General features: G+C 30.7%; 4 protein-coding genes across 7 annotated transcripts; 1 reads left to right on the plus strand and 3 right to left on the minus strand.

Moving 5' to 3' along the window:
- The first annotated feature begins 17,927 nt into the window (after positions 1-17,927).
- LOC119688079 lies at positions 17,928-24,122 on the plus strand. Its single transcript, XM_038102714.1, has 7 exons — positions 17,928-18,126; positions 18,190-18,259; positions 18,317-19,210; positions 19,259-19,615; positions 19,679-19,986; positions 20,044-20,891; positions 23,927-24,122. The coding sequence occupies exons 1-7, from the start codon at positions 18,101-18,103 to the stop codon at positions 24,034-24,036; spliced, it is 2,613 nt and encodes an 870-aa protein (XP_037958642.1). The 5' UTR covers positions 17,928-18,100; the 3' UTR covers positions 24,037-24,122.
- A 3,186-nt stretch (positions 24,123-27,308) lies between these two features.
- LOC119687733 lies at positions 27,309-35,615 on the minus strand. Of its 4 annotated transcripts, XM_038102168.1 has the most exons (6): positions 35,419-35,601; positions 35,106-35,338; positions 33,666-33,830; positions 33,497-33,551; positions 33,097-33,431; positions 27,309-30,321 (listed from the first exon to the last, which is right to left on the minus strand). In XM_038102168.1, exons 3-6 carry the CDS (start codon positions 33,735-33,737, stop codon positions 29,800-29,802), a joined length of 984 nt encoding a protein of 327 aa, XP_037958096.1. In that variant the 5' UTR covers positions 33,738-33,830; positions 35,106-35,338; positions 35,419-35,601; the 3' UTR covers positions 27,309-29,799. The 4 variants fall into 4 exon arrangements, with proteins under 4 accessions (XP_037958096.1, XP_037958097.1, XP_037958095.1 ...); XM_038102169.1 differs by having other exon boundaries at positions 33,666-33,711; positions 35,106-35,601; XM_038102167.1 differs by having other exon boundaries at positions 35,106-35,601.
- A 20,457-nt stretch (positions 35,616-56,072) lies between these two features.
- On the minus strand, positions 56,073-56,406 carry LOC119689187. Its single transcript, XM_038103957.1, has one exon. It carries the CDS (start codon positions 56,386-56,388, stop codon positions 56,143-56,145), a length of 246 nt encoding a protein of 81 aa, XP_037959885.1. The 5' UTR covers positions 56,389-56,406; the 3' UTR covers positions 56,073-56,142.
- On the minus strand, positions 56,364-56,840 carry LOC119689188. The gene is made up of 2 exons (XM_038103958.1): positions 56,633-56,840; positions 56,364-56,566 (listed from the first exon to the last, which is right to left on the minus strand). Exons 1-2 carry the CDS (start codon positions 56,677-56,679, stop codon positions 56,467-56,469), a joined length of 147 nt encoding a protein of 48 aa, XP_037959886.1. The 5' UTR covers positions 56,680-56,840; the 3' UTR covers positions 56,364-56,466.
- Positions 56,841-72,089: the final 15,249 nt, after the last annotated feature.

Raw genomic sequence — 72,089 nt, forward strand, 5'->3', positions numbered from 1 at the left:
ACTTCATCTGCTGCAAAACCACATGCAGTGCACCCAAAATATTTGGAAAACGGTTCAATTAGCACTGCCAGCAACTTAGTACCGGAGCAGTGCCAATAGCCACTATTGCCGATTCCCTATTTGCTATTGTCAAACAGTCAAACAGTCCAACTTTGCAACACGTTGCAGATTTGCTTTTCATATGACCGCTCTGTGGGAGTTCTTTAGTATGTTTTAATGACGTGTAACTGAGTCTTTAGTACACGCATGTCACGCAGGGATCGCAAACTGTATTTGTATTCTCCTCTGCTCTAAATGTCAGTTTGACTCTGTGTCTGCATAAGTGATGAGAAGGATAAATGTTGTATTGCAAACATTACACTGAGTTGTTTGTTATTGAAGTCGAAACTGTGCTGACATATTTATTACTCACAAAAAAAAAAATAAAAATATTTCATACTCCTAGATGTCACCGATTTCTTTCAAATTATTCATCCTTGCAAGATTCTTGCATGCCTTATTTAACATTGTTCCAGTACAGTTCTCACATAATCAAGGTCAGTTCTCCAATTTGGTTAACCGACTTCAAAAGATCCTTAATGTGCAAAATGCTTAAATAAATAAAATATCTCATTAGTGCAAATTAAACTGAAGTTAAATGCTATACAAAGACCTAATTTCCCAAAATTAGCTACAATTTAACATGGTTGATTGGTTGGTTTTAGTGGCGAGAGAGCTTTCTCTTCTGTTCAAGTAGTGCTTGGGCATCGTTTTGTTACTATAAACCCGGTATTGAAAATATTGATTTAAAAATCAACCATCGAAGTTGATAAATCAACCACATTATTTTTTTAAAAACCTGCCTTTGGGATGTTCGTTCATTAGTTCGTAGGCTTCCGTAGTGGAGCGTCTCAATCTTGCCAAGTTTGAAGAGTTGAGAGTATAGTTGATTCCTAAACTAAACTATCCTTTTTTCCTATAGTGACTGCATTTTTGGTTGAAAGGCGTATCCAATTTTTTGCCATGAGTGCGAACTGAATACTGGCCTGTCAACTACAATGAATTTCGTCACTTCATTCTTGGCTCTATTATGTTCTCCAACATAGCGTACACATGTTGGATTTCTCTTAAATCATTGTGGTTTTTCATTTGCTTTTTGCAGTGTAATATATTAAATAATAATTTAATTTAAATTTATTTATTCACTAAATTTATTTAATTCAAATTATATTAAATTAAATTATTACTGCTTTTATTCAACTCCTTCTCATAATACATCTCGTATAAAAATATATTTATCTCATGTATATCTTGTTGTTGCCTCCTTTATATACTGTTAATATACTATTCTATGTGGGTCCGGAATCTAAATTAACAACAAGTAACAATCTCGGTTACATATTAACACTGCAAAACAGTAACAGAATATATTTCATTGAAATATATATATTTTATTGCGGCCGTACCTATTCTATTTGATTGTGGCCTTACCTATTCTATTTAATTGTGGCGACTGTTACTTTTCTAATCTGTGCAAAATTAATTTCCAAAGACTAGCACACTAACTAATCCAACTTTGGAAGATTTATCTCACTATTCTTACTAAATATTAATCCAATATCGCCACGGAACAATATTGGATTGATCGCGCTATAACCCCACCTCCTTCACTATTATCCTATCTCCCTAACTACGCCCATGCTTTCTGCCCTAGATAAACCTAGCCATTTTGGTATTAAGCCTATCTGCTCTCAGTTTCCACATTGCTGTGAAAATCTTCTCCATTCATTCCAAAGAGGTGGTTTTCGTGGGTTCAAGTCTCACACAGGCTTGTAAATATTTGCCAATAGTCCTTTTGCTTCTGGCATACAATGATATCTTGCCGTTGATAAAGGTAATATCACAATAAGATAAAAAACAGTTATAGTCATATATCAATGATAAGTTAATTCTTGGATGTCAACTAGTGATGTTGGAATTACCATAAATTCTTTGCTATTTAGTAACAAGTAAGTAAAAGTTAATAAAGTTGAACTTTTTTATCTTGAATGCATTCTTTAAGTAATTTTATGCAAATTAACCTATCGTTAAAATGTATAGCTATTAATCGTAAAAATCAGAAGTTTTTTTACTATATATAGGGGATTTTCAATATTAAATTTTAAAAAAAGCTATTATTAATTATATACACTGTATAGCTTAGATGTAATGTAATACCTGTTATGTGAGAGGTTTCCAAGATTGATTTTTGCTTATAACCAAATCTACATATGGATAATCTTATAGGATTACTGTCATTCCTTCAATATATGTGAGCCATTCATAATCAATCGAATATTGATTATAACCGATCTTATTATTATTAGTTCTACGAGTAGTACCAAATTTTGTCATTCTTTCATTCTAAAGTAGATTGAAATTACAGTTGTGTCTGGTATATCTTCATAAAGAATTTTATCTACTGTTGATGCTGGTTATAAAACAAGATATTTTCCATGTATAGGAAAAAAAAGCTATTTTCAATAGATAGAATAAATATTGAAAGTTATATAAGTACTTCTTGAAAAATCCTAAATTCTTATTACTTTCAGATAATATATGATAGTATTATAAGACACTATTGTATTTTCTTTTTTACTTATCCTTTTTTAGTAATTATAATTTCCAGAACTTTTCATTATATAGGTTTTATTACATTCGTATGTCGTTCTGTGTACAAGGTCGAAATCATATTATTAGATGGTGATATAGTATCATAAGAGTAGGCAAAAACTTGAATAGAATGGTTTTGTCATAAATAGAATGATTTTGTCTTGAATAGAATGATTTTGTTTTAAATGCGATGGATTTATCTTGATTACAACGCTTTTATCAATAATAACGATGATGTATGTAATATAATATATCTGGCGGTTCTCCACCTCTTCTCTAGTTATAATTTTATTATCGTCCTCCCATGATGATGCATTTCATATAGTTTTTAATTGGAATTATTCCATTTTATGTGGACATCTTGAAGGTAACTGTTTCAAGCTAAAAATAAGTATTTTTTTGTCAATATTAATATTCTTCATAGCTCTCTAGTGGTCTGCCACTCCGCGGAAGTGTAAATATATAAAGTAAGTGGTTTAATTCATATCCATAGGACATTAAGACTTGTCAAAATGAAATCTACAGAAATAATCTTCAAATTTTCTAATAAAATGAAATGAAATGAGCAATGACAAAAATGACTATCTATGAATTCACGATCTATGAGGTCTATTGTGTTGAAGTCTATATTTTGCGTTATAGTGTGTATGTAAGTCTTCTAAGTAGCATGCAATACTGAAGGAATCCTAAATACAGTTCAAATTTTTTTTTTATTTGGGTTGATATCAATATATAAATACATGCTCGTAGTGGTTTAATCTTTATATAAATATTCTCACATTCTTCTTAATTAACGATGCTTAAAACTAAAAACTTATGACAGCAGCAGCATAGGATGACGTAAAAGAATTCTCGACTTATGGCGACAAAAGTAATTTAGGAAACCACAATAGATCTTTTGTTGGCCCAATTTATTTCCAGTTGAGTCAATTCAAAAAAACTCAGTTAATCGGAAGTAATCAGTAAACAAAACATTCAAGTATGCGGTATATGTGCATACATTCATGTAGCTGAAATGAACACAAATCGTAGGAAATACATATCCTTTCGCTAATAAAAACTGAAGTCAATTTCAATTTTAATATTTCAATTTAAATATTACATATGCGCTTATATACATATATACACATATTTGTTTGTATGTCAAAAACAACAACAATTCAATTTATTTATTTATTGTGATACTTAAAGAGGAATGAATGACAAAGGCATATAATAGCAACCAGGATCCTTTTATTTCTAATATATTATATACTATATTCAATAATTTAACATAATTTAAATTTTAATTAAGGTCCCTTACTCGTCGCCAACGCGTAAGGGACCTCTGGAATGCTCCTAACGCCTTCTCATCACTGTTCGTAATTGTCCAAGCTTCTGCACCATACAGCAAGACAGATATGAAACATTCAAAGATCATCAAAATTCTACCAAATATATGTGTATAATTTATTATCGATATCAACATCAGTACTGCCATCGTAAGCCCGTATTGATCTCCTTTTGCGATTTGTCTTCAGATCTAGGATAATACTTTTTATAAATTGTCAACCAAAGACATAAAAGAATACAGAAAACCAATTATAGCACAGAAAATTCTTATTTGTTTGTTTGCTCTTTACTTTATAAAATTAAGTACATATAGATAAAGGATGTTAGAAAATACTTTGGTCTCCAGACGCCATGAGACCTTCCTTTATCAGAGAACAGAGTACAGAGAATTATCATCTTTTATGTTTGCTGGAGAGTTTCTTAATTTACTTTTAAATTTCTTTATTAATTACTTTCTTTGTTCATTACTTAATTACTATTTTTAATAGTTTAATCCGTTCTTATAAGAACGGTTCTTATCAAGAGACCCCACTGCCAAAGTAATGAATCTAATCAAGTTTTTGAATGTAAATTTTCAATATATATCAATCTTGTAGATAAAGCTTATAATCCATTTAGCATTAAATACAAAGAATACGACAGAGCTCTGCATATTCTCCCGCTTCTGCTATCTTTTAATAAACACTAAACCGATAAACACGCCCTAAATAGTGTTGAAATTCTCTGGTAACTAACAAAAAGCTTAATGGTGTAGACCAGCGTAAAGCAAGTCAAATTGTTATTTCAGCAAAAATAAAATCAAATGAGGTCCTTTCAGATAACTTTATTGGACACTTCAAGCACCCCGAACTCACACTAAAATTATGTTTGTCTTTTATTATAAAATTTGGAACAGTAAGCTTCAGACTGTATATAACTGTAGCAAAGCCTCTTATTATAATGTGCATCTTAGCCTCTAACTATCGGTCATTCTTGATCGGTACTAAATCGGTACTACAATCGGCAATGTTTAATTGAAAACCTTGTGAAAATAAGGAAGAGGTTAGTCTGACCTCTGTAGATATATCGTTAGAAATACAGGAGAACTGTTTTATCTCATCGTGGTGTTCAAAAATATGTATGGCTTAAGTGGTATACGATGTACCTATATACTCTACAAAGTTAATCTACTTTTTATTCGCAATATATGTTACATATAAAAAATATAAAAAAAAATTTAACCCACTTTAGTCTAATATTGTATATTTGAAAAATAGTGTTTTTCAATTTTATGTGAAGAGGTTATTATAGTATTAAGGAAATATAATTCTCATTTATTACAATTCGTTACCAATATAATAAGTAAACTAATCCTGGAATACAGTGTATCAATACTTTCTGTTAATATAATATCTATCACTGAAATAAATATGCGTGGATTGATTTAGCTACCACTATTATTGCACCTATTTATGTTTATTTTGATTTTATACATACGAAGAAGTGTGGAGAGAGTTTTTACAGTAAGTTGGGAACGATTATATAAAATGTAACTAATAGACCAATGTTTAAATAGATAAGTATGGAAATATTGGCAAATATCGGAGGACTTTGCACGAAAAATATACTTACAAATGGTTTGGCAATGTCTAAGTGGTAATCGAATAGAGACTTTTAACTTCTTTTGCGGGTAATTGGACTGGTAAAAGAGCCTGATATACTGTGGACTTATTTTAGAGCAATAGAGATGGTTGGGTTTTTTCTGAAAACTAAATTTTTCTTAAAATTTTTTACTCAATTTTTTACTACTATTTTTTAAATCAATATCTTATTTTTTGATGGACATTTTTACCTCATCGTGCTTGTTCTGCTATATGGTCTAGAATCTTACATAATAACCCACGGTGATGTGAGGGCATTAAAAGCATTTCTGAAATAGATTCTTCGGGAAATCTTTAGTTCCTAACATGTTGGCAAATTGATAAATGCAGACTATATATCGAAGACACATAAGCTTTTATACAACATAAAAGAAGAATTTTCGACAAATAATTGATCAACTAATCAGAGTAATCAAACAACGATTTTAATAAGATTAAGATTGTTCTAGATACGGCTGAAGCGAAAAAAATCTTTTGGTAATTTTGGACGGGACAGAATGCATAAGTTCTGCAATGGATGCAGTATCATAAATTGCTAATGATTGAATCGATCAAAATACAATACAATAAAATACGTGAGCGATGTGCTGTATGAGTTTAATCGTGACATTGACATTGTTGGGTGCATTAAAACTGAGCGGTTTCGCCTGGCTTTGTGACATCATACAAATGGAAACAAACGCTCCGGCTAAAAATGCGGTAAAGGTTACATGCACTCGGTACTACCCACTGGAGACAAGACACCACTGAATGGGCTGGCTAGAGTAGACTACTAGACGCGGTCACTGTTGGAAAACTTATTAGAAAACATTTGCATGTTAGAAATCCCAGATAACCAACGATATAAAGATACTCGGTACTACTCAGTGGAGACAACAAGCCATTGAACCGGCTGGGTAGAGCATGTTACTGGATGCGACAAAGAACGACTCATGTATGTAATGGAACTCATTAACTAAGTAAGCAAGAGATCATTTGGAGGAGAGAGGTTGATATCATAATTTTTTAAAACAGAAAAATTAGGTGGAAGACGAGCTGAGTTATAATTTTAAGTTTGTTAAGGCAGCAAAGACACCTGGAGAGACACGTTGCATCAGGGAAAACCCGATAACGGATTATTATGATCATGTAAGTAAGTAAGTAAATATTTAATGGGATAAGTAAATATGATATATTCACATTGTTCTTATATGAAAAGCTTGGCCGAGGTTTGACAAAATTTTTGATGCAAGATTAGAAATCAATAAGATAACAAAAATTTCAATAGCATAATTAAAATTTTTAGATTATCTGTTAAAAAGTATCAAAAGGAACGCAACACTAGTGTCGATTATTGAATGAAATGGCACGAACATAAATAAAGATACTTCTCCGTTTAAGTGTATTACCGCATACAAAACATGAGCACGTGACTGACTGCTTAGTAAACATATTTTTACTTGTTCTGATGGGCATAATAATTATGCGGAAAGTGTTGATAGACAACGTTACAGTCACTGTCGCTGTCACTGTCACTGTCGCCGTTACAGTCACAGTCACACTCGCCGTCATCGTCATCGTGACAATAACCATCGTTGTCATCGTTATAGTCATTGTTGCTGTTATCAACATCGTCGACGTAGTGGGTTGTTTAGCGAGAATAAAATAAACGATAGAACCGGACAACCACTCCGGCATTTGTTGTTGAATTAAAAATTAAAACTATGGAACACTCACTTACTTATGAACCCACTTCCTTGTTTGCAACAATCACTCTTGTTTTTTTGGAAGATTGCTGCTTTGTGCTTGGAGTGTTATTGACTTGATTCCTTTATTGCACTTATATTGGTTTGCTCTTGCTGCTTCCACTGTAGCATTAGAAAATGTTGAGCACTGTTCTTTCCGCTGGTGGCGGTCGAAGGAACGTGTTGTAGGTAGAAAATATGAAGCTGCGTAAAAGTTTTTTCATCGAGGAACATTCTCCTGCCTCGATAACCAATACAATAATTCCAAGTTTTTAAATTCTGATCAATACAAAGTAAAAAGTCTGTCACACTTCGCTCCAACCTCTCGCCAATCTGTACCTCGCCGATTCGTTAACATTTGTTTCTGTTTTGTTTCCGTTTTTTAGTGGTTCACATCATCATGTCCTGACAAACTTCCAAACGCACGAGCTAAACAACGAACATAAGTACGTAAGGGTACCACGAAACGTGACAAAAAACAAAAGAAGGCACTTGCATGTCCCTTTAGCAAAGTTTGTCGCTACTGAAAAAGTACTTTCCTTGCGTCTTAAATGAAAATATTTTCATAAAAACAACATTTCTGCTGCAGAAGCACAACCTATTACGGTGTAAGGTTTTAATGAGAGGGAAGTGCTCGCTCCATATGATACACAACTTGGACACAGAAAAGCGTAATTGAATGCCACATTACTTGGTTCTGCGAATCTGAAACCACTTATCTGTACACGTTTAAGCATTCACTTACGTATATCAATGGAACTTAGCTCAAATCATATACTCTACATATGAACTTTAATATTCACGCAGGACATATTTCATTAAATTTGGCTCAAACGAGTATGTGATAATTATTGTCATTGTTAACATCGTTATTACTATATTTATTTATCACTTATTAATAGTAGATTTTAACATGGAGACATAAATGCTGGACCAATTAAACTGCAACCAACTTTAAACCATTATTACATTCGAATTGGTGGCAGCACTGCATTCATATTTCATTTAATGTGAGCTCAACATTGAATTCATATGTCGTCTAACGTAAATCCATAATAGTCCAATTAAGCTGTAACCAATTTCAAAGTGTTGTGATATTCGAACTGGTGGCAGCACTTTATTAATAATTCGCTTAACGTAAAGTTATGGTGGTTCAATTGAACTGTAACCAACTTCAAACTGTTGTGATATTCGAACTGGTGGCAGCACTTTATTAATATTTCGCCTAACAAGAGTTCATGATGGACCAACTGAACTGTAACTAACTGCATTTATATTTCACCTAACGACTGTTTATGATGGACCTATTTCATCGACATTAAAAAATAACTACGATCAACAGAGCAAAAGTTTTGATGTGCTTACACCAATACAACCAATCGGCGAATAACGACTTAATACAGTTAACTTAACAGGATTGCCAGAAGATCTAACTAGTCTTCTTATCTTCATAGCAATAAAAGGTCAAACCATCATTTATATTGGTTTAGGCGATTGCAACAGTTAATGGTCACTCTCTGTTAATAATCTCATGCCAAACAAAGTTTATATGAATATGTACCGCTGAAGATGTTTAGATGTTGTAGAACTGTAGATAAACAAAAATTTGAGTAAGAGAGAAAGAGAAAGAGAGATTCAACATATCTACAACATTTTGTATAATAGCACAAAGCTGAGAGACAAAAAATAACTGAGAGACAACGTTCCATAACTTATTTCGACAGTAGACTCTTCGATTACCAAATGAAAACCTAACGAGTTTTTGGCAATCAGACAGTTTCACCTCAAAATGTATTGCATAGACGCAGTATAGGTTATGTTATCGTACAGACTATAATACTAGTAAAGCATCTGGTTTTCACAGCAAACCTTGATAGTTTGATTAATTCAACTGTTCTCGGGTCAAAAAATTCCCTAAAGTTAAAATCTCTCAAGGAATTAATACTTTGTCTGCAGAGAGCAGGAGAGTAATATAACAAGTGCTCAATCATTTGTTCCATGCCCTCATTCTAACAGTTTATACCGAGGTTACTTAATTAAATCGTTAGCAAAAAATAACTTTAAAAACGGATGTCAATAGATTAATGCTAGTCTTTGTTAAACAACTTTGGAGAGTGTCTGTTTTTTATGAAAAATTTTCGACCAAACTTGCCTGAATTTGGAGTAAGTTCGTTCCATCATTCTCTGCTTTGAGGAGTTGTTTTTCGTGTAACAAAAAGATTTGAAGCGGTGACTGAGATATCCATCTTAAATGTTATCTATCTTAGGTAAAAGAGTAGCCCTTGATCTATTGAAAGCGGTAACTGAGATATCCATCTTAAATATTATCTATCTTAGCTAAAAGAGTGGCCAGTTGACAATGTGGTCCGATCCTCAAATTAGACAACCTTTAGGTACTTCACTTATCTTAATAGTAGGCATAATTATCGAGACTCATGTTGACTTTCTCTCTACACTTGTGAGTGGTTTTAAGGCAGCTTGAGTTTCCTTAAAAATATAAACATTGCTGTACAATATTGTATTACCCGTACCATCTTAGATGCCATATGGCATCATATAGCTTTGTATTCATCTTGGCAAAACATTCTAATAGACCTCTTTAATTTGGCTATTTTTTGTATATGTCACAAATTGTTTTAGTCGCTGTAATAGCATAATATTTAGTATTAAATTTTATTAATTTTATTATTTTAATATATTAACTTTTAAAGTTAATTTTAATCCAAAAGTAATATTTTGGAGTTTTATTTTATTTGTTTTTATATCTTAATTGTTGATAAATAGACATCTCCAGAAACTATTGTCTACCATATAACCACTTCATACTCTATTTTATTAAATGTTGAATGTAAATATATCGGTATATGTTATTAGTTCCATTATCTTCGATCACCTATAATATAGATATAGGTATTGTTGTGATGTGTTTGGTTTGTTAGTTCAAAAAAAAACAAGCTGAGATATAAACAAACCAATGGATAAGACAAACAGACGGACATGATTTAAAGTCCTTAAATGCCTTCTCACTGCGGCGCAAAGAAACATTTTGACAAACACAATACAAACTTCTCACAACCACCAAAAATATTGAAACTTTCTCAAACTGAACACAAATATCAAATATAAATCAACAAAATTATAGTTTCTTAAACCTAATTATATTTCCATATGGTTGCACGTTTTCAGTGGATTTGCTTAATCCGAAGCATGTTGTCACTTCTCAACGATTTAATGGGGAATGATTTAGAGGATTGGGCGCACTGAAGTCGCTCACAGTTGGCAGCACATCACCAAGTGTACTGAGCACACAACTATTAAATGCTGAGGCTTATGCTACTCCATATCCATATGTGTACTCTAATGTATTGGATGAGCTCAAAAAACTCAATAAATATTATTTAAATATTAGATGCATTTAGGTATTTAGCTGCGATTAGTTCATGTGGCTTTTCATTTGAAAAGGGGGAAATGCAGGTACTGTACAGATATATACTCGTAGCTCTCAAAACATTTTTCTGTTTATTTATTGAATTTTAATTTGTTTAGATCAATTCAATTAATAAAGTACACTATTAATATTTTAGTTAATAAAAATTGAATAATTAATGAAAGAAGAAATGTTATCTTTGGCTAGATGTTGTTAGAAATATTACTTAGCTATATTCTGCCTTCATTTGTCCTCTTCTTTGTATTAGAGACCTCACAACGTAATATCAAATCAATAGTTAACAAATACAATTATTTTTAATGAGTAAATTAACAAACATATGTAACAATTATCACATTAGATCCTTATATTTAGCAAGTCTGTTGGGAGTAAGTGTTTGAGTCTTCCAGTCTGCCCTGATACTTTCGTCGGTAATATCTGGAATTCCGAGTTTTCGTATGTAAGTAGCCGAGCTATATACTTTGCACTAGTCGCCTTTATCACCTCGATTATTAGTTCAACGCCTAAGTCTTTATGAATTTCGTCGTTTGGTATATACCAATCAGAATTGACGATGGTCCTTAATGTTTTTGAATGTTGCCTTTGAATACTTTGAGTGTTGGATTTAGAGGCAGTACCCCAAATATAACAATGTTTTATTTGTTAAACATATAAATAAAGATAAAAAAGACTCCTAATAACTGTCATAATCATGTAATCATGAAAACAGTTTCCGGTTGATATGCGGTTTTGCCTAGATCCATCTATGGACAAATATTAATTTTTTTTCCTGCTTTTTGAAATCAAATCTGAAAATAATTTCTTTCGTAAAAGATTGGATCTCTGACATTAACAGCTTGAAGTTTAAAAAATAAAGATTTAAAGAGTTTATAAGAAATTTTTATTTCAGAAATAATTATAATTACATACTTAATAATTCGATTAAAAATAAGATTCGTATCTCTTAAAATAAAAATGAACTAGAAACTTAACTGACTAAGCTAATACTTTTGACATATACTACCAGTTCTGCTTCACAGTTAACAGCATCAAATGAGATACAAGTTCAATTCACAAAATTCCACCTTAACTATAAAATGACTTAATTTTTATTTAGATGGTCTCCGACATACACTTTACAACCATACAAATATTTTGCAAAGTTCAATATTCTCTCTTTTAACAATAATATGATAATATAAACAATGCAATATCATTATTTATACTAATAGCATATAAAAAATAACGTCATTATCTTTGATAGCCTATTTCAAAATCAAAAAAAAATGTAATTCTCATTTGCTATAAGTTATGAGTTATTATAAAAACTAAAAAGAAAGCATTAAAAATTGAAAACAATAATTTTGTTTATTAATATATATTGTGCTATTTTGGCATGGATGCGAGGATTGATTTTGCTACCACACTAATAGAATAATGATGTAATTATTCCCAATAATGTGAGTCTGGAGTCATAAGCTAAAATTTTCAAAATGGAACTAATTATAATTATTATTAATTATTTGTACTAATATGGACAAAGAAACATTTTAAGGATCTCATCGAAAAGTCTCCTTTTGGATATGTGAAACATATTTACGGCATATTCTACCAGCATTACTTGGAAAATAGAAGTTCTAAAGTTAGTTCTGCAAAAGTTTAAATACTATTTACACAACTTTGTAGAAAATTCGATAACAGAAGATTAGAAACTTTCATTTTCATAACAGCTGTGATCCTAAAGATCTACTGAGGCGACATAGCCAAACACCATCGTAAAATTAGAGTTGTCATAAATAACTTTTCCTACTTTATGTGCGAAGACAACTCTAACTTCTTTATTCGAGAGGAACAGTGTTAAGTCCCATACAATCTAAAATGCAAGCAAAAGTTGGTTGCATATTTGCTTCCGAACGTACTGAAATTTAGCTGGATGTGGACCATTGGGTTCCAGATATCTTTTGAATTTAAAACTAAAAGTCGCCTATTTCAGTATTTGTGGGTCTAGTTATATAGAGTCAACAGTTTAGGAGTCTATACGATCTAAAGCTATACATCCTGATGCAGACAAATCTGGAAAATGAATATCATATGTGCTACCATAAACAACATTAGAAAGGTGGATGACTAACCGGTAAACGGTAATACCAACTTAGTTGAGAAAACCGATTTCAATGACCAAAGAAGTCCAACCATTGATTTACTTACACTTTTTAGGTAGATTTATTCAAGTAAAAGAAAATAAACCTTTTGCGTAGATTCACAACTGTTGGTGATATATGGATCTATCACTAATCTGGATTGAAAAAAAACAACAAAAATAAACGAAGGCGACGGTTGGCAGCCGTAAAAACTGATTATTATGTTTGATGATGGTAGGGTTTGATTGCTGCTTGACTACTTCTAGAATTTATCACTAATTTACTGAACTGTGTGAGTAATATTACTTCAATTTACGCGATTTGGTCAATATAAGCTATAGACGTGTTTACTTAAAAGGACAATTATCGAAAAAGGTGCAGACTAAACCAAAAATGCAATTTGAGAAGAAATTTGCACAGAAACTATCGAAAATGTCCAAAAAATCAATTTTGGGGCACCATAATTTCCGAACCTACTTAAGTACAGAATCATATTAATCATCATTGAGGGATGTTTCATAAAATAAACATTAATACACGACATAAAGTATTCAGATGAAATATTTTTTAATATTGTGATTTATATGACAGCATGTTCTTTCCCGGGCAGAATTTTCATTGACTCATTGACTGCATCTTAGTAGCTATTTACTTTTTTCGTTTCTCAGATAGAGAAATCACCTATTAAATTTGAAGCTCTTTGTAATGAAATAATCTGTATACTCTGTATACTCTGTATACTCCTTGGCATGCAGTTGGCTCGTCCGTCTGTCTGTCCTTCTCTTTGTGCAGAGATTGCAGGCCAAAAGCTCAAGTCAATGTGCAATAGTATTCAGAACATATACTCTTCTTATTTAAAAAGTAAAATTATATAAATTCATGATGATTTAAGTCCATCGTATCTAAAACCCGACTTCGCTAAATGCACTTAACATTTTTAACTTGCCTTTAACTTTGTTAGTAATCACAGGAATTGTACGCGAATTAGAAATAATCTTTCATAGAGAAAGGAAGAATTATAAAATAACATTATTTATTAACTAAAATAATACATTCATTAGTAGAAGTATGTGCGTCACCATTCTTTTCATTAATTATTTTCTGATTAAAATGTATTCAGACCTTGAGCCTTTCTTGGAACTAACCTATATTTATCGAATGGCATTACTAGTAGCAGTATTTGGTTGAAGTTTGAAAGGTGGACTAGATCTAGATCTCTATTCTCATTTTACGAAATGTTCTATGCCGCGGAGGCTCAACACTTCGGTGTTCAAAAGCACGTGTATTAATATTAAGCTTCAATCGAGGCCCTATTGAAGTTTCAAAAGAAATTTCCGTCAGTACCAATGAAGAAATGTGTGCAAAACATAACTTTCACCTTGGTTTGGTGCGAGGCCTACCTACAAACCTCTGTAGAGCTTTGGGTCACAGCACCCGGTGATGAATACGCAACTCCAAGTCAAATGAAGTGAATCATTCTACACGTGTCAGTTTGAGTATTAACCATAGCCACTACGAGTATAACCTTAACTGGTAAGCATAGTCGAAGCTGCAGGCCACTGACCCCTGTAGAACCAGATTTACACTCCTGGTCAAGTGTCACAAGTGAGGCGGAACGAAACACTTACTACCATGCACACTTTCTACACAAGTGTCGGCGTGGCACCGGGATATTACGACAGATATGCTTTACCTCGGGAATATTCTAACCTTCACCACCTATCTTTCACCGCAAGGGGGAGATATAGGTGGACTATTATGTATATGCTATATATGTTGAAATTTGTCAGGATTCTAAATATCTCTATTGAAATATATATAGTATAAACTTCAGCAAAGCCAAACCTCAAACACTCTTACTTAGATACATTTTATTTTGTCACTTTTTTTACATGACAATAAAAAAATATGTGTTAAAAGGCATTTAAATTTCATTCAGTCTTGGAAAAGATGGAACTAATTACAATGCAGCGCGCACAATTGATCGAAAAAGGATCTAAACTGTCAAATCGGAGAAAACTAAATGATCTAGATCTCAAAGAGAGTGTAAGATTCGTCCATAGACAAGCTCTTTTTTGTCAATTATGAAAGTAAGTAAGAATTGCTTTTCGATTTATTTCATGATTTTGACAATTGAAATCGAGACAAGGACACTTTATTTTATATTAACGCATTAAAACAACAGCGCCACCTGGCGTTTATTACTTATTATTGGTTTTAGCTTAGTTTTCATGTAATTTCTTTCAATTTTAAAGCTCGATATTTCGGCAAGTAAGCTATACCGACATTATGAGTAGTAGAAAACGTTATATCCTAAATAGCCGACAATGTTTCTTATGATAAGAATAATAGGAACTATTAGGTACTATTATCAATATTACTGTCAGTAGTATTAGTTTCCTATTATTAATATCATTAGTACCCCTTCCCTACCTTCTCATACCTTTACTACATTTACCTGTAGTAGTTGACTAACCAACTGACTATCCAACTTACGACGTCATGTCTGTTAGACATGTAGTTTTTGACCCTCCACTCTGATGTACCTACGGTAGTGCCTTAGCGGAACGCATAACTGGAACCATGATATGGATATGAGGCCGTAACAGTGACAAAGGTATAGAAGCTGGAGTTTTGAGCACAAAGAAAATTATGCAGGACGGTTCGCAACATCTTCACAATGAATTATTATTATTATTATTAAATATTAATTCTTCCAGCATATTTTCACCTTACAACAATATTGCAGCAAACTTCAAACTGTTAACAAGAACCATCAAACTGTCTAACAGTTTTGCTGTTCTTAAATAGTCCTCAATTTCAAACTGTAGTCTGCTGCGATATTAATAAATAATAATGTCCTGAGCCTAATGAATAATATATGAAAATACATATTATTCTCCTTTCAAATTTACTCTTTTTCACTATTTAAAAAAATTACACAACATTGAATTGAGATTAGTTTTTTGATATCAAATCCAATTTAATTTAATGTATAACTAGCAGTTCGAATGTAGCCATTTACTTGATGAAGGCAAACATTTTTAATTACATTCATATTTCTATTTAAATTGAGAGAAAGTCCAAGCAAATATTAATTCAACTCACTCAGTTATTTAACAAATAAAGCAAATATAATAAAAATAATTATTATTATTATTTTTACATATTATTATCTTTGTTTAAAGTATTAAAGTATTAGGGACAAATGGTTGAAGTCTTAAGTAAATAGAATTCATCGCATTGTGGTGATAAAACATGATAAAACGTAGGGCGTTAAAAATGAAAAATGCTAAAAATGACTTTGTTTTTAATGTGCGCAATAAATAAATAAACAAAAAGTAATTAACTGAAATTAACTTTAAAAAAATTTTAAAAATAATATAAGCACCATTATTCTATACATTCACTAACCATAACTTATTCAATGCCTACTGTCACTCTGTGTCCATGCCAAGGGAAGAGACAAGTTATGTCTTGCTATATTTTATACGATAACTGACAATTGATATAGCGTAATACGCATGTCCTACTATAAAATAGACAAATCTCTGTTGTCAGTTAATATTCATCTATGACTTTTTTTATTAGGGTTCAATTAGTTGCACAACTTCAAGTGACGTATTGGACTTAAGTTTTGCCCTGGTATAAAACCATCTTATGTCTATGTTTATAACATGATATAAAAGTGATTAGTAGATTGCGACACAACGCTTCTTGCTACACCGACAATTGATCTGAAAACTGCAGATCATCATCGTTCGAAATCTATTAGTTTGCCTTTTGTTTTTAATAGTAGGACCTGTGTCAGAACCTGTACACTATTTAAACTTAAAGTCCTGAAGATGTGACTCGCTATGTGCACAAGTAAATTATTACTTAATTTATACTTGATTATATTATTATTTAGTATATACTAATAAAAAGTTGTAAATAACTTTTTAACTTAAACTTTTTTTAATGCGATGTTTTTGATTAATTTAACATAGAGATGAAATATTTTTAAAAACTGTTACAATCCGTCAAATAAATTTGAATTGACAAATTTCATTAACAAATCAATGTAAAAAGTAAATAAATATATCAACATAATAGGTCTATTAACTTTGAATATTGTATAACATAATATTGTAATAATTGTAATATAATCACAGATTAAAATTTTCATACAATTGAATATCTTTATCTTAATTTAACTAAATTATGTTAAAAAACTTCACACAAAAGACTTACAATAATAGCAACCCTGTAATAAGCGAAATACACATCGTTTATACGGCGTTTACATTGTGAGATAAGTTAAAGTTAAGTTAATCTGCATTTTTAATCCCCACAGTATACATTACACATTGGAGATTAATGTTGACGTATCTCTTGTTCTGTTTTGTATCATGTGTTTGATAAACTTCTGTAAATTAAGCATTTAATTACAATTCTGTACAAAAAAATTGTAATATAAATTTAATAAATTATTGTATAATAATAATTTAATAAATTTTAATTATAATTATGCACAAAATTATTATAAATAAAATTTGTTAAAAATTACTCACTTCGGTATTTTCAAATTTTCAATGATTGTTTTGAATAGATTTTGACATTTCTTTTCCAATTCTTCTAAGATCGTAAAAAAATCTACGATATTATAACATTTACAGAGTTGCACAAAAAAGTAAACACCATTTCAAAGATATAAAAATTAACTTCGACTAAGAAAGAATAACTTTTCTATTAGGAAATCTGAGATTAAACATAAAGATTAGTACTTTAATCTATATTATTGATTTGGTCTAGTTTTAATCTTACAATATAAACGCAGTATAAATGTACAACTTAACAACTTGGTCAGAGCGAAAACATCAATGACTGTTTTTTTAATCTACTGTTAATCTCACAATGTGAAAGTACTATAAAGGACACTGGTCAGATAAATGTAAATGTCAATATATAAATTTAAAAAATATTTCCCAATGATGATCAAAATGACATATTAACATATTAGTACTTAACAAAATACAACTCTGGTTTTTGATAAGTGCAACACTATAATATGCTCTGATCAACATTTTCTTGTCAATTGTTCTACAAGGAGCATTGTATTGTTTAATCGTCATTTTACAGATATATGTATGCTTATAAATGTTTTATTTACTAAATAATTAAGTAGCGATTATATATTGCTTGACAAACAGTAGTTGGAAAGCAATGGAACCTAACAATTCTGGTTTAAGGTATAAGTAAGTTCTATATACATTTTCGTAATGTAATTAAACAATTTTTCTTTTAATTGTTAGTGTATTGGAGATGCAAAATGGCTGGAACGTTAATGCAACCGTTCCCCGGAGAGAAGAATTTATTGATCACGTAACTATTTTAGCTTCTATACTAGAATATTTGGTTCAGCTAAGTATTTTGTTTCAGACACTTCTGGCTCCTGAATATATCAGAGATCCTAACAGCTTTATAGTGCAACTTATAGAAGGACCATATGTTTTTCAAAATCAAATTCCAACCACTTCCTTCAATACAACTAATACGTTTACACCAGATTTAAATTTTCATAACACAGTTTTTCAACTTGTAAACATACCCGACCAGTTTCAAGTAGCAAATTATATTGGAAATGGCATTCCAACTATTGTCGGATCACAACTTCAAATGGAACATAATGAAACATCATTGGGGTTAACAGAAAGTAAGGAACCAGAGCTAGGTTTTAGCTCTGGAACAACATTGGAATTAACTGAAAGGAGCAATTCTCCTTGCACTGAAGAAACTAATGAAGACCTTACTTTTAACTCTGGCACCACATTAGAATTAACTGAAAGAAGCACTTCCCTTTGTCGTAAAGAAACTAATGAAGATCTAACCTTCAATCCTGGAACAACAATAGGATTAACTGAAAGAAGCAATTCTCTCTGCAATAAGGATATTACTGAAAATTTAACGTTTAACTCTGGAGCTACTTTGGGATTAACTGAAAGAAGCAATTCCCTTTGTCGTAAAGAAACTAATGAAGATCTAACCTTCAATCCTGGAACAACATTAGGATTAACTGAAAGAAGCAATTCTCTTTGCAACAAGGATATTACTGATGAACTAACGTTTGATTCTGGAGCTACATTAGGATTAACTGAAAGAAGCAATTCCCTTTGTAGTAAAGAAACTAATCAAGATCTTACTTTTAACACGGAATTTTTGAATACTGACGAAGATAAACTTTGTACTCCAGAAAATGAGTCAACACTTGATTCCGCAACCGTTCAACAATTTCCAAGTCTGTCATTGTTAACTCAGTCAAGTGTAGGGCTAAGTGTAAGTTTAAAATAAATATTTAAATAAAATTTAAAAATGTTATTTTAGGATTCAGATGTATTGCAAAGTGCGGATCTTACAATTGCTCGTACTCTTAAAACCAAAAAAGTATTGCCGCACAAAAAACGAATATCGCGCAAATTAAAAGCTTCAAGGGAATGTTTAGAATCTTTAGAATTGCCAGTAACTTTAGACGAAAACATAACGAATGGTCATGCAACATGTACTGTGCAATTTAATTGTGAAATTTGTGGTCAGTCCTGTGTTTCGCAGTTAGACTTCTTTTCACACCTAAAACAGCATTACGAGCCAACTAATACTGACACGATCCTTACAGATATAAGTTCCATTGATTCGTTAGCGGCAGCTACTAACTGCGAAGAAAATTGCTCATTAAATAAAAAAGTATACATTTTTATAATTATAAATCTGCAAAAAACTAATTTTTTATTAATATATTATTTTCAGAATGACATTTCTACTGTCACCTCTGTTTATGAGAGTCTTAATTTTGAGGACTTCTCTAATGTTGATACTGTCCATTGTGTTGTAGATCAAAACAATGATTTAAAACTTATAAGCGCAAATAATATAGAAAAATGTATAGATTTCGTTACACAGCCAAATACTGCTTCTGGTATAGATCCAGATGAAACCGAGTTTAGTGATACTGAAGACATGTTAGAAGGAATACGAAACGTTGTAGATAAAGTGTCTGTTGAAGATACTTGTGATGAAATTGATCTTATGACTTCTAATGATATACGAAATGAATGGTATGTATTTTATAATTAACTTTACATTATGTTAAATAACATTTTGATTTTTATTAGGTTAAACAATAATTTTAGTGGAATAGCATTTAAAGGCGAAGTATCTCTTGAACCCCTTCAAATGATGGTATCGGACACACACAATGTGTCTTTGATTGAAAAGGATATTTCGTTAAAAATGAATGATACTGCTGACCTGCAATTATTTTCAAATGATAACTGTATAGACAAAGAAACATTTGACAATAATTGTAAGGATGTAAATAGTTCATATCTTAGTGATGACAATTTAGAGTTAATAAGTTCTGTAGGGATAGGAGAAAATATTTCAACAACTGTGTGCATTACTACTTTGGATAAAGAAAAACCATATAAGAGTAAAACACCAAAAAAAAGCAATAAACCAAAAAAAAAGAGAAAAGGTAGAACTAAAAATGATTGCGCAAATAAAAAAGAAGTCAGCAAAAGAAAAGATACCATTAAAAAGAAGAAACAATGGATGTGTAGTAGTTGTGATCGCGGTTTCAATTCTGCTAACGCTCTCAAGTATCACAATCGGACGCATTCTGGAGTTCGACCTCATCAGTGTGATATATGTGGAAGGTCATTTTTTGCTCGAGGTGCGCTCAAAACACATCTCTTAACTCATACCGGTGATAAGCCAATCGAATGTATGCATTGCCAACGGAAGTTCCGGCAAGTGGGAGATTTAAATTATCATATTATTTCTATACATACAGAAGAAAAGAGTCATCAGTGTGAATTTTGTGGGAAATCGTTTTCACGCAAATATTCACTCGTTGTACATCGTCGTATTCATACAAGTGAAAAAAATTACAAATGCGACTTTTGTCCAAAAACCTTTCGTGCTAGTACATATTTGCAAACACATCGAAGAATTCATACAGGTAATGTTCACTTCATTATTTAATTATAAAAAATATTTACTTAGTATATATTATATATTATTATTACTCTTTTTAAAATTTGCCTCTAATTAGTTCATTGAATACTGTACTTTATTAATTGTTTGTTTAGTACTTCAACTGGTGCGTTTGCGCGAATATATGTTCAATAACTTCTTCCTTAACAGCGCAATTAATAATAGAAAAATACGCGCTTAAACGATGTATTCCATTTTGCACGGTCTGCAGCAACGACTCTTTTATCTACTATATAAAACAACTATGTATTCGTCTTATAAACCTTTTTATATTATCTGTGCTCTAAATCCTAGCGGATTACCACAATAACAACAACTATATTAAATAGTCGAAGGACTACTGAATGTTTTTATTTGCACCTCTTAGATTAAGTTGGATTAAGCTGGTTAGCATTAGATTTCTGACATAATCTCCACTGACTTTAGTTAGTGGTAAGGGTTTAGTTGGTTAATCTTCTTTACCTAATTAAAACAAATTCAATCAAAAAAAGGTTGTTATTGTGTTTATTTTAGAATAATATGTAATACTCATATATACTGCGTGTTCAGTATATGTGGTGAACACTCAATTTATAATTACAATCATTATAAATAACACAAATAATGCTCTTTTCGTATGGAAACGTTAGAAACACGAGAAAATGTTCGTGCGATGATATATTGCGGTTTTTTTTGTCGTGGACTATCAAGACAAGAGTAATAATAATAATATAAGCCATATTCCATCAGGAACATAGACTATTTACATAGAATCGCCAAGTACTTCTGTTTAATGCTAAATGTCTCAATTCGTTATTAGTTTCCTGCCGGATTGTTCTTCTCCATGTGGTGCGAGGCCTGTCGGGTCTTCTATTGCCTTGTGGATTCCATCGCAGGGCAGCATGGCAGACCTTTTCATAGGGTTTCCTTAATGTGTGCCCGAGTCAGTTGTATTTCCGTCGTTTTATTTGTATATTTATGTTTTCTTGGTTTGTGAGTTGCAATAACGTTTCATTGTCCACCACACGTGGCCACCAAATTCTCAATATATTTCGCAGACATCTGTTGGTAAAAGACTGCAGCATGCGGCTAGTTTCAATGCTTACCATCCATGTTTCAGAGCTATACAGCAAAATCGATTTGACACATGCGTTATATATATTGGCCTTAGATTTCGGAGATAGTTCGCTTGAGCTCCAGATGTTAATGAGAGTTGCAAATGCAGATCTTGCCTTGTTAATTCTGTTTCGTACGTCAATGGCTGCGCCTCCCGTTGTATTTATTATGCTTCCAAGGTAGCAGAAATTTTCAACGGTTTCAATGTTGGTGTTACTGATTGTGAAAGTAGGAGCTTGATTTGATTTAATTATGCGTGAATTATGCAAGACAAGAGTGCATCGATAAACTTACTTTCACATTTGGCGATGAAGTTTTTTGATGATACTATGCCACTGTGAAACGCTAGTACAATGGTTTTAATCACTCAAATTCGTGAAGATCGTCCAAAATTAGTTGTTTAGTTGTTGAGCCAGAAAATATTGATGCTGTGAAAAAACTGATAATGCAACTGCAACTCTAGGTATTAGTTTGACCAGTATATATAAAATATAGCACGATCATTAAGCCGTGAGATAGGTTTGTTCTTGTTGGATCCCTCGTTATTTGACAAAACCTCAAAAAGATACTCGAGTCGATTGGTGCACACAAACGCTCAAGAAGTACAATGCAGTGCTTTAAAAGACGTATATAAGATTGTACCAGGTGACGAACCATGGATATATGCGTATGAACCGAAATTGTGAACAGCAGTCGAGTGTATGGGTGTTTCAAGATGAACTAAATCCAACAAAAGTTGTTCGCGGTTGAAGCACTTCGAAATAAATGGTTGCTTCTTTTTGTGGGAAAAGTGACTATATAGATACGAATACAGGAACGTAAAACGGTCAATTTCGAGTAGTATGTCTTTATGCATCATTATCGTCACAATGTGTTCACCTTAGCTATAATCTTTCTCGATCATAGCTCGTTGAGAATAATATAAATTATGCAGGGTAATCGTTATTCTCTTAATATCTGCTTAACAAACGCTTGCCTTTCGATTTGCGTTATTGTTGCAATATTCAGCGTCTCGTACAATCTTCTTAGCTCGTCATAACATTCGCATCTCCAAAGCGAAGCGAAAACTCTATTAATTGTTAGCCATTTGTCGACCTGGACTTCCTGAACTCGAAGAAATTCTATATGAAAATTATTATTCGAATAATTGAAAAGTAAAGATTTGTTAACCAATATCATGCCAGACACATAATAGAACATTGTTTTATCATCTCGTTTTATTCTGCTTATTAAGAATATATACTTTCAATGTGAAAATTAGATAATACCTGGATAATAACTGTACGGTCCACCAATAAATTTTATTTGATGAAATATTATTATTGGATTTGAAATTGTCTAACTCTTACCCTATTTTCTATTCTAAATAAATTTCTGCTCAAGAGAAGCGATACATCCTTGATACGCAGATATTTTTTCATTGGTATAAATATTATTTTTATGAAAATTGGAAAAGATATATTTGAAAATCAAACATACGTATAAAAGTATCCGGAGCATATGTTTTGAAAAACGGTCGGCAAATACCGAGTCATAAAAATCCCAAAAGCGATTGAAGACCTTACTTAATCAGGTTGCGAAAAATAAATGAAAGAGTGAGTCAAGTGGTGAAATAATTATATTGGACTCAGTGTGTTGTTTTAGAAAGAGGCAGTAAAATAAATTTTGATACTGACTAAAGGCCTTATATGAAGTTTAATCTCTTCTTAATTGGGTTTCAGACACTTTGACGAACATGATGCGATGGATATGTGATAAAAATATTAATATTTTATAAGTTGCTTGAAGTTGTTTTTTATTCTACAACTATTTATACTACTTATTATAATTCTATATAAACATGTAGTTATCGTAATTCCATTGGATTATTTTTCTAATAAAAATTAATTTTATTTAAAACTTTAGGAGAAAAACCACACGAATGCAAAATATGTTCCAAATGTTTCCGCGTTGGGAGTGATTTACGTCGTCATATGTTAACACATCTACGAAAAGGTGCCAAGACGAGCTGGTAGCACACAGAAGTAGTTTAACCTAACAGTACTTAGATGATTTCAAAGGATGATCAGCTAGAAAAATATGTATATTAATGTGTATGTATTTTTTAATACTTTTATAATCTTTTAATTATTGTATATATTTTAGTATATATATACACAAATATATAGAATAAAATGTTTTCGTTTTTTATGTAAGAATATTTGTAAACCCATGAAAATAAAAAAACATATTTTAATCGTGGACCAGTCCTTAGTTGAATATTTGAGTTTGAACAATGTGAGTTTTTTTCTTTAATTAACAAATAGAAGTAAGAAACAATAAAAATTTTATTTGTAATTTATATCCACCTGACGTATCGATGGATTTTTCCAGCATCTTCCGATGTAGATTCTTATCAATGCTTTATTTGAATCTTTAATATTTAAATAAATAAATTATAATTTGAAAGTAAGATACAAATGAATAAATTAATTGAAAATTGCTTTGTATTGGAATTTATTTGAATCAAAATATAGCTGAAGAGTTTATGTAATGACAGAACTACTGTAATTTTAACATTTTTTTTCGTAATAATTGATGTTATCCTTTTAAAATTTGTGAAATAAACATTTAAATTTGTTATAGTTAGATGTTAATTAAGATTAAGTAATTAGTTTTATAGTTTTTAGTTTTTATAATAGAATACAAGTTCATAGTTTTAAGTCTTGATATTTTTATCAAACCAAATTAACACAAATAAATAAAAAATATTACAGAAATCGGTTGAAAATTGTTACTTACTTTATATCACTAAATTTAATTTTATAGGCCATGTGACAGTTCGATTAATTTGAGTTAAAGTTAATTAAAATTCTGCATTTATGGATTTTTTGCACTGCACTTATGTATATATTTATTTATTTATTTATTGCACTTATTTATTATTTTTGGTTAAAAGTTTTCAAATTTATTTATTTATTTAACATCTTATAAAATTTTCACAGTGGTATCGCTTAATTCACCTAATTTTTATCTACTCGAAATTCTGGTAAATATCAACATTCGCTGCCATACCGACATAATTTACTATTTGCCTCAATTTACTCTAACTCGCACACGGCCATGATTGTTAAATTTATTTGGCATAGTAAAATTAAATTCACGCTATATATATATATATAATATAATATATAATATACATATATAATATATATAAATATATATAACCATAACCATCAGATAACATATCTATTGTGCCTGTTAATGCGATTCTTCGTAAAATTAATATACAATCAAACACAATAAAAATCTTTATGTCCAAATTATTGAGATGATATATTTATTTTGAGGTGATATATTTTATTTTAAACATAAACACAACAGGTGTTCAGGTGTCCTTTATTCAAGATTAGGTACACATGCGTTCCAGGAGACAGAACAGGATAAGCCAAGTCTAGCTTCATGCCGCCCTATGATCTAGTGCTCTGTAAAGGCAGATATTAACCTAGATACCTCTGATTTTCTTCTGTGTATCAAGTCAGAGGTTCTGCGTTTAGAATAGATTGACCATGTACCCCTTGACCTGACTGTTGAGGTAGAATGGGCGCACTCACTATTAGTCTGTCGCAAAAAATTGTCATAAATTAACCTCCGACTGTAGCTGGCATTGGCCGAGATAGGAGTATCCGTAGAAGAAATGTGCTAGATTGCCTAATCTAGCATGCTCGTCTGCGCACTCATTTCCTACTGTATTATAACGCCCAGGAACCCAAATTAGAGTTACCTTGGACCTCTCACTTAGTGCTTTGATAAATTTCCTACGTTGGTACACTAATCTGGATGTAATACTAACCGCTTTATTAACTGCCTCACTGTTAGTAAGAATATAGACCTTCTTTCCGTGAAAGTCCATGTTTAAAGTAAAAGCACAAGGGAAGATTTCTGCATGTACTAATCTATATTTTATATGCACACTCTTAAATGTATCCCAAAAGAATATTGTGCGAATTGGAATAGCAAATGAGATTACAAATCAGTATTCACATATGCATCTGCAGTTTAGGTGCTTAGCAAAAAGCACTCTGATCTCTTGACGGTGTTCGGGAGAAAGGTTCTACAGCGAATTGTCACGAGGAGCTAAAATCAGGATTTATACGCGAAGCAGACGCAGTTATGAAAACTAAGCTTGGGCGGGTGATGTAGGTTGAATGGGTGAATATAAGATTGTGGGAAGAATCTTGTGTAGCGAATTGTGTGATAAGCGAGCGATTGAGATTGTGTAAGACATACTATGTCTGCGCTGAATAGACGACATAGTTATGGATGCCCGATGAATGACATCACATCAAAATCAAGATCGATAGATCGATGGAAAGTTTTGCTAAATGAGGCCAGGATCAGATATCGGTTGTAATGCCCATGATAATGATGATGATGAACAATGGAATAAAGGGCTAAGACAACTGATCAAATTAAATCACGTATATCTATTGCAGTTTCTTTTTTTATTGTTATCATATGTTATATGTTCCTTGAAGTCTTAAGTTATGGAGTGTATATCATTTAGATATATTATTTTATTTATCTAACACGTTCATATTGATGAAGTTATGTAAGTTGTGAATACGTGTGCTCATGTGATTTTTTCGCTCGCTCTTTTTTTTGAATTTCTCCCTTTATTATCTGGACTATTTAAGTCAGAGCACTTAAGTATGGTGTTTCTTCACTTGTTTTTGTTTTATGTACGATGGCCAAAATTCACTATTTGCGACATATATATAGACTAATAGTATTAATAAATATAAATAAAACAGCGTAAGGTATATATTATTATTGCAGAGCGTCCTTTATTTATACTTGTACTTACTTGTATGAGTTAATATTGTACAATACATTTATTTATTATTATTATTTTTAATTGTTAAAAGTTTACAGTTGTACAGTAATTTTATTTTATTTATTTTGCTATGAATGCGTTCGCTTTTGTTTTTTAACTTAATCTAAACATGTTTTCAGTCAATGATATTCAATTTTTTGATACCTTTTACTTAATGATTATGAAGGGATAAGGAATGATCATTAGATATATGATATTCATTATTAATGACAGAACATAACCGCTATTATATTTATTATAGGACAATTTATATTGGTAAATATGAACGCACATAAAAAGTATGTTAGTTTGAAGAGTAATTCAATTTTAATAGTGTTTGCTTATTATAATTTATTTTGTATTTTTTTTTTGTTTTGCATTAAGTTTAACTGAATTTTTAAACTAAATAATTATTATTTCATGTTTTTTGCTCGTTAACTTAAATGTAAATAATTAATGCTGCATTGCTTCAAAGGGTTTAAACATTATAATGTTTGGACAGCTTATGTATAATCGAATTCGACCGAATATTTAAAACGTTTGAGCAGTTCGAAACTACGTGTTGTTCGAAGATTTTGAGCTGCTCTAAACTGTCCGAATATCCGAATATCAAAGTTATTCGAATATTTTTAAACTGCTCAAAAAGGTTTAAGCTACTCGCAGTCGTTTAAGTTACTGCTTGAATAAACGATCGAACTACTTGAAGAAATTTGAGGTGCTCAAAGATATTTACGCTGCTCGAAGTTGTTTGAACTGCTTAAATATTCTTGAGCTGTTCGAAGATTTTGAGCTGATCAAGATGTTTGAGCTGATGAAAATGTTTGGTTCGAATATTTTTATTGCTGTTCAAAGACATTTCAAGTGCTCGAAACTATTTGAATATTTTTGAGTTAATCGAAGGTGCTATTGTTGGTCGAGAATGTTTGAATTGTCCAAGGATGTTTAAGCCGCTTGAAGATGTTTGAGCTACTCTAAGATGTTTAGGCTGCTCAAAGATGTTTGAGCTGCTCGATACTGTTTAAATCGCTCGAAGATGTTTGAGCTGATCGATACTCTTTAAGTCGATCGAAATCGTTTGAGCTACTTAAGCTGTAATTTTATTTTTAATTTTTTGAGTTATAACGTCGAAAATATTTTAAAGTCGGTTAAAAACAATTTTAAAGGAATTTTAGCTTTTATTTCGATCGTAATTTTTTGTATTTATATGTATACGTTACTTGAAGCTGTAAGGTGTTCAACAAACACAAACATACTCGAACAATCAAATGTTCCACCACAAGCATATTCGAACCTCAAAAAGCTTGGGTAAGTTTATCATATTTGAATGTCAAAAAGATTGAGCTCAAATAAACTTGAACACAAAATGCTCGAAGCTAAGATTAGCCAAAATTACATTTGAAGCTCTGCTAAACACATAAACGTCAGTCTGAGGAAGAAAGGAAGTTTTAAATCTACTTCTGCGATTAAATAAAAATTAAAATATGCTATGTATTGGACCAGTTTTTATATTGATATTTAATGTGTGTTAAGTACGTACGCTTCTCTGATCTAAGAAGAGACTGCTTAACACACATTAAGTAATAATTAAAACGTATAAAATAATATTAAAATTATTTGTAGAAATTATTAACGAACCTATAACAATATATGCTCATATGTATTTATATGTGTGTTTATCAAATTTATGAAATAAGTATATTCACTGGTTTTTTCAGTTCTGTTCTGTCATACGAGTTTAATTTTTCGAAACTAAGTTCTATTGCTTAGCTTATATGATATCTAGTTTAATATTATATATTTCTATATATTACCATAATTAAAATATTTATGAGCTTTTCGTTATTTTGTTTCGCTTTATTATTTACAAAGGTTTACTTTATTTCTATATTTTCGACATGCATATATATATATATAGATATTTATATATATACTATATTACTATATATATATATATACCAATATATAAGTATTTTTATAGCCAGCCAGTGAAAAGTTAGGTGCATACTTAATTCTTCCAAGTGAAATACAATTTTTTAAAAATTAAGATGCGTCCATGATCTTCACCCAGATTCTCGATTTTATTTCTGGCTACGTACAGTCACTTATAAAGACTTATTTAAAATAGCAGTACAAAATTAAGTACGACCTTTAGCTAAACGACTTTTCGCGGTTAAAGTTAATTTAAAGGAGTAGTTTTATTATTATATATACATTTGATAAAATCACATTAGCTGTCAATACAAGTACAAATATTGAATTCAAATTATTGTTTCCCATTATTCAGTTTTGTTTAGAATAAAATGCTGAGTTCAATAACGAAAGCTTTAAATTTCTTTAACTTGTTAAATATCAAGCAAATTTTCGAGGCTAATATACATCACACTTAAATTGAAGTTTGACTTTTGATCACAAAGAAAAACAAACAACAAAAAAAAGTCATTTGCCAATTAAATTATTTTACAACTTCTCAACAAATTAATCAAGTTATCAAGTTTAATCAAGTTTCAAATTAATATAAATCTAAAATTTGGCAGAATCCACAACTTTGTAAGGCTGAACAAAATCGCGGAAATGGAAATTGTGATTCGTTTGATTGACCGAATTAAAGCTGTTAATTGGAGTTTATTGCTATTCAGCACAACTGATTCCACAACTGATTCCATAACCGATTTGTGGATAACATGTGGATCAGCTGAAGATTTTGCAATTTCAGTCTAAGTAAACACACATACATTCAATCCAGGGGAAACAAAACCTTTTCATAATATAATTTGCTGGTAATTATTACTTTTGTTGAGATTATGGAGCGTAGTAGCACCGTTACCATACAAATCATTTTGTGTTTCTTCAGCCTTAGGTACTTTTTATTTTTGTTTTTATTTTTGGTGCTTAGTTACTAAATAATCTTTAACTTCACGCTACATTAGAGGCTTACTTGTTGCATTTTATCAAAATCTAAACAAGGTCTATGAGGCCGTTGAAGCCGCTGCGTTGCATGCTGTCCTCGTATAGGTCGTCGTCGAGGCGATATAGCGCAATGAAATAATTTCGCTGGCGGACTTACTGATCGAACTTCTACATCTAAACCTGTTGTTGACGCGGGACTACTTCGAGAGCTATTGTAATGAAAACTATATTTGGGCTGTGGCTGGTATATATGGTGGCTGCTGTTGCTTATTTTAAGAGATGTAGCACAAGCTTTTATAATGCTTTTACTTCCATTGTTTTTATCTTCATCATCGGTTTTATTTCTACAGCTATCTCCATTCTCATCATTAACACTATTATCACATAATTTTATATTCTCGATGCCATATCGAGCCTCTGACAATATTAATGGTGTTGTTGAGCGGAACATATGACTTCGATTTGGCTTAAAGGCTTCCAAAGGTGGAGAAGTACGAAAATTAACTGGCGTCAATATAGGTTCCAAGAAATTGCGTAACTGAAAAAACAATAATATATAATATAATAAATTGGATACCAAACTCAAATACAATATAACACAATATTCGTATAGTGTTTGAAGTACACACTTCATTTGTAGAAAATATGTTATTTTATATTCACAATGAATTTAATAGTTAACTAAATAAATATAAAGATTAATTAGCGCATAACAGAGTGGTCGACTGTTATGTTTTTCGAGCAGCTGAAGTATACTTGAATTCGAATATTTGAGATTAGTAGTGTATACAGAAAAAACTCTAAAATATTTCGGATATACCGGATATTTATCACATACATTTTTTCAAATGAACTTTGATACTGTACTTGAAAATGTTCGAGTTGCTCTAAGTTGTTTGGGCTTTAAAGAGAACCACCTAAACATGTTCAAACACTATATGGTGTTCGAGGATATATCATATGAAAATAAATGAAAATGAAAATAAATTGAAATATAAAGTAGAAAACTATATGGTGTTTTACACATTTAATTTGCTCAAATATGTTTAAGCTGGTCGGAGATATTCGAATTGATCGAAAATATTGTATTTCATTTTAAATTCTTTTTACTTTTACAAATATATACAATCACATAATTTTTGCTACAATTTAGATATACATAAAAGTTTGGAACTCTAAATGAATGCTGTTTTTTGTCAAGGAATGTCCGCAAAGGGGTGAGAATTAGTTTGTAACCCAGACAAGTCACTTTTTAGACTCTCTTAAATAACACTTCGTTGCATACAGAGAATGGTTTAGAACGTTAAATCGAAAAATTTAATATATTAAGAAGGTTGATTAAACAGGAGAATAGTACTGGTAGAAGAATTGTGTTTAACACCGCCAGTAATCAGATGGTTGATAACAAAATTCGGACCTTCCTTAAAAAATCAGAACACTTTAAATTCGATTAGGATATATTAAGTACAACAGATCTCTTAACTATATTTCACAGAAAGTTCTAATTATTATTCTATTTTAATTATATTCTCAACCCGTCAAAAAAACAAAAGTAAAAGAGCGGGATAAGTGAATAATTCATTAAAAAGTGAAAAATAACGTTTAATCAAATGGTTTTAGTGTGGGGAAGTATAATAGAAAAGTAACTTAAGCGGGTATCACACGTGATCCTTGAATGTTGTCTTGGTGCGTTGAAATGCAAAATTTTCCAAGTCTAATGCGTAAGAGCAACATTTGCAGGAGTGACGAACGGAGTGAAGGAAATCAAAATATTTTGATTTTTCGACCAGTCTTGCTCGTTTTTTTTCGTTTTACAGTCAGATTTTTGTCGGCTTCCATGCCAATTTCAATATGTTTTAAGGCATGGAAGCTAAAACATTTCATTGCACGCATGATTTTGTTTTATAGTGTACTTCTAGTATTTTTTGCTGAGGAGAGTTCCAAATAATATCGACAGTGAATGATGTGTAATAGCAAGAGACCTTGGGCCAAGACTTCGCGTCAAGAATAATGTGTAATACCCGCTTTAGGTTTAGTTGCACGAATTTCGTCACTCTAAATGGCTCAACTTGATGTTTGTAGTTGTTTAGTTAAGTAACTAAAAAAATTAATGACGTCCTGTAAAGTAGTACTCTAGTTGAGTCTCTTTCAACCGGTATACAAAGGTTTGAGTTTGTAATAAACTTAATTCTCTTAAAAGCCGTTTAAATTGGCGTTTAAATTTGTTTTAAAAACGTTTATAAAAGGTAGATATGTTGAAATACATACAAGTAACGATTGAGTCTACGTTTCAGAATCATATTTTGTATATAGATTCCAGAAAGATTAAGTTGAAGTTCGTTCAACTATTCAAATTCAATAATAGGAATCGTTATGGTAGATACGGATATTTTATACTTGGTTACAAGGAACGATAAAGCTACTCAAATTCATATGGAATTCAAATAATTCCATAATTGGCTCCGAAACCGATTGATGTTACGCTCCATTATAATTTGATGTGGTTGATTTTGATTTTGTGGTTTATAGTTAATAATATTGTTATTGTATCCCTTACATACCACTTTCTCCACCTTGATCCTGATTGACTTACATTTAGTTCCCACCCATCCTTAATACATCCTAGCCTTTGGACAATTCCCTGCTTTTTCACACTATCATCACCTATCTACATTCGAACCCATGTATACTCATGTATCTTTAGTATTCCTTTCGTGTTATCTACGCAATAGGTCTCTCTGGCCTTTTTTGGTTACTTGATAGAATGTTATTATGTTAAATTTTCCGAGCCGCTTGTATTTTACAACGAAGTGTCGCTCACAACTCTTGTCGAAATTTTTACTATACACGTAAAAGTCTAACTAGGCAAGAATTGGAAAATTAGTCAGACTACAGTAACAACATTCCTAAATTTAGTATATATATGTTGATATATGAAACTATTTATTATATATTTTTGATTCTAATAATTAGTATTTCAAATGAATTTATATATATGTGTACTTCAAAATCTAATTTAAATATTTGGAACGAACATTTTAAATGTCCGAGCCGCCAAAACAACAAATCTGTCTTGTTTCACTTAAGATTCATTTTTTGTATACTAATATGAGAACAACAAGTCCTCGTACATCTTACGATGTTAGAGCATTTTTGAAAAGTACTTTGTGCTCATCAAAATGCAATATCAAAATGCTAGCAGTTTTAAACAGTTGGAATAATATATAAAGCTCTATAGATATATGATTATAAATTGTATAGTTATATTTCACCAATTTTATATACACAATATAGTTAATATAAATTTTTTTACCTCATCATCTGAACCATGAGCTAACGACCGTTTACGATTTTCAATTAATGTTGAACTGGATCTTTTAGATGTTGAGGCTTCTCCAAACAATTCTTCTGGTTCAAGTGAAGAGGAGCCTCTTTCAGTAATAAATGATGCCGTAGTTCCGCGTACAACCAAAATGCTACTTGCAGACTCTATCGCCCCAATGGACGACATTGGTCCATTTATAACTTCAAGTTCTTCCTCTGAACTGTGTTGGTCATACATAAGGTGGGATTGACACATCATTGCAGACGATTCTGATGAGCAAGCGGTATCAGTCAGAGAACTCGCATCGGCACATGAACTCAGACCTGTTATATTAAATAAATTTACAATACTATATTACGAATACGATATAATAATAAATTTTACTCACTGGCTTCCATGTCTAAGTCACCATCAGACTCTGTTCCAGAATCATTCGATTCGCCCTAAAAGATATCATTCATTTATATATTGTGCTTTTAATATATTATAATCTTCAAATATATGAACATATAACAATTTATTAATTTGTAAGTGGTTGAAACTAAGCAATAGCTCACCTTCTTTTTTAATAAATTTTTTAGAGTCTTGACTGAAGTATCCCGACTATTTTGACGAACAAATTTTATCATTATTAATAATAATTCATATACTATATTTTTAGTTAAGCAGCTTTTTGTTACTCGCTGTATAATTCAAGCGGACCTTGAATTTACATTATGATACTATTGAATAAATTATTCACACAGTACCGCGGTCCAACACGCGATGATATTTATAGTAGACGGCGAGTTTGTTAAGTTTAACAGCGCCAACATAAAAAAAAGAAAAATAAAATAAATTAAATGAACAAATGAGAACTACCATTTCTATAGTTGAAGCAACTAGAGAGAACTCTTGTGGTAAGATATGAGTGAGTACATCACAGAAATATTGATTTTATCCTTCCAGAAAGACTATTGAAATTTTTCCGTTAGAGTTGTATTTTTGTACGACATTTCTTAGCCAACAATAAGACACAAATACATTTTTTATCGACTAGTCTCTTTTATAGAGTTGCACATATATATCTAAATGATTTGGAAATTGGATATAGTTGCAACTATATATAGTTTGACATAATACATTATCGTATCAAAATTATAACCGATGCTAATAAAAACCCTTTCGCCGGCAAGGAGCTTTATGCAACTAAACCTCAACAAGAAATGTGTTCACGTCCAAAGAGAAGTGAATCCATTATTTGGTTTACGACAATTGATAGTAGAATAACATCCTTAGGAGTGCAATAAACGCTCCAAGCTCTCAGCTCTCTTTACGCAGTCGTAATACCAATTATGTAGGAAAAAGGGCCGTATAGCGTAAAAAGCCTAGTTGGAGATTCCGAAATGTCATGTGATACACGATAGTGTAGTAAAGTCAGCTTCACTGCGTATTTGAAGTACAGACAAGCGCGTTCAGCGCCGAGTTTACAACACGAGTACATTTTGTGTATACGCTTGTTGACATTCTCACACTATATATTGTTATTAGGATTTATTAAGTCCTTTTACTAGTGTGCTATTTGGCTACTTCAATTTGGTTTTCATTTTCCATTTTATAGACAACTAAAAATTTATTAAACACAAATATAGTATATAGTTATAAGACTTGAAATTTCATTCATTATTCATTTTTAAATATTATTAAAGTCAAGAATTATATATACATATAGATATATATATATATATATATATATACATATATATTCGATGCAAACATTTCATATTCATAGGCATTATGAACTACTAATAAAAAAATAAAAGGTCCACTGTCTTATCTATCACTAAGCGAAATATATTATATATATATATATATATAGTATATATTATAATCGTAATAATAGCGTTGGACGCGGTCTGATGATTTCAACTCAACAGTTTCATTTTTAAAGTAACTTAATGTTTTTTATATTTATGTTGTATGCGGTTTCATAAATAAAGTTTAAAAAAATACAATACCTAAAATGCTTGGCCATGCGAGTTTGTAGCTATGATTGTATTGTCTGTTTCACGACTTTTACTATCGATTCATTTTGTCGTCGGAGGAGGGAAGAACAAAGAAAATGGATAATGAAGAGTTTGTAGACACATCAGAGCTGATATGACAGAAGCAACCGCACCGCACTGCAACATCAGCAATTCACTTTTATTTATCAATCACAAATTCATCCAAAATTAATTTGCTCACTTAACTGCAATATATAATTATATTAGCTCACTGCTGATTGTTCATTAATAACCAATCCAAAGCGCATATCCAGTTATTACTCACTTCCCACATAGTACACAAGTAGAAACAAAATAGTCTTTGTTAAAACTTAAATAAGGCAGCATTCTTAAATAAGTATTTATATTATTCTTATAAGTTCAGCATTTTAAGAAAAAATCCGTGTTAAATCACAAGCCTACGTAATTAATTGAAACACGTACGTCTCCCAAACTATGCCGAATAGAATATGCTCCATGACTATATGCGTAAACGTTGATAATCATGTCAACCAAACTGACAGCGTTGCCAGCCAAGAAGAAAACATATTTTTGTAAAAAACATTTGTGCCATATAACGTGAAATTATTATTTTTATTAATACATTACTATTTTATGTTGTTATTAAAACAATATCCTAATAAATATAATAAATCTTGTACATCCATTTCAATTCCAGAATATAACACTTTGTTTTTTGAATAAGTACGTTTATACCATGTAATTTGCTTCTGGTTTATATTTTGAATTATATTATTTTAATGGATATATTGTTATTATGGCCGTGTGCGAGTTCGAGTAAATTGATGGTGAATTGAGGGAAATAGTAAGTTATATTGGTATGAGAGCGAATGTTGGTATTTACCAGAATTTCGAGTAGGGTAAATTAGATAAAAATTAGATAAATTAAGTATTACCATTGTGAAAATTTTATAAGGTGTTTAATAAATTTATAAATAAGTTTGAAAACTTTTAATCAGAAATATTAAATAAGTGCAATAAATAAATAAATAAATATTTACATAAGTGCAGTGCAAAAAATCCCTGGGTAATTTCAATTTATTTTACCTCAATTTACTCGAACTCGCACACGGCCTATATGCTTATCTATTATATTTATATTATATCTTTATATTACAATATCTTTTATATTGTTATATATTAATTTTATTTCATACTATCTATATGGAATATGGAAAGTTATTTGAGATTATATTATAATTTTATTGACAATACTTTCATGGTGAATTTCGAAAAATTATGTATATATTATTATTAGAACCTAAACAAAAGCAATCCCAATATTGTTACAGATGAATTATATTATTAAATTTATTATGATTTAAGTGCATGACTGTCCTTCAATTTTGAACTGAACGTACTTAACCAAATAACAATAATGGCTTAATTGGTTTATATACAGAATGAATTGGCTTATATATAAAATTAATCTTTTTTTTTTTAAATAAATTGTTATGTGAATTGAATTAAAAAAAGAAGATTAAAATAACTGTTCTTCAGTTTTGTACTGAACATACTTCACGAAATAACAAAAATGGCCTAATTTGTTCAAACATAGAACGAATTGGCTCAAGAGTAAAATTAATTCCTTTATATTATTTAGAACGAACTATTATATGTATAAAATTAAAAAACAAATTTTAAAAAAAACTGTTAGATTTATTGTAGTGATTTAAAATGAGCATTTGGATTATATATTTAATAAAAAACAGAGCTTGTTAATAATATTTGAATAAGTTAATGATATCAATTGGAAAGAATTATTATGCGTTTAATATTTGTTTGGAATTAAGCTCAAAGAATTTAACTAACACACATACTTATGGAAATAACTTATTTTAAATAAATATTGCCAGTAATATTATTAAAACATGTTTCATTCTTCTATTTTTAATATTTGCATTGACATGTCAATTTTTAACGTGTATATTCAAAACAAACTGAACAATGGAAAAAAGTCAGTAGTCTATCGTTAATTGAAACAATAGTTAATAATATGTTTATCAAAATGCTTTGTTTAAAATATATTAAAATTCATGTACATTTTTTATTTTTTATTAACAGTTATTTTGACAGCAAAATGGGATATGTACTTTTAAGTGTTGCCAACACATCTCCAAAATAATATCGATTCTTGTTTTTAAGTTCTTATATATATAAAAGATTTTAAGTTTGCTTTACGAAATACGGAAAGTTAATAATAATATTAAAAATAGAAAATACATAAGAAATTTAATATGTTTGCTTAAATTTTTCGCAGATTAGTAATTTGTTTAACACATCGATGATTTTCTGATACGTATACAAATTCTTAAAATTTGCTAAGTACTTATTTTATTGCAATTTAACTCTTCAAATAATTTTATTTTTAAAGAAACTTGATAATAAACATCCATATTAAAAATGATAAATATTATATATTAATTTAATTTAAAAGATGTCTACGGCATAATTCAATCAACATCTTTTTTATTGAATATATTTATGGTAGATGCATTTTATTTATTACATTATTATTATATGGTATAAATAAATAAATAATAAATAAAATAAATAAAAAGATTTACAAATTTGTAATATTCCTACAACAAAGTTGTATGAAAAGTTGGTGTACTTTGAATTATAACTATTATAACAAACTATAAAATTAATACACATTAACCAATACACTGCCAATTCACTACTTAGTTAATAATTAATTAAAGACTTGATGGGATAAGAGCATTCCCTTTTCTGAATTTGGCAAATTACGTATATGTATGCAAATATTAAAGCGATGTAGACATTTTGTCTTAAATCAAGTTATTATTTTCTCTACTGTTTTTTTACTGATTAACCTATACATATTAAGTCTTATAAATATTTGTATATATATAATTATTCTATTTTTAACCTGCAAGTAAGTTTACAGCACATTTAAAAGTTCATAAATGTCCAACGAAACAATAGGCGTTTTCGGTGGTTCACAAGTGTGATAAAAAACGCACGCTGTCCTGTATTTGCTAAATGACATTGGCATCACTGTTACAATCTGCCAAATGTTCTGTTTTGGCAAATAGTAAATCTTGCATATGTGCACATAATACAAGCAAAACACATTCTGCATAAAAATATATATTTAATATTAATTGAAAATTAAAATGAATTTTTGACATATGGTTGCAATATTCGTTGAAATTTCCAATGAAAGTTCACAATAGTTCGCATATTGCATTGATAACACGTTTGTTTAGATAGAAAATAGAGTTGTTGCTTTGCATACATTTCGGCTATTATAACTTGCTATTTTCTGCTATACTTGCGAGCCACCGAAAACGCCTTATGAAACGTTGCAATTGCTTTTTTTTTTTAAACAAATTATTTATGTATGTATGTATGTATGGATATTTTTGAATAGCAAAGGTAATTCTTTTTAATGTATTTTGTGTTACTATAGGCCATTTGTTTTGTAAGCGTATCGCAAAAGAACAACATAAAATAAGCACTACAACTGATGGCAACTCTGGAAGAACTGGAAATTTTTTTAGGCTTATACATTGTGACCGAGAAGTTTTCGGAGGTTCTCATTTAAGATTCGCGCGCTGTATATTTTTCGATATTTTAAGTTTATGTAGTTTGGCAGCACTGTCCTTAATTACTATGCCAAAAATGAGCGCGATCTGTCAGACAGTTCGTTTACGGCAGCTGTTGAAACCAGTTCACCTCAGTAGTGCGTTGCGAAAAAAACAATGGAAAAAAATATTGAACAAAGAGTTTGCATCAAATTTTGTTTTTCGAACGAAATTTCGTGTGCAGAATCGTTGCGAATGCTACAAAAGGCTTATGGGGAATCAGTTTTATCGAAAACTCAAGTTTATGAGTGGTACAAAGCCTTTCAGGACTGTCGTACGACCGTCGAAGACATGCCGCGTTCTGGACGACCTTCGACCTCTACCACCGACGAAAACATTGAAAAGGCAAAGGAAATCGTGTTCAAAAATCCTCATGTGAGTGTTAGAGAGATAGCACGAGAGCTAGGCATCGGTCGTGAGATGGCTCGTTTGATTTTGGTGGACAATTTGTGTATGCGACGTGTCAACGCCCGGCTTGTTCCGATTCACCTCAATTTGTTCAACATTATCAACGATTTTAAGGCCAAACATTCAATAAATACCATCGAACAGCCACCGTATTCACCTGATCTTGCACCGTGTGACTTTTTCCTGTTTCCCAACCTCAAATTACCACTCAGAGGAACGCGTTTTGAATCCATAGAAGACGTAAAACAGAATTCGCAGAGGGAACTCAAAGCCATACCGGAAAGCGCCTATAAAAAATGTTTTGATGATTGGAAGAAACGTTGGCATTTGTGTATCGCTTCTAATGGAGCATATTTTGAAGGAGATAAAATAAATATTGATGAAGATTAAGAATTTTGCGTTTTATTTAAAATTTCCGGAAGCTTTTCGGTCACAATGTATATGCAAAACACGTAAAAAAATTTAAAGTTAGTGTTAAAAATAAATAATAATTCTTTGCAATTATAGGTAAAAATATTTTAGTTTTTGCAAGATTGTAAATAAATTTTATTAGGCTTTTTCAATGTTAACAGAAAAAAGTAGTAAATTAAAAAGAATTGTGTGTTATTTGTCAAATATTTGTTAACAGTTAACTGGAAATTTTGTACGTACTTCCAAAAACCGTTTGCGAATTCTTAGTGTTACCAACCATGCGATTTGAGCTGCGTATTACTTAAGCGGCTTCAAAAAAGTTGAATTAAATAAGCCAGCAGTGTTGTTGTTTCATATGTTATTTTTAAAATAAGCGATTTTCCTTTTATGATATGCTTACAAAAGAAAAGGCCTTATGTTATATGTATGTTATATTGTTATTTAAGCTCTGGATCATTAATTGATGTAATTTAAATTTCAAATTTATACACATTTGTTTCACACATGAACAAAATATAAAATGTGATTATCGACATTAATGCTATATTTTAATTGAGTAAATCTTTTATTCTATTAAGCGATACTATTCTAACAGTTTTACAAAAATTTTAAATAAATATCTAACATAAATTAGATATTGCTATTACGTATTTCAAATATACATTATTAACATACATATTTAATTGGATTATACATAAAAAAAGGATGGACAGACGGCACTATTTAAATGACACCGAAATCGACATTCACAATAGAAATATTTTGAAAAAAATGCTATTGAGAATCAAAGTCTATCACATAATTTCCTAAGCAAATTAAGTTATGCAGCGTCTTAACTTTGCTCATTTATAATGATAAATAAATTAAGCTTTCAAATTAAACCTAGCTTTTTCACTGTAAGAATCTTGATTAATCAGTTATTAACAGTGCTAATTTCTATGTCGAGCGCTGTGGCGTATTTTTGCGTTTCTGCACACCGTAACGTCGTATGTCTTTATCTCACGCAACTGCAAAATGTTTTCGGCACATAAATCAACTCAAACCTTTTCAAAATTTTATAAATGTGAATATTTAATATATATTTTAAATGCGTTCACTGAATTTAAAAACTTTGCAAGGCAATTTTTTTGTATAAACATAAAAGTATTGTAGATGCAACTTAAAAGTGGTTGTTGTCTAAGATTTGGCGTGACATTCAGATACATTTTTAAAGTAATCATGCCTCGCGAACGTGTTAAATATAAAACACAAATGATTTACTTCAATACGTACGAGAAGTTTTCTTCGAGTGTTGCTTATTTGAAACAACGATTTGTTTTACAAGATCAATGGATTCAATAACCTTTTACATTATTTGACTTATTCTATATATCATCAAAGTGTTAACGCCTTTCTCTTAGAATATGATAAGTTGACTCTGATAATTGAAATTCGATGGGTTTTACTTTATTGGATGTTATCAGCCTTATATCCTTTTAATAAATGAATCTTATTAATATTAATCTGTAGTTCTCATTGAAGATGATGTTTTACTATAAATATCTGAAAAAAAATGTTCTAAGATATTTTTAAAGTCATTAAAAAGCCGGTGGTATTATTTTTATTTTGTAAATTTTTTGATTATTATGCTTTGATTATAATTGATCGAAATGGCACAATATATTCTCATAATTTTTGTTATAAGGTTTTCAAATATATTTGTATATTCAACAGAAGAGACTTATACTTAATTATTGTTTTTTCTATGTAATAGTGATGAGCTGAGGTTGCTGGCAAGTTACCTAACATAACACCACAGCATACGTTACCATTTTAACAAAATAGATTTATCATATTTAGATGCTAATAGATGCTAAGATACAGTCTCTGTCAGGAGAAGTATAAAACTTCTGGCCACAGTCTTTGTGATTAGTTGACTTTGCTTGAGACCGGGGGAGGAGGCTTTTCTTAATTTGAAAAACGAAATATTTCGGGTTAAACATAGGTATAGTACATCAGGAACGTCTCCTGACGTTATCGTTGTCATATATTTTATTGATTGTAAAATTTATTTCTGGCGCCTTATAGATGGCGATTACTATGCTTACCAGAAAACAATTTAAAAGAAAACATCGTTATAGACAAGCAGTTTTTAGAAAACTTATCAATATAGAAATTGTATTTTAGATCGAAAAGGTTCTTAGGGAAAAAGATTTTTTAACTGCTTTGTTATTGTACGGAAATATAAAAATGGATTGATTGAGAATTACTTGTAGCTATATACATATTTCAAAAAAAAGATGGTTTTTTATTTCGTAGACTTGATTTTGCAGCAATCCTGTTTCCTAACATATAACAAATAGAATTTTTATCTAAGGTATTATATGCTTAGTTTACGCCATTGCCAGCTATGCATGTCCTTATAATGACCAGTACTATAAGATGTCCCATATAAAACTGAATGAATGATGTTGTATACCACACCTAATGTAAAGGTCTAATAAATATATTAAAATAAAAATTTCATCGAAACCTAAATCACAAGATCTTTACATTTACTTTCGATTTGGGAACCAAAAAAGGGGAAACCCTATTTGTTAAAAATAATTTCTACAAGAACCTTTTTTCAGAAATATTTATAAAAAAATAAAAATAAATTATTTCTTATAAACTTATAAAATCTTTTTGCACCCAATTAAATGGTAAGTACGACAGAGTTATTTCCTTAAGCGTAATCCGTTTCGTTTAGGAATATTTTGTAGTACATTGAAATCCTACTTACAGTAAATAAGAATTTATGAATAGTCAATATTTATTGGATGTTCATGAAAGGAAATATTGTACTGAAGTGTAGTAAATGAATTTCCCGTCAACGGAAATGCAATATATGAACTGCCAAGAACAAATTGATTACTGTCAGGGAAATAGCAGAGTATAGCCTTTCCACTATCCTTCAGGAAACTTTGTATTATTAATGGTAAAACGAAGATATCTATAAGCATGTCATGCCCATATAAGTTATATGTTGATATGAAAGTACTTTTATGCACACCATTCTCACCTTGAAAGACGATAAGCGTCAAATTATATTGTTAAAATCATACCAGCTTTAATGTACAGTGAATTCATTAAATGTACTACCTCAACATAAGTTGAGTTACTTACAACTAAAACATATTTTCCTTTATTATATTTCTATAAAAAAAATGAAAATGAAGAACACAGAATAGTCGAATCGAATATGGTATCGAAATTTAAGTCATCACCTAGATTATTCAAATCACTTCACACAGATAGAATAGAGTCAGATTGGTGAGGAGTTCCTTGAAGTTTCGTCGGCACAAAATTAAGCTATACGTTTGGATATAGTTTCCTCCATGGTGGGAGTGATGCTTATCTAACGCCTCCATTGATCTTTGGGATCACAACACTCGGCTGCAAAATGCAACATCATATACAACGATTTTAACTACAGCCATTACGAAACTCCCTATATGGAACCAACCTTTATTGATAAGTATGTTACAATCGAAGCTTTGAGCTCTGACCACGTAGTTCCATATTAACATCTCCGATCGGGCGTCACAAGCGAGACTCACTCACTACCAGTGATACTCCAAATTGTGCTCTATATTTGACGAAAACAAACGGAATGGAATAGAATTAAATATAAATACGTATTAGAAAAGCAGATAAAAGAAAGATATTGAAAATGACATAAGAACGATAAGAATAAGTAAATAGAGAATGAGGGAAGAAAAGAGATTAAAATTGACGAAAGTTCTTGAGGTAACTGTGGTTTAACATATAAATTATGTGGTAAAATGATTATTATGATATGGTTTCCAATATCTCCTTAACCTGGTTAAAAATCTCTTGACAGACTTATGTCACTTTAATTGCGCAAGAAGTAGATACATATAAATAAATATTTGTATTTTAGAGGGTTTTCGAATAATAAAGTAAGAAAGAAAGTACAAACACAAAAATTTTTATTTTAGTAAATAATTTATTTTAGTAAATAAAAACATTTCAACTTCTCAACACCCTAGCATCGAGGAACTATGTTATTCTTACGTGGGTACCGGGACACGAGGGGCATGAGGGCAATGAAATAGCAGACATATTAGCAAAGAAGGGTGCATGTACTCCTTTCATTGGGCCAGAGCCCTTCTGCGGGGTAACAAATAGCTTCACAAATAACTTATTATGTGAACGGGAGAAACAGCATCTACTTGAACACTGGAGAGCCCAAACAGGCATGCGACAGTCAAAAAGATTCATTGATCCTGAACACATCAAAGTTGATGCTATCATCAACCTTAGCAGAAATGATATCAAAATCTACACTGAACTTCTTACAGGACACTGTAGACTTGATTACCACATGAAGATTATAGGTGCGGTAGAAAGTGATTCCTGTCGACTCTGTCATGAGGAGAAGGAAATATCAGAACATGTTCTATGCAACTGCCCAGCGGTGGCAAGACGTAGACTCGATTACCTTGGTAGCGGGATCCTGGTCCCAAATCAAATAGATAAAATTAAGCCCACTGCAATTATAAGATTTATAAATAGTCTAAAATTGTCCTAGTTGGGCCTATAGGCGCACAATAGATCTTTTAGGTCGGGGTGCACAATTAGCCTATTTTAAATAATAATAATAATAAAAAATAAAAACATTACTTCGTGGAAAAAAGAGTACACTTAAAGATCAAATCGTCTTTGGATTTCATCTTCTCATTTTGAGACGAGACGCTAAATTTTCCATTATCTCTGCTTTTTATATTCATAAAAGTTAAATCGGTTTTTAAAACAAAAAAAAATTCTGGTCAGTACTGATTGCTTTCCCTTGATTGTTTCATTTAAACGGTCGACTTGTAAACAGTGTAGGACCGAATTAACCATTGCAACAGACTGAAGCAGCTAGTAATAGACAACTCTCTTCCGCGGTTGTCTATTCTTCTATTCTTCTGTAATAAACTAACACTTAACGCGGCATGTTTGCCGTCGATCCAGGCTTTGAAGTTGTTTATAGACGATCATAATCGCTTGTACTGGATATTATTCGATTTGGAGACGTTTCAGTAGTGTTTCATTGCTAGTAATTCGGTCAATTAAATTTCTCTGATTTTATGCATTTGGTATCAAGGTATGTGGTATCGAGGTTCTTTGCGTAGCTTTCTCTTTTAAAATTACTCCAAGCTGTCATGTGATTGAAACTTACAAAGTTTCATACGGATACTTTTTATATTAACCAACAGAAAAGTTGATGCGCAAAAGAGACTAGGGAGTGCATTGGGTGTAATTTAGGTTAGCAATACTTTGCTAATATATCAATTTTTAGATATGTTAAAATATTTTTTTATAATCAAGCACTTAACATTATATAAAAATGTATATTTCTCTGCAGATTCTACCTGATTATATATTGTGCCAAATAAAGTATTCTAGTATTCAATTGGCATTGGCTTAAATTAATGTACATTCCGATAAGTTTATCAGAATCGGTTTATCGGAATTGTATGATGCACACGAGCGTTGCATTTTAATCAATTCACAAAGAAACAATTTTGCTATGCATCAACGTTGTGGACTTTAGAGTCCACAAAAGATTATCATTATTAAGACCATTTTATTTCATTTGTCTTCGTTACTTTTAAGGTAAAGTAGTGCTTTGTACTATTAAAATCAAAATAGAATCGATACGTTAAGCAATAAAAAGGATTGTAGAATGGAATGAATGCCTCATATGTGACTTCCTTTTTTTGTGAGAAATGGTGTACATTTAAATGGATATGTGTTCCCTTTTTGGAAAATGGTTAGTGGTTATTGCGGCACACGTTCAGGTTTTTAAAATCAACTTTAATATGTCAGAAGCTTGAATATTAAATCAATGAAATGCGAAGGGATACTTCAGATACTCGTATAATAACAGCGCCGCCACACCCTTGCCTTAAATTTTAAAATTGATTATTTCAACAAATACTTTCACTTGTTTGGTTTAAATCGATGTGCTTTGCATAATCTAAAGCAAATATACCAAATCATTGTATCTTCAAAAAATTGGACACAACACGTGAACTTACACGTGAAATGGGTTCGTCTCCATGCATTTAAATGGAGTGAGACAAAGTTAGCAAACATAAAAGATAATGCCTGCGCAACGTTTATTATAAGATTGAAGTGATAAAATATTTGGTACTGACGTCAGTTTTAAGATAATACAATAACTATAATAATTTTTTAAAAATCTATTACTCTACTTTAAGCACATTATATTATTATAATATTATTATATTATATCACCTGATACTATACTTTATTATATGTACTGTACTATACTAAGTAAGAGACTACTTGTTTTCTTCGAAACAGAGTAAGATCTACGTTAAACGGACGTTGTCACAAATAAACAGTTTCCTTAACCTTACTAATCCCCAGTTTACATGTTTATACAAAATTCATCTTTTTAAATGGATTATTATCTTAATTTGACGAATTAAATATGTTCTTTCTTATATTGAAAAGAACTTTGAGTTATGTCAAAACTTCTTATATTTGTAAGGGCCATGTTATATAAAATGTCATGGGCCCATCATTCGCAAAATTGTTGTTGTTTTCAATGCAAATTGTTAAATTGAGAGTGAGAGAGAACACAATATGTCGGTTTAAATTTGGTCATGAGAGCCGAGGCTATCTGTGCCTTGTCACTTAGGCAATAGTAATAAATATTAACATTTGTGTCTTTTAGAAGAAAATTATTCAATTTCTGTGACAGTCTGCATAACATGCATTTTCGTCAAAGCTCAAAATATATAATATTTTGATTAAATGTATAATTAAAATATATACATAACATAGTCCTAAAAAGTTTAAAAAATAATTAAAAAAATCCCTTTTTTAAGATAAAGTTCTCATTATCTGCAAAAACGTTAATCTGACTTATTAAAGCAATAAAACTCTTGTGACCCATTGGTAATGACAACAACAGGATTTAAAGCAGTTAGTGCTATAAAAAAGACATTAAAGGAGCAAATCAGGATCAACAAAAAAATAATTCTTAATTGCTCGAATTTGATAAATATATTGGTCTTAAGTGTAGCTTAAGTAAAATTCAGGTTTAAAATAATTTTCATGAAAATTTTTACACTATTTACTGCATTGAGTGGATTAATATTTCATTCATGTTTTGATGGTGTTGATAAGATGATCAAACCAATATATACAAAATATTTTTCTTCTACAATTTTTTGGTATTTTCTATTTTATATATTTACATGGGTACTGTATACTTAATGTCAGAATGGAGTACTGAACAATGAAAGTAAGAAAACTATATTTAATTTCTAATTTATTGTCCATTCCAATTCAAATGCTATATTACTTGTCAAAATCTATTATCTATCCCTTTCTACTAATACACAACCAAACAGAGTTTATGTATACGAACTTTCAAAGTGCAGAATTCATCACGTCTAATAGGCATCAAAACTAATCTTCAAAACTGACTCAAATATGACATGGGTCATGGAGAGTACTTACGAAGTAAGACATATTCTTTGTTAAATTGTTATTTTAGCATCCATTAAAGCCAACTAAGAGAACCAAAGATAATAAAATAGTGGAAAGTGGTATTTATTAACTCTATCAGTGCTTAGCACTCAAGTGTTTCTCCGATGTTACTAATATACCATTACAAAGATCCGTTCAAACATGCTTGGAGGGGTAATTTAATTAGAGCCTCTACGATTGTTTACGTTGTCAAATAATCGATTATAGAATTGTCTAAGTAAATAATAGCTTAAAATTAATAGCTTAAATAGGACTATTTGTCGTGCATGAAGTAATTGGTTTGAAAGTTACTTGAGGAACTCAATATTAACAATAAAGTTTTTAATGGAGAAACCTGCTAATACCATATATATAATAATACAATATATGTTTATAATTCGTTTAATATAATTTAACAAATAATAAAATAACTTTTATCATCTTTAAGTTTTATATGGAATTACTGACATTTTAATCAAGTCAATAAGTAAGAACTCACATCAACATCTGAGGACTCTCTTCATATTTTTTATGGAAACATTGAAACATTACAAAATAGTCGACAAATGAAAGTTATTAACATAAAAACGAATGTAATTAAACCTTAAAGAAATGCGACTGCGAGGCACTAAATGCGCCTGATGGCATCAATAACAGAAGTAATGTCGTCCGCGCCGCATTTCATTTCACTTTTGAACGCAAAAAACTGAGCAAACTCGTATTTTCTACAAATTAATTGCGATACTTTCAGATTCGGTGAGGCAAGTAAAGTTGAAATTATGCGTCAATAATTGGCACCAAATTAAAACAAAAACGAAAACATAAGGCGTCCGTTATTAAGTTAACTACCCGTATTATTAAAAAGCCCATAAATTCCGAACAGTAGAACTTTCATAATTCCTTTTTCGAAACAAACAACCCCCTTAGTCGCAGTCGCTGATTTCCATCCGTACGAGAGTTCCATTCATTTCAGTTGAAGTCTTGACAGTGTTCTTTCCTTATAATTTTTATCTGTAAGTCACATAATTTTCATGTCTCGTGATTTAATCTTAACTACATCAATATGCCTTGTAATCCTATAGAGAATTTTCATCGTGAATATGTCAGTGTGAGGAGAATACATTTTAATAATATTGTATATGAAATACTTTTCGGAATAAATAATTAGATCTTTTAAAACTTATGATTAGTATTTTATTAGCTTGAATTTATTATTGAATTCATTAGTTTGGTTTCTTGAATTCTTGAAGCATTTTGATTTTCGAAATTTAATTGCCAATAAAATATTTAAACTTCTCCTCGGTTATCACTACCTCCTAGACAAAAAATCAATATCTTTTTATTTTAATCCATTCGTACGATAGACAATATGGTTAGACGCCTTTTAACAAGTTTTACAATAATAGATAAGAACAAGGATAGTATAAATTATTGTTGTTTGTAGTTGATGAACGGAGTTCCCTTACTCAGTTGTATATGCGAACTTGGTATCTAAGGCCACTGCCCTAAATGCTAAATCCACTGCCATAAATTAATTTTGATCCTGTAATGCCGAATTTTTAAATTGCAAAATCATATATAGAGCCCGCCTTGAGGCGGGGTTGGGCATTGGAGGGTTAAGCGGATGTCATCGTATTTGCCTGCGACTGAGGTTATCTTTAGCAATGATAAGATAATGCTTCGATAACAGTCGTTGGTACTGAAAAATTTTAATGTCTTTTTAAGTATGTAAATTGCTGAACTATTAATATGAAGATATTTTTTTACAGAGGCTTGGAATATTATTTTGAGGGTTTCAAATGACAAGAGTATTTTGTACAACAATAAAAAGATAGTTCGTATTGCATATTAAGCTTGTACTTGAAACTTACTTAAGTCACTCAATAAATAAATGTTTAGTAAATCTTTGTGTCTACTATTTACTACTATTACTACTATTTATTTACTATTAACTATATTTAAAATTGACTTAAGGTCCAATTTAAAAAAATATTGAACTCACAGAATGGAGACAGGTTTTAGTAAAATTTTCTACCTAATACTGTTATTAACCTAGTATTTACAATATTTAAAATTAACATAGAATCCTCTTAAGAAGTCCATTAAATTTACGCAATGAAGATATGCTTAAGTAAATCTCTTTGTCTTATACTATAATACTATATAGCTTTAAAAAAGCTATATAAAAGACATTAAAAAAATGTCTGAAGGAAATATTTCTGCATGGATGGAGCATAAATTTGTTTCGTTGTATGATTACTAAACCATCATACATCACGGTACTATATTAATTTTTCCAGAATTCTACTTTGCTACTGAATAAAAATACGAGAGGTATTTGGAGACAGGAAATATTTTATATATATTATTTTTTTTCATTATACAACGATATCCCAATGTCCTATATTTCACTATATAATATATTGCATTAATATATTAAAAATGTCCACTTACATTGTGACCGAAAAGTTTTCGGAGGTTCTCATTTAAAATTCGCGCGCTGTATATTTTTCGATATTTTAAGTTTATGTAGTTTGGCAGCACTGTCCTTAATTACTATGCCAAAAATGAGCGCGATCTGTCAGACAGTTCGTTTACGGCAGCTGTTGAAACCAGTTCACCTCAGTAGTGCGTTGCGAAAAAAACAATGGAAAAAAATATTGAACAAAGAGTTTGCATCAAATTTTGTGTTTCGAACGAAATTTCGTGTGCAGAATCGTTGCGAATGCTACAAAAGGCTTATGGGGAATCAGTTTTATCGAAAACTCAAGTTTATGAGTGGTACAAAGCCTTTCAGGACGGTCGTACGACCGTCGAAGACATGCCGCGTTCTGGACGACCTTCGACCTCTACCACCGACGAAAACATTGAAAAGGCAAAGGAAATCGTGTTCCAAAATCCTCATGTGAGTGTTAGAGAGATAGCACGAGAGCTAGGCATCGGTCGTGAGATGGCTCGTTTGATTTTGGTGGACAATTTGTGTATGGACGGTCAACGCACGGATTGTTCCGATTCACCTCAACCGAGCCAACATTATCAACGATTTTAAGGCCAAACATTCAATAAATACCATCGAACAGCCACCGTATTCACCTGATCTTGCACCGTGTGACTTTTTCCTGTTTCCCAAACTCAAATTACCACTCAGAGGAACGCGTTTTGAATCCATAGAAGACGTAAAACAGAATTCGCAGAGGGAACTCAAAGCCATACCGGAAAGCGCCTATAAAAAATGTTTTGATGATTGGAAGAAACGTTGGCATTTGTGTATCGCTTCTAATGGAGCATATTTTGAAGGAGATAAAATAAATATTGATGAAGATTAAGAATTTTGCGTTTTATTTAAAATTTCCGGAAGCTTTTCGGTCACAATGTATACTGTATTTTATCTTTGATGATAATTTTCGTCTTCCTCAAACCTAACTTTCAAATTTGGAAACTAAGTATAGTCAGTGGAAATCAACACTTGTTAAATAAAAGGAATAATCAATCCAATCGAAACTCAATTTGTAAATTTCTACCAGCAACTATAACATTCACTTTATTAACATTCAGTAAGTCAGCACTCACCAAAAAAATAAGAAGGAATGATCATTATCCTTCGAGCTGATAGTGCAGCCTTCATCTTATCTTCTTCGCTGCTCTTTTACTTTGTTAAAACCAATGTTTCAATTGATTATTGGTCTCTGGTCTTTAGTCTATATTTCGGATCCGACTCTACGCAAAAAGTCTACCTTACTTACCATAAACTGTTTTAACTCTTAGAAATGTTTCCAAAGAGTTTTCTAATGCCAAAATCTTAATACAATGTTTATTAAAGCCGGTAAAGGAAAATGGTAACTGATATAGCAATCTCTACAACTTTGATCTGATGAACATCCGGTACCATTTCAGAAATTTAATTGGTGTTTTCATCAGAGTTCACAGTTTGTGGCCTTCAGAACATCAACCATTCATATACTTTTTACTGTCTATGATGATCCATTATAGTTCAGGGACTAGGTTCATTTAATTGGGACTTAATATCAATTGTGCATGATTTTTAAAATATAAAACGCTAATCACAACATAATATTTATTTCCCTGTATGTTCAGAAGCACTTGAAGTTGGCCCATGAAAGAAAATTTTAAAAAGAATTTTGATTGCCATCTTCATATTTTAAAGCGTTGTTTTTAATATCGAAAAAATAATTTCTCTATAAAGCGTCTGATTTATGCTAGGTCGCAAAACTTTTTGAACATCCCGTGTATGAAGCAGTGGTGTCAATCGGGAACAGAGTAATATACTAAGACCCTATTATATATTTTCTTGATTTTGTAATATTAAAAAGCTTAAATGAAAAAGCTTTAAGAAAAATAAGGTTTTTAGAAAGATAGTAAGTACAGTTTATCAGACTGTTCATCAATGAAGACGAGAGACCTATTAAAGTATCTAAATTCAACGGGATGGATTTAGTCTCTAATCTTCTATATTAGGGGTTCTTGCGAAGAATGTGGTAAGATCGCTAATTGAGGTACATGGAAGTTAACGAATGGCCTACTAATACATCCACTCAACCAACTAACGTCTCTAAATTTAGCAAATGTAGTTATTTATGAGGTGATATTACGCATAAACGTCCTACTTCCAAGTAAATATAAGTTTTGCAGTTCACATCACCATAATCCAATAATAAGACGAGGATAAGAAAGTAAGTCTATTCATCTTCGGATGTCTTAAATTAAAAAAAAAATAATAATATTTAAAAATGTTTAAACTCTTCAAATCTAATCGCTTTGTTTTCTCCGTGTACTGAAAACAGACACACACTCGCGCAAACACTCACACAAACACAGGCAAATATTAATCCCCTCGCTTCCGCGCCATCAACAGCAAATATATTAGCTTAATATATTGTACATTTGCTCTTAAGTAATTGGGTACACTTTTTGATTTAAATGCAATAATGCTCAAAAATACTCTTGGCCACAAGTATCATGTTGGCCTTGCGATAACTCGTCGTCAGCAGGGGTCAAGTGCTGGAATTGATGTTTCGATTATGATTTATCGTCACTTATTTCAGATTTCAGATTGCAAGTCATGCTGCCTGGGTGTATTGTGCTATTTTGTACGACCGCATGTGGATGTGTGCGAGTGAGTCAGAGAGTGTGCGTTGTGTTAATGCGTTTGATGTCCCTTTGAGTGCATAACAGTAAAACAAAAACTAAATTAAATGTAATAGCTCAGGGTTTAGGGCGGAATTACACAAGCGGTTGATAGGCACACTGTCATAATCATTAACATCATGCAAACGGTTTCGCAATCTTCTTGGGATGTTCCATGTACCGCCCACATATGTTTCCTGTAACATCTTGTTACGGTTATGTTTCCGGATGTAATAATCATGTTTTGAGCTTGTAATGTGGCAGCATTTCGCAATTCAAGCTCAAAGGATAGAGCTATAGAGCTATAGAGCTGAAGGCTCAGGTCGAAAATTGTTCAAATGGGGTGAGTTCGGGAGATGAGAAACGAAGAAACGAAGATGAAGGGGATGTTATGGCTTACTTGAGATGTGGGTTGCTTTTCGTCTGTTTTAAATGAAAGTGAGTTATGCCACTTTTAAATTGTTTTGAAGTAAAATGTGTGATAATTTAATGACTGCTGACGCCTGCTGAATCACAGTGCGGATTGAAAGAGATTTAATTTAGTGGAATAATAAAAATAAAAGGCAGCACATAAATGTGACTCGAATAGCTTCGAAATATTTAAAATTTTTTACCATTTCAACATTTTACCACATTATAATAACGATGAAAAGAGTAATCGCGGCTGATATGTTAACAACGTCTTCATTAGTTTCATCTAAGAGTAAATATACTCGTACCTATATAAATTTATTATAATGAATGAGAATAATACATACAGGAATAATTTTTTAAGTACTCTATAACCATGTAAATTATTTAAACGTTTCCTTACGTACTAATGGATTTCAAATCAGAATCTTTGGAAAGGTCTATTTTCATTAAATAGAAAGTTTATGTAGGAAATTATTATATTAGTAAATTATCAAATCTGTCCCAGCTGTGGAGAAGGCGATAAGAGTGTCTCTCATCTGCTATGTTTTTGCCAAGCTCAGGACCTGACACTGAATAGCAACTAAAGTTTCTATCTACCATTGAAACTTAAACATATAGGTTTTATTAGACTATAAACAAATAAAATAAATTTTTTAATTATTTATAATTATTTTTTCTTCTTAGTAGAATACCGTCCATTTAAATTGTTTAATTAACAGTAGACTTCCTAAAGAGTCTGTAATTTGCGAATATTTTGACTAATTTAATGGAGTACTTTCCAAATCTTCACTCAAAAAGTGGAATATAAATGATCAGAGTTATGGAATCGTCGTAAGAGGTGCTTTGACGAAATATTCATTGCAACTAATATCGGCGATATAATGCTATTTAAACATCCATCTTTTAGGTGGCTTTGGACACCTAATGCTAGAACTAGTCACTTAAAAAACGAAAGAATAGCTGCTTAGTAATAGGTATATTTGTTAATGTATACGATTTATATATCCTAGACAGACACGTAGCATGTTTAAAGCAGTATCTTTTTAAATATAAACATGACGACAATTTTTTTAATCTGCACTGCAAGAACGCATTGAAGTGCACAAATCGTACTTCAAATACGACGTTGGTACTTACTTTCAGGGCATCAATAAACAACGGAAGTTTGATATGGTATAAATTATGAAAAAATTTAGCATAAACAGTCATTCACACAGAAATGGTAATATAACCAAATAATAAACAAGAATTGTGTATGAACCACGAGATATACAGCCATATATTAAGGTAGACAAAAAGACATCAGGCTCACAGACACCGAGACACCGATATATAGATAGACATATGAACATATATATATATAGACTCAGGAATGTATCTACTCTTATCTGATTTGACAAAAAATAGTAACGTGGAATGACTTATAGATAGATAAATAAATGATGGATAAACCCATAGCAAAGAGGTAGCAGATATACAGACATACTGAAACCAATATCAGCAATAAAACGATATATAAGATATATCTCATCGATTAAAAAGTCACTGATGATATAACCCTTTAAAACACCGCTTAACTTTCGAACGAATTCTGCACTGATCATGGTTGTATATATTATTAGATACACTGCGACTTATAAGACCTAAAGTACTACGATCATGAGTGCTTCAAGTAATACTTTGTTGATTTTTATCTTAAGGACCATATGCTGTTCCAACATGAAACGAGGAATATTAGAAAATGTGATTGGGATCGTGCACACAATCGTCAATCCAAAACAATAGATGTGCTCATCGTCTGATAGGTAATGTTTAGCTTACATATGGTATTTGCAGATCATACCATTAGAGAGTTTATGAGAATAGAATGGTTTAAAAAGAGCAGCAACTGTATATGCTCATGAATGATTGAAAAACGTGATTGAATTTAACAGCCTCCTATAAATGTTGGCATAGCAACAGGAGGATGCAGTCATCGGTACGATGAAGACAATAACGTATTAAAGTCAGCAACTAACTTGGACTTTCAATGCTGTACTTCTGATTGAAAAAAAATAAAATAATATATATGCAGAGATGCAAATAAACACATAAATAAAGATTTTGAAAACAGGCTTGCTTAAATACTTATAGATAGACACCCCGACCTGTAGCTATGCTAATGAACGGAGAGATTTGTAGTCTAGGCAAGCAGACTTAAAGGAGACAAGTAAATAGGTTTACCAGAAGATTATAACCGTCCGAATCGAAGTAATTAGTTTAGTTTAGAATTAGTCTTGCACTGACTTTGGGTTTCTATGCTTTGTTTGTTATTATATTAAATATAAAAAAAAATGGTAGAAAGGCAAACAGCTATATAAGAAACAGATAAGAAGCAAGGTACATGGAACGATAAGCAGCTATACAAACAGACGTGTTCCAAGCAGACAGTTGGACTGCGCTTAACCGAATACATGTACTTTATTGGGTATACCATGTCTCCTTGAATGCTTTTCGGCAACCTTTTCACACTGTTCATGTCAAAAATGATAAAAAAATCATTCGGAAAGTGAAATACCTCTGCGGTTTTTATATCATAACTGTTAAGAGTGTATTTCATTAAATCTAAGATGATTTGGTATGATTTGAATCTTTGGTGAACGTTCGCGAAAAGCAGTTATGCGTGTACACTGTTTTTTTATTTTTTTGATAATGAGATGCAAAATACTCGTTTGTCTCTATTATGCATATATTAACAAAATTGTTGGATTGTTGGATTGTTGGATTGCCGGATAGACGGATAGTCGGTTTGCCGGATTGCCGGATTGTCGTGAAGTCTTATGAGTTTTATACCGGATTCGTGGCAGTAGCGAATTCGAAAGCAACAATTAATGATGAAATATGTGCGACATGTGGAATAATTTAATTTGCAGAGAACTAATAAACAAATACCTAATGTACCGCGAACAAAATTGGCAAGTAAGCACGAACAGATATCGGCATTCGTTGCAAGCAGGGCGATGACGTGTGGTGGCTTCCCACACTGCGTGTGGAAAACTTATTTAAGCGTTTACAGTGACAAATTTTTCACAATTCCATTTCGGCTTAGCAAATATTTGCCACGTGACAACGGCTACATACTGCGTGCAAGACGATTTCGTAGAATGAAACAACTTTGATTATTATTTATTTGTATTTTTTTTTATGGTTTTTTTGTGGGTTATATTATATTTTGCATTATCAAAGTACTGGAAATACTTTTGGTAATTCAGTGAGCGTATTGACTAAACAGGCGACACGTATTAACGTATTTGCCGGACGTAATCCGAGCATTCGGAAGTTTCAGGCATAGCAACCCAACCGCAAGTCAATAGTCACGCAACTAAAAATACATAGAAAAGTCTATTTTCTGCTGGAATTCTGGTTAATAGAAATGAACTGATTTATTGGACTGACAATTTTCTAATAATTAACGAACAAGAAGCTCTTTAGCAGAAGTGGAGACTGTTGAACTGCTCTCGTTTATTGTTGACCATTTCATTGTACTTCCACATGGATGAATTGCTTGATTGTTGCGGTGCTGCCGAGGGTAAAGTGAGGTTGGTTTTCAAATAGAAATCGTTACGATTTACTGGACTGGAGGACAGGGCTATTTTGTTGTAATTCGTGTTGCGCATGGGACTTATATCTTTAGTGATTGTAGCCTTTTGAGCTGAACGATGTTTGTGAACCATTTCGATGCTTTTGTTGTGTCGCAAATTAATTCGAAAAATTTGTTACTCAGTTCAAATTTCCTAGTTGGATGATTATAGTCAGGGAACGTTTTGTATGAGCGTTAACACTGCAAACTCAAGACGATTACCGCAGTTACTGGTTCTGGAACCTTTTTTTGATGATAAGTGTTTGGATAAACTACAAAAAAAAAAAAAATACGTTATTAATACTTTTCATTTTTCACAATAGGTAATGTCACCTCACCTTAAATTGGCTAATAATTTTGCTTTTGTGTCCGCCCGGTTATTCATTGACACATGTGTTGATGCTGCTTTCTAGAAATTTATCGAACTTTATTATTCAATTTAGTATCAAAATTATGTTTTTATTTTAATTTGCTTAAAAATGTTTTAAGTGATCTCTACTGATTATTTGATCTTTGCTTTGCGAAGATTTTATAACAAGTGTTCGATTTTGTTGTGCTCAACTGGCATTTTATACGACTGGTCGGATCATGCAAATATGTCGTGGTAAAGTCTGAAAATCAAAATTTTAAAACTTGTTTTTGTTGATGTTTTTTAAACATCAACTAATTAATTAGTTTGGAATACGTAAAAGATTCATATCGCATCAGCTTTGTTTTTCGCTTTTCGTACATGCCCAGACTCACGCAAGTTATGTATATCAAGTTTAAGTTGGCTTTCTGCGTAATATCTCATTTAAATTTGATCGACTTTTATTTATGTGGACCAAAAACTTTTCCCAAACATTTCATAGTCTTTTTCTAAGAACTTTGTTCGATATGACGCACCATGGAACTACCTCGAACTACTAGTTGGATGACCTCATATAAAATAAAAACAAACTATATATGTTATTATGGCACAATACACTATATCATATTATATTAATAATAGTCAGATAAACAGACAAATAATACTATATCATAAATTGTATTATCTCCTTAAACAGACAGTCAGACAGTACCTAAACAAATAATATTATATCATATTAGAATATTATACATTATCTCCTACACATTATAGTATATCATAAACTACAATACATCATGTGTCCTTTAACATGCAGTCGCATACAATAATACACAAGCCAATATTAATATATTATATTATGTTATTATTATTTCTTTATGCAGATCTGTGTGGCTATTAGACAAATAAAATCACACCTTTTTATACTGTAATCTCTTTTTAAAGAGACAGACAAGCATACTATAACATATATCATACTATATCATTTCTTTACACAGATATTCAAACAAACAGACAAAATATACTATAGTCTATTATACTATTATTATTTCTTTAGACAAGTAAAGGGGCGAACAAATAAAACTCAATCATGTATCAACATACATATCAACTTCTAATACAGATATTCATAAAAATAGAAAAGTAATAGACCAAATATATGTACTCTAGTATATTCCACATAATGACCATATAACGATGATCATTATTTGTTTAAGTAGATAAACAGACAGATGGACAAATAATATCATCTTATACTGTATTAACTTTTTAAACATATAGTCAAATAGACTAAAAAATAATACTATTTCATATTTATATGATCGTCTCTTTACACAAATATGCAAAAAATAGATAAGTAATGGATAGAAAAAGTATACTATAGTGTATCATACTATCAATAATATCATCTTATACTGTATTATCTTTTTAAACATATAGTCAAATAGACTAAAAAATAATACTGTCTTTACACAAATATGCATATAAATAGACAAGTAATAAATAGAAAAAGTATACTACAGTGTATCATACTATTATTAGCTCTTCAGGTAGATAGACAAATGGACGAATAATATAATACTGTAAAATATTTTACTATATTATTTCTTTAGTTAGATAGAAAAATAGACAAACGAACAAACAGACAGAAAATTAGTTTTTCTGATAGACATATAGCTATACTAATTATATAAAAAGTATTTTTTATGGATTTTTAGGTTTTTAAATTAAATTAAAAAACAAACACAATTCGATGAAGTGAATTAAATATTTAATTTTATTCAAAACATAATTTTATGACTTTGTAGATAAAAAATGATTTCGGTCAGACAACGATTTCGAAAATATCTCAAAAGTTGCCTAGTCTATATCCCATGAATAGTGAATATGTGTTCTCTTGTCTACAATAGAAAAGCATAATTATTGGTTTGTTATTTAGACTAATAAATTTAAATGGTTCATAAGAAATGCTTTATCGGTGATAAACTTTTGCTATAACTCCATTTCTGGAAGCAATATAGTCTTCAAGTGTTTACTCCAATAATTTGCTGGTTTCTAAACTATGGCGCAGTCTTGTTGAAAACAAACGTCATCTATAGCGCGTATAACCACACTTGAAAAAAGTCATCTTTCAAGGGTCTTTGATAGCAACCTTTCGATTTTCTTCATTTTTGATTGGGTACTCTCGAATCATTCTGGCATTTTTAATATTTCTCGAAAAACGGAGAACTCTGCCCGAAAAAAAATGAAAACATGTAAGGTACTACTTGAAAATTGGTTCATCAAAACAACATATCATATAATTTTTTTAGAAATGTTCGGGCATTTATTCAGAAGAGCATAATCATTTTAAAATTTTTGTTAAGTATTTTCATTCACTTTCTTTATATGAACACGTTATTATTTTTCCAACATGTTATGCCAAATAATTTTCCGTTCATCATGCACTTATAACTGCAATTTCGAATTATTTCGAAATAACACGATACTGTTGAGTCAAATTTTGTAAGTAAGTTTGTTCGTTTTTGTTGAAAAATGAAAAATAGGTAATCATATCTCAGAAAATTATAGTTTATGAAAAACGGAAAGTTCTTTCACAAAAATTCTTCGCAACTTAAAAGAGTATTACTCGTATTGTGGAAAAAACAAATAAAAATTTTTTTACTTATTTACTTAATTTATTTATTTAAAATTTTGAATTAATGTGGTTTATTAAAAAATTTCGAAAAAGAGGTCAACTTTGACCCATTATTTTCTTCGATCCCATTTACATATGTATAAAAAATATCAGTCAAATCACATAAGTAATATTTAATGGATTATACAAATCTATACATATGACTTACACTAATTCCATAATAAACTTTAATATGTTTTAGATGTAGTGGTTTATATGAGTCATATTTTTTCACGGGTAGACAATGTGTTTTGTTTAATATAGAAAAGGTAAGCCCCCAACTCGTCCATACGATTCTTTCGTTTCTAGGAATCAAGAATCTTTAATAACTTGTTTCCTGATATTAAGTATATTATATATAATAAAACGATATTGCATATAAAACGCTATATTTTACTTCATATTATGTATTATTAATCATACTATGTTCTTTTATATTACATTATATTATATTTTATTAAATTATTATATACTATATTTTATGTATTACATAAATAAATTATAATGTGATATAATTAAAAACAATTCAAGATATATTTGATAAATTTGAATTGTTATTGGGTCGTTTTGTGACTTGTTATGGATGATGCAATGCAACTCGTATTTTTCATCACTGTTAAAATTCTCAGTATTGTATACATTGACACCACATATTGCGAATGTGTGGTGTTATTTACACACACAGTAAGCTCTTGATTAACGTGGTTAATTTATTCCTGGAAATACCGTGTTATTTGAAGCTATGTGAATCTTGGTACTCAGTAGGCCATCATATGCTAAATCTTTTGAAATTAAAGATTTTTTGTAGTTTTTTGTAAAAATAATAAAAAAAACAATTGACTTAATTATTTGCAGCTGAAACTCTTATGGCTATATACCAACGGTCATATATGTACCAATGTTCATATATACAAGAAGCCATTAAATTTTTGCGAAATTTGCTCTATAAATAAAATATAATTTTAAAGCCGTTTTGTGTTAACTGATTTTAATTTTTTATTAACTAATAGCTATATCTAAAATTTGTATGTGACCCTTATCTTTTGATTCTATCATCATATCTACTCATAGATTTCCCCATCAATGAAGACAGTTCACTTAATGTAGTACAGTTTATGTTTACACGAATTATTTTTTTACGAATAACATTTTATGCTAACTCAAATCAAACAGGATTTCAGACATCTCTATTGTTATAAGGAATTTCTTGATTAACGTCAAAAAACCAGTGAATTACCTTCAATTTTGCCAAAATTCCAAAGACTATGAGAGTCCTTCTTTTTATATTATATATAATAGAAATTATGGCATTAACTACTAACGTTATAGTATTAAAAACAAAAAACACCAAACCACATCCAAATCTCCAAACATCATATACCAGATAACATCCGTACTCTGGGAATAAGTAGCAATAAATAAGTAGATTGCATTTATTATCACAATTCTCTTTCAATTTCTGAATTTCTGGATTTTTGGCATTAATTTAAGTCAAAAAAAAATTCTTTTAAATAAAATGACAGATTTTTTTATAATTTTCATAATTGTCTTACAAGTTTTGGAAGAAGACGATATACAATGCGCTTTTAAAAAAAGCCTTTAGATCTTTAATATTTCCTCTACTCTTTATAGATTATCACTTCTCCATTTATGAGTCTAACTATACGATTAAGGCCATCATTGTATAAATACGTGTTCATCGTTTTAAGAATTACTGCATATGACTATATATCCTTTAGAATATGTTAAAATCCTTACCGTAGTGATTGATATATATAACGAGGTATGTGTACAGTGATTTATAATACGGGAATTCATGATAACATGAATCGACGATAAACGATAAAGATTTAATCAATAGAAAAATTCTTTGAAGACGATCTTATTAAAAGTTATTGAAAACTGAAAGGTATGAGTACTGAAAATGCTTCACGATAGGTTTCTATAAAATAATTCTTTTTTCATAAATATACTTTCAAGGTGCTATTCCATAGCTGAAGGCCTACTGAAGGCCAGAGCTATATCTATACATGTTAGTATTATAAATTAAACTATCATTATAAATAAATAAAAATAGATGCTATTCCATACTATTCCATATATTTGATCTATTGTGATTGAGACTTCAACGTATTTATGTTCTAGTGTTAATTTAAATATCACTAAAAAGTAAATTTAAAATATTATTTTTTATTTTAATTTTAACAATAAAATATTTGAAAAAACCATGCCAAATCTGACTCACATTTAAATAATTTTATTTAAACTGGTTTAAATTTAGCTTTCATAAAATTTTATTTATTTTTGATTCAAATCCAAAGATGTCTTCAATATCTGTGTTAATCACTTTAGTAAGAATCTTATAAAGATTTTTTTGTGAACCCCATTCCGCCAAGCAGGGTGTATGAAAGTTGTCCCATATAAGAAAATCAAGCACGTGCAAAACTAGTATCGTGTTATACAAGGTTTCACTGTACTGATATGAACTTTGTGACTGTAGGTGTTTAACCCTTTTGCATATGAAAGTTTTCAAATATTTTTAATACGATTTGATCTAAATAGTTTTTAATATGCGTAATGAGTTAATGAAGTCTGATCCATGTTTCAGATTAAAGGAATTTCAATTTAATTCATGAAATTCCCTATGCAAGCCGTAGTGATTGTATTTACATATTATAAACAATAACTGGAAAATCTCATCGGTTTTTTCTGTCTTTAAACGAGTTGTTCCATTTGCTCATTAGTGAGGCAGATGGTTTCTTGATGTCATCTAGAAATAGTGAATGAAAGTGTTATTCCAAACGAATAACTAAGTGAAATCGGTTGATTTGTAGTTAATTCAATATGTACGGACTCAGGTGAACTAACTGCTGCACTATTTAAAATGAAATTTAAATATTTCAGTGTGTGTTCATTTGATGCAGTTTTAAGTTTTACTCTCATACGAAGCGTTTCAATTGCATGAGAACAAGTCGGAGAACTCTCTGTACTCTTAGTTTTTTTCACTGCAGACGCATTTGTTGGGTATTTAAACAAGTTGCACTTGACCAGCCGATGTTAGTAAGAATATGAATTTCTTTTAATAAACTTCCAGTTGCCGTCGAGCCTAACATCTTTTGTCTCCATTGCGCATAGGAATTTGTTCTTCTCTGCCAACAATCGAAACGCAGGTTTTATAAGTCTTGTGCGTCAAAACCTGTTAAAATCTGGTTGAAATTCGATGATAACATTGATAGATGATATAAAGGTCAATGGTTAAGCCATTAGAAGCAACAGCAAAAAATATTTCTATAAATTTAAGGTTTGTAATTTAGATTATGTTAGCCTTGTATATACTAAATATCCTTCTCTTATTTCATTTGTTTAGGTTGGCGAGAGACCTTGACTTTATTCGAACGTGTGACGTTAATTCATCTAACACATTAGAGCTTAAGGTACTGACCCATATTGAATTTGTTCCGTGAATATCATATAAAGTCTGAGGAATATTGGCAATATACACAATGGTGCATACGGAGCGTACAGATATACATATCTCGCCAGTGAAAAATGGTACTGAAAAAGAATCAAATTTCGATGTAAAAGTGGACCGCAACTCATATACAAGCGGGAGTTCTAGTGATCGCAGCTCGACTTATGACAGAAGCCACTCAAATAATGACAAATGGAAATATAACCACATGGTTAGGGATAACCGCGACAAGTTCAACAATTTACATTTTAATTAAAATAATTTTATTGTTAACTTAATGTAATTAACTTATAAAGCATGTACTATTTATTCATTTTATTAAGTGTTAATATATAAAAGCATATCCTTTTATAAATTGTATAAATATTATTATTTTAGAATTAATTTTATAGTTACGTTATTTTGAAAATTCTCAGTAATTAAACTACGCCATCTAACAAATGAGGTCAAAAGTTAATTAATTGCTATATAGATATTCTTCAAATATAGAAAACTGGATATAATAATTCTGTGGAATAATAATCGTACATTGAACTTTAAATTGATCATATTAAAAGAACGTTATTTCTTAGTAGTAATATTAAGCAACCTTAGAAATGAGATCAGACCTGATGAATTGGTATATAAATACCATGAGCTGGAAATAATAATTCTATGGAACAATAATTGTACATTAAAAGTTAAGTTGATCACATTAAAAGGACGATATTTTTTAGTAGCTATATTAATCCACCTAAGAAATAAGATCAGAGCTAATGAATTGGTAAATAAATACCATAGTCTTGAAATAATAATTTTGTAGTACAACAATGGTTAAAGATTAAATGGTTAATGGTTAAAGTTAGTCAAATTATTGGAATGATATATATTAGCAGCTAAGCTCAATTAATTAAAAAGCTAGATCCAGAGCTGCTTTAAAGCTATATATTTAACTATTTGTATATATTTTCCAAACATTGTGGGCTTGATAGAATAATTTTAAGCGTAAATAATCGGATATAGTGATCTCTGTACTCATTATTATCTTTTCAAATTTAGCTAATCAATAGATTCCAAATAATATAATTTTAATATAGTGATTTTTATATTTATAAAACCATAAGCCATTAGAATTACAGAGCATGGTATATCCCACTCAATTTTATTAAGATATTATCCCTATTAAAATAACTGAGTACAAAAATATGTCAAAAAATGAAAAAGTGGAACAAATTTCTTTAGCTTTTTTTTCGGAAGAGGAATATCGGAACTAACATCAAAGAATCTAGATTGTCTGTTAATATCTTCTAACAAATCATTGTCTGTTATCATTTTCTCATGCAATGAATTCGTTTTAGATTCTAGCCCCACTCAGGAGGATCTTGATTTTTGGTAAATTGAATCGTATTTTTCACAGTATTGTTAATCTATGAAAATAATTTCAGTTTTCTTAATTTTCTGACCATTTTTAAATAATTAAAATTTATTATTATTATAATAGAAGAAAATATTAAGTCTACATATTTATGAATAGAAATATGACCTAATACGATGAAACGCGATTTTTTATAATACAATATACAATACAAAAAACAAAAAAATATATTAGGGTGATCATATCTTTTCTCCTTCAAAATATTTCTAATCCAAAGACGTTGCTATATTTTTAGGACTAGTTGAATTTAGTATATTTATAGATAGATCTCATATATATGTTGGTTTTATGTCTAAAGTAAATGTAAAAGTAAAAATGAAATATTTTGGAAGACTTTTTCCAGATACACATTTGTCAATTTATTTTCATTAGCAGCAAATATCTAATTGCCCAAATCTTTTACAATATTTCAAAACACGAACAAATGAAGTTTTCAACCGCAAACATTATTAAATTTAAGGCGGCTACATCTTTCAATAAATTTGCACCAAAGTAATTTATTGTCGAATGCGTCAAACACTAACGCGTGTCTATTAAGTGAAGAAACAAGTGTATCATTATCCATTAGAAGCGTTCCTTTCAGATACTTTACAGCGTTCCGTGCCAATGAGCAACACTGCAGCCAGTGTATTGCAAATTTTCCTTAAATTCGTTTTCGTTTCACGCAGAAGCTTCAGAATTGTGTACGGTTAATCGAAAGCTAGAAGTCGGATTCTGAGTGCTAATCCCGAGTTGACTGACACGTGCATTGAAAGCGTGGCCATTAAACACTTAACAGCATTCTCCTTTATTATCCTAGGAAATCTAATTTTTTTAATTTTATTTATATTTACAATATTTTTTCACATTTATCTTTTTCAGAAACCGTGTGTTTTTATGTTCGCACCCTGCGGGAAAATGTTGAACATTTCCTTCACATGCACTGGAATTGTTACTCATCACCAAAGTTCTTCTTTTCATGATGACACACAGCATACGCGCTTAGGGCCAGCAGCTTGATGTTAATCATAAAATGACAACGCCATCATTGGTACAGAACGATACCTTGAGCATATTGCGTTTTAACTACAAATTTTAATAAAACTTTTTCTTTTCAGTAACTTTTACTACTAGACCATATGCCGTAATAGCTTATGTATAGCTTATATATAGCATATGTATAGCTTTTACATTTTGACATTAATCACACAAATAAAAAACAATTACCACATATCACTAGACTCAGTTCCAATATATCAGTTAACGTGTCCAATTGAAGTGAACTGCTACACTTAAAAATAAAATACCTCGAGTATTAAGCTAATTCGGAATAATGACTTAATGGAGAATGTTGGTAAGATTATCCGAGTATACGCATATCCATCGTATAATCGTGGTATAATCGTCGATGTAATTTCTAAATATTTTTTAAGAAAAGAACAATAACATTTAAATGAAGAAATAATTATAAATGATTGTTTTAAAGCCGAAGAGCCTTTGGGTTATTTTTAAAAATTTTTTATGTATATCTCTTAGTATATAACATTTTATTCTGATTGGATCAAATACTGGAAAACAATGACAGAATGTTGAAGTTATGAAGTCTTTCTCTGGAAGCAAAAAAAGTATAGTAAAAATATATTAAAAATGTTGTAAAATTATAGCAAAAACATAGTAAAAATGTAATAAAAATATAGTAAAAATATAATAGAAATATAGTAAATATATAAAATGAGGTTTAAATTTTTGCTAAAAAAAGGATAAATTGAAAATTATTCTACTAAAACAGATACGAATTGATTTTTAGGAATCATGATTATCTTTATATGTTCCAATAAATTTAAATAAAAAACTAGAAATTCTCTCAATTGTGGAGATTCCTACAAGTGCGTTTCTAGTTATCAATTCTTATGAAGAGCATTCATTTTCATAGCTTAAAAGAATAATAGATAAAATGAATAACTGTGGAAATTATCGTCAATCTTACGTTATTTGATGAAATCAGAAAAATATGAAGAAGTGAACCCAAATAATCAAATCGTTAGAAGTTTGTTTTTGTAATTAAATGTTATCAATAGTTGGATGTAACATTAATTTTAGTAACCAAAAAAATGATAACAAAGATATCGAATGACTTCTAATAATCGTCATTTACTTTACATGCTCTTATAAAAATAGAAAAATAAGAAAATTTCTCATGAATGTTCAGGTTGCTACAATAATATTCTTCCCTTTGATGGAAGAAGATATTATCAATAACAGTGGAGAGAAGACAACTTTTCAGAGCTAAAAGATATATAAAATAAATAACGAACGATTATGTTAAACAAATGACTAAGTAATTTTGTTATTTATATGCGTAGAAAGTATTATCCTTCAAAAACCAGGCTTTGAGAATGCAATAGCACTATAAGAATAACAAAAATCTTGTATCCAAACCGGTAAACACTTCATTATAACTTAATTTATATAAAGTTATTATATGTTATTAATTCAGACAGTCTAGAAATGACAGTATATTTTGCATTCTTCATGCTTTTGTTGTTATTTTTAATTGTACCACTGCATGGCCTAAGAAGTTACAGCTTGTCCCTCACTAGGGACCCAGAGGTCTGTACGTGGCAATTTAGTTGGCAACTAGTATAACATAATGAAATACTTTAACCACATTTCAAGAGCACTGATAGTAATAACATTCATTATTGGCTACATTCAAAGGGAATTTGTTTTTAAGCCAAAATCTCTTACTATTTCTTACTATTTCTTATTTACTATTTGTAAAATTCAAGCAATGGGTAAGATCAATTTATTTCCCGTTGGGTGTTCATGAAACATTTATGTGCTGTGTATTGTGTTTAAAATTTAATGCGGTCTACGGTGGTAGCCGACATGTTGTCCTTATTGCCTTCGATTTATCACGGACAATCACGAATGCTGTTTGGGTGATGCTTTGTACCTAATCTGTGAGTTTCCGTATTGATATTCAAATTGAACTGTGACTTCCACCCAAATTTTGAAAAATCAAAAGCGTTTCAATTTTAAAGGGTAATTTGAAATAATTTTGGTTATAGAAAAAACCTAAATTTTTCTTCAAATACTTCCGGTCACATAAAAATATTTTTAAATGTGTTTTAGATTTTGGTACGGTCTGCTCTGAGTGGCTACTTTAAAGCACATTCACTGAAATATGAAAAATTAGTCAGTTGAATTAAAGTTTGGGTACTATGTTATCTATGTTCCATAACACGGTGTTATTTTTTTATTTATAATTAATTTTGTGTTCATTTTATAGTTATTGGATTTTCTATTTATATTATCGATCTTTAATTACACTTTAAGACTATTATTATGATTTGTTTAAAAAGAGAGGACATGAACTGAAGCTGGTTGATGTATCTTCTCTTTTATTTAACAAGATAGATGACCCACTTTTTGCGACAGAAAGTTATTTCTTACTGCACAGTGGTGAGATTTTTTGCTACTTTCTATATGACTGCTTAGATTTACTCCTACTTTTGAATAGGAGACGAATATATCTATCACGTCAATAATTAAAAACTCTTCAAGAACAGACAGCAGACGAATGTCTACTGCTAGACTTGGAAGCACTATTATTTTAAACTATTTTATCTATTTTATTTGTTGCAAGAAATCGTTAATATCACAGGCGGAGGCAGGTAAGGGCGAGAATCAGCTAAAATTATCTAAAGTCACATTTCAAAGTAATATGGATTAAAGTACAATAATGTGTGTTACTTATTAAAAATAATTATTTCTCTTTCAAGTGAACAAATGGACTACTTCTGTTTCCTCCAACATAAACTACAGCTTTAAATTTTGATGAGTAATATTTAATTATTTCAGAAACGTCGGCGATAATGTTGTAGCATAACTGAAGAGGGTAACTGCAGTTTCTTAACACATTTAAACCATTTTAAATATTCTCTGCTTTCATTAAGTGCGATAATTTGGTTTTTACAATCATTTTAAATTAAACTTGGGTGTAAAAATTTATATTAAAAATATGTGGTAACACCACAGGTGGTAACGTCAAGTTGATTTTTTGTTTATGTATACTCGTATAATCATCTCTAATGCCCACAAGTACATTTCAGGAAGAAAACTTTGTTGTCAGCTTTAAGAATAAAAATGAATCCTTCATTGCCTTAAAGGTTTGTAATTAAAACATCTCTGTTGGTGTCCTTTGAAGTTGTTACAAAATGTCACATGCAAGATTGCTTTGCTTAGGATTCCTGATTGTTGATTGCTTATTGAAAGACTTGTTCATCATTCATCATTCATCGTGCATCGTTCACTGTTACTGTTGTCTTCATTTCAAATATTTGGTTAATGGAAGGAAACTTTATATAGAATCGTTATACAGAGTTGTTAGAATTAAAGTCACAAAAAACATCATATCACGAGTTGAAATGAAATTAAAGATTGGTTGATGCCAAATATGCTTTAGAATGAGAAGAACAAAAAAGAAAATACATTATGAAATATAACTTTGTAAAATACTTGTCTTATATATTACATTGTTTTGAGAAGATAACCAGAATCAACAAATAAAACTCAAAATAAAAATCAATCAATCAATATTCAGTTTGTCTCATTAGGCCTTATTGAGTGCATTTTAACTTCGACAGAACTCGGGGTCACACGGGGCCATGTTAAATGAATAAAGTGCTTGGTCGATTACATAAAGAGAATTTTTTGCCAAAAACTCCTGCACAAGGATGACTTTCTGCCATTTTTGAGCATATAATTGTAAAAACCAGGTCACGTTATATAGTAACAGAAAAAGAAAATGGTGAAGTTTTCAGTGCGTGTTTTGAAAATAATAAAATCCGGATATTATTTACACAAGGTATCATATGTGTATCAGAAGAACACAGAGCTTATAACATTAAAAGTTTAAAGATATTATATACAGGAGTGTGAATTTTTTTAATCAATATGAAATAACTTTATTAGGTGGCAGTCCTTAAACTTAATAAAATTCTTTCGGACTTTATTTGTAATAAAGTACTTTGGGTTGCGCAGTTTTTAAGTGTAATAATAAATTGAAATGCAATTAAAAATCTTCATTAATCTTCATTTGAGGTAACTCTCAAACAAGAGACCTTATTTGTCATTTAACTACAAGGAAGCAACTTTCTTCATAAGACAATGCTGAACTTACTAGCGCGTTGCCTAATGGACCACCTCAGTCAGTGGCATTTTTTTCAAAAGATAAAACCATGCGTTGTGACAGAATACTTGTCTCACAACGTCCCTTACTTAATATGAGATATATCGTTTACATTCTGTGCTATTAAAATAAAGTACTTAGCCCAAAGCAGTTAATGTTTTGTATTAACATAAATATGGTGAACAAAGTTCCGACCAAGAAAGCCTGATGGCTTAGTTCAGTGTATATTACATTCAAATATCTATCTAATGCCTACTCCTTATAATTTTTAATATTTTTTGATATTGACTTATTTTGATCTGACTTATTCATTCAATGAATTCTTTTCCATAATTTTATATTTGATATTCGTTCCAACCTTCACCTTAGCCTCAACCTAATCTGTTGAAGTGATTCATTTATCATATTGTATAAAAATTGCTCTATTAAATTCAACGCATGTCAATTGTAAAGTCATTTGCTAATAACAGCAAAAATAGCAAAACCAAACGGATAATGCCAACTAACAGCACAATTTAAAATAAACAAAAGTGCTAGTTAGCAACACTAATAGCATTAAAAGTCCGCAAAAACGCTAGATAACAGCACTAAAAACAGTATAAACGAAAAGTGGTAGCCAATAAGACTAATACGTAGACACAATTGTTCCCCTGATATTCTGCACGCCAAAGTACTTTTTTCTGCATTTCTCCAAGCTCTAGATTAAGGCCTCCCCAATTCCTTGCTTTTTACTGATGCACAATCGTAGATATTGTAACCCCCCCACAAAATATACTCTAAAGTAGTCCCTCTGTCTAGCTAATACTTTCTACGTTATACCCATCATCTCCTAACAAATAACGCTCATTGCGTCCTCATTTCTTGCAGAGATAAATTTGTAACTACAAATACTAAGCCCCTTTTACCTTTTTCCCCTGATTACTGGAATGGGGTTGTGTTCACTCAACGCGTCTGCAATCATTTACATTCATTCCTAAAAGGTGCTTTTAGTGGGTTCAACTGCAAAAGTAAAAAAAACAAAAAGTAGTAATAATTTCTAATGAAACTTAAAACAAAAGAAAAAAAACAGCTATTTTATGACGTATGAAAACTTCTTCAATGGACTTCAAGTGCTTCCAACTTTCAGATCCATGATACAATATCTATTCTAAATTTAGGCATAATTTTTTTTAAAGTTATCTAAAGTACATGTCCGAAATATCATAGACATTTATTGTCAATTTGTAGATAGTATCCAATTCTTGACTCATTCAAAGAACTTGTAAACAAACAAATCGGTAGACGGTGCTAAAAATAGACATAAGAGCGGTCAGTCGTGATATAAATTTAGTAAAACTTTTCAATCAGGTGCTTTTTAGATAAAATGTGTACATGTTTGATAGACAGGTATATTTAAATCAGGTCACACAGCTGTAACCACGTGCTTAGTTTAGCTAGTTCATCAGCTGCCTCATTCACTTATACGACTCTCAATCCGTCTCCAGTGAGTTGATGGATTGCCTGCATTTGAATATGTTTCATGAAGTGGCGCTGCGAACTGATATTGCTGTCTAACTGTCGATATGAAACTAAGTATATCGTTACTTAAAGGAAATATTATGATTAATATAAATGCTGTTTTACAGATATCCTTATCATTGGTATAAGTATTGATAAGTTGCTTATGAATAGTTATCCGTACAGCATATTGAAATTAATGTTGTTATATGAGCGCTGGCTAAAAAGATAGACACAAACACGTTATGGAAAATTGTTAAAGTACTATTTTTTTTTACGATTACTGTTATCTATAATTATCTCTACGTCATCTAAACATTGTTTATTGGAACTGACAGACAAAAGCATTTACTTTTGCATGTGAACTCAGTGAAACTCTACTCTGTTTAAACTCTGGTTAAACTGACTGGTTAAATGAAAAAATTAACCTAACATCTCATGACTCCAGTGATGTTATGATGTATACGTATGTCTTGTGTGGAATTCGATAGCAATTAAAAAGAGCACACGTTCTGTTCGCAGGATTTTTTATCGCTGACGCTATGACGCTATTACGCTGACACCTTTTTCCTTTAGTTTTTGTGGCACAACCCCGAAAAAATCGACAGTAAGACAATTTGTGTGTGCAAACTCAATACGAGTTTTTCTTTCTTTATGATCCGATGCCACCATTCACGACATACAATTTCTTCCGAAACTTTTTTTGTTATCAAACAGCGAAAGCCGTTGCTACCCAATGTAAGAATCGCAAGAGTCGCAGGAATCGCAAGAATAGCAAGAGTCGCAGGAGTCGCAGAACTGGCAGTAACAGCTTGTGATGAAAAGTACTTGCTGCATGGTAAATTATCATTCTGGATTTAGGAGTAAATTGTTGTTTGGGTGTTACGTTGAAAGGTTAATGTCATATTTTCACCTTTCATAATGCGTGTCGCGACTGCGATAGCACAGATTCAATATTCTTTTCTTTTGATAACTTCCGACAGATGTTCCGGATTTGTAAATTGAATACATGAATCATGTACACAGTAGCGCCCTTAAAATGATAGAGCCATCGCAGATGAAACATGTATTTTATGAATATGTTTGTTGGTTAACTAATATTGATGTGTGCTGGCTCTCGTCGAAATTTTACTTGGTGGGCGTTGAAGACGCATCCTTGCAAATGACATGACATATGCAAGTATTAATCAAATAACTTTTGAATTTTTATTTATGT

This window comes from Teleopsis dalmanni, chromosome X (genome assembly GCF_002237135.1).
Source record: "Teleopsis dalmanni isolate 2A chromosome X, ASM223713v2, whole genome shotgun sequence".
In the NCBI taxonomy this organism is placed as follows: domain Eukaryota; kingdom Metazoa; phylum Arthropoda; class Insecta; order Diptera; family Diopsidae; genus Teleopsis; species Teleopsis dalmanni.

What these genes read in the sequence shown, in the direction of transcription:
- LOC119688079 (XM_038102714.1), top strand. Translation starts at nt 18,101, where the DNA reads ATGGAACCTAACAATTCTGGTTTAAG. An exon ending in GAGAAGAATTTATTGATCAC is followed by an intron (nt 18,260 to 18,316) that starts GTAACTATTTTA and finishes ATTTTGTTTCAG; the next exon opens with ACACTTCTGGCTCCTGAATA. An exon ending in ACATCGAAGAATTCATACAG is followed by an intron (nt 20,892 to 23,926) that starts GTAATGTTCACT and finishes TTAAAACTTTAG; the next exon opens with GAGAAAAACCACACGAATGC.
- LOC119687733 (XM_038102168.1), bottom strand. Translation starts at nt 33,737, where the DNA reads ATGATAAAATTTGTTCGTCAAAATAGTCGGGATACTTCAGTCAAGACT. An exon ending in AAAATTTATTAAAAAAGAAG is followed by an intron (nt 33,552 to 33,665) that starts GTGAGCTATTGC and finishes GATATCTTTTAG; the next exon opens with GGCGAATCGAATGATTCTGG. An exon ending in CTCATGGTTCAGATGATGAG is followed by an intron (nt 30,322 to 33,096) that starts GTAAAAAAATTT and finishes TTGTTTTTTCAG; the next exon opens with TTACGCAATTTCTTGGAACC.
- LOC119689187 (XM_038103957.1), bottom strand. Translation starts at nt 56,388, where the DNA reads ATGGTTCACAAACATCGTTCAGCTCAAAAGGCTACAATCACTAAAGAT.
- LOC119689188 (XM_038103958.1), bottom strand. Translation starts at nt 56,679, where the DNA reads ATGAATAACCGGGCGGACACAAAAGCAAAATTATTAGCCAATTTAAG. An exon ending in AAATTATTAGCCAATTTAAG is followed by an intron (nt 56,567 to 56,632) that starts GTGAGGTGACAT and finishes TTTTTTTTGTAG; the next exon opens with TTTATCCAAACACTTATCAT.